The sequence below is a fragment of the Aquarana catesbeiana genome, linkage group LG04 (assembly GCF_042186555.1).
Source record: "Aquarana catesbeiana isolate 2022-GZ linkage group LG04, ASM4218655v1, whole genome shotgun sequence".
Lineage (NCBI taxonomy): Eukaryota > Metazoa > Chordata > Amphibia > Anura > Ranidae > Aquarana > Aquarana catesbeiana.
Window position 1 is genome coordinate 28,592,740 of NC_133327.1, and position 72,089 is coordinate 28,664,828.

At 44.9% G+C, this 72,089-nt stretch overlaps 1 protein-coding gene across 1 annotated transcript; it reads right to left on the minus strand.

Moving 5' to 3' along the window:
- Positions 1-11,926: 11,926 nt before the first annotated feature.
- LOC141139120 (fucolectin-like) lies at positions 11,927-57,072 on the minus strand. The gene is made up of 3 exons (XM_073624937.1): positions 56,994-57,072; positions 47,303-47,600; positions 11,927-12,126 (listed from the first exon to the last, which is right to left on the minus strand). The coding sequence occupies exons 1-3, from the start codon at positions 57,055-57,057 to the stop codon at positions 11,976-11,978; spliced, it is 513 nt and encodes a 170-aa protein (XP_073481038.1). The 5' UTR covers positions 57,058-57,072; the 3' UTR covers positions 11,927-11,975.
- Positions 57,073-72,089: the final 15,017 nt, after the last annotated feature.

Genomic DNA, 72,089 nt, shown 5'->3' on the forward strand with positions numbered 1-72,089 from the left:
GTTTATTTCCAGCTACTGTACTGTGTACCCTGCACAGTCTCACCTACAGTAAAGCTACCTGCAGCCAGGTGCTTGTGTAGGCTCATTGAAGTATTTCCAGTTACTGTACTGTGTACCCCGCACAGTCTCATCTACAGTATAGCTACATGCAGCCAGGTGCTTGTGTAGGCTCATTGAAGTATTTCCAGCTACTGTACTGTGTACTCTGCACAGTCTCGTCTACAGTATAGCAACCTGCAGCCAGGTGCTTGTGTAGGCTCTTGAAATATTTCCAGCTACTGTACTGTGTACCCTGCACAGTCTCACCTACAGTAAAGCTACCTGCAGTCAGGTGCTTGTGTAGGAACATTGAAGTATTTCCAGTTACTGTACTGTGTACCCCGCACAGTCTCACCTACAGTATAGCTACCTGCAGCCAGGTGCTTGTGTAGGCTCTTGACGTAATTCCAGTTACTGTACTGTGTACCCTGCACAGTTGCACCTACAGTATAGCTACCTGAAGACAAGTGCAGGTGTTATCATACTAATAATACTACAGGCAGGCAGTTGATTCTGCTAACTGCAGTATAATCGGTATATATATATATATATATATATATATATATATATATCCCAGTTTTGTGCAGCTCACTGAAGGCCAATAGTATGTCTGGAAGGCCAACAAGGAGAGGCAGACAGTCACCAGCCAATAAAAGATGGCAAGCAGGCTCTGTGTCTAGAGGCAACAGTGCTGGTCGTGGACACGGTGCATCCTCATCAGCACGTGACCATGGGACACGCTTGGCCTTTTTTTCAGCAGCTGGCCATGTTGAGCCGCAACATGTGGAAGACTTGGTCGAATGGATGACCAAGCCGTCCTAATCCTCCTCATCCTCTCTGCCCATGCTCAGGGTACTTGTCTGGCAAAGCAGCTGCCAACGCGGCCTCTTCCCTCGGCTCAATGGCATCAGTGACTCCTTTCCTAGCCCCACCATGTCCTCCTGAGGAGTCCCTTGAACAGGAGGATGCCCAGCGTTTTGAAGGCTCTGATGATGATACTGAGCTAGATGAAGGCAGTAACGTGAGCACGGACAGAGGGGGTGCCCAAGAAGGACAGCAATCTGGCAGTCATTTTCCCCCTGCTGCAGCATACTGCCAGGTTTGCTCCAGTGTTGAGGAGGGAGGGGATGATGAGGTCACTAACTCAACGTGGGTGCCTGATAGGAGAGAGGAGGAGGAGAAGGAGGCACATCACCAACGAGGCAGGATGCCCTCCAGACTAAGGGCAGCACACTGACTGCATCACACCGCAGAGCTCCACATGTGCAGGGCGCTGCTGTCTCCGTGCGTTATTCCAGAAGTTCTTTGGTGTGGGCCTTTTTTGAGACGAGTGTATCAGATCGCAACGCTGCTATTTGCAACATATGTCTCAAGCGTATCTCGCATGGCCAAAACATCTCCCGCTTGGGCACCACATGCTTTACCAGACATATGTTGAACTGCCATGCAGTTCATTGACAAGCGTACCTAAAAGACCCACACCTAAGAACAAAGAGGACCTCTCCTTGCTCCTCATCAGCTGGGATCTCCAACCCCACTATACCTTGAGTCCTCTCTGAGACCTGCACTGAGAGGAATGAAGATGTAGAATTAGGTTTGTTACAGCCAAGTACTTGCGGGCAACCTGCTATTGGTACACCGACGTCAGATTGTACCAGACAAATTTCCCTGCCCCAGCTGCTGCACCGCAGAAAGAAGTTCGCTCACAGCCATCCACATGCCCAGCAGTTGAATGCTAGCTTGGCAAAATTGCTAGCACTTCAACTGCTACCTTTTCAGTTGGTAGACTCTGCCTCCTTCCGTGAGTTGGTGGAATGTGCAGTTCCTCAGTGGCAGGTTCCCTAATGCCGCGTACACACGGTCGGACTTTCCGGCATACTTGGTCCGGCGGACTCTGGTCCGATCCGACTGTGTGTAGGCTACGGCGGACTTTTTTTTCTCAAAAGTCCGCCATACCTAGATTTAAAGCATGCTTTAAATCTTAGTCTGCCGGACTCAGTTCCTGACGGAAAGCCCGTTCGTCTGCATGCGTCTGTATGTTGGTCCGACGGACCAGATACGACACAAGAGCAGAGTACTGCATATCGCGCTTGCTGCAATAGGAATAACAAATTTTCCTATTGCGGCAAGTGCGGGGCATCCCAGGCTCTTAGGTCTGGGATGGATCTTAAGGGGAACCCCCTACACCGAAAAATCGGCGTGGGGTTCCCCCCAAAATCCATACCAGACCCCGATCCGAGCACGCAGCCCGGCCGGTCAGGAAAGGGGGTGGGGATGAGCGAGCGCCCCCCCCTCCTGAACCGTACCAGGCCACATGCCCTCAACATGGGGGGTGGGTGCTTTGGGGGAGGGGGGGCACCCTGCGGGACTCCCCCACACCAAAGCACCTTGTCCCCATGTTGATAAGGACAAGGGCCTCTTCCCGACAACCCTGGTCATTGGTTGTTGGGGTCTACGGGTGGGCGGGGCTTGTCGGAATCCGGGAACCCCCTATAATAAGAGGGCCCCTAGATCCTGGCCCCCCACCCTATGTGAATGAGTATGGGGTACATGGTACTCCTACCCATTCACCTAGGGAAAAAGTGTCAATAATAAAACACACTACACAGGTTTTTGAAGTAATTTATTAGACAGCTCCGGGGGGGTCTTCTTCCGGCTTCGGGGGTCCCTCCGGTTCCTCTTCCCCCGGTGTTCCAGTTCTTCAGCTGGCTCCTCCGCTATCTTCATGCTGCTCTCTTGCCAGTGGAGGACCGGACTACTGGCTTCTTGTCTTCTTGGCTTCTTCCCTCTTCTCTTCTCCAGATGTTGTCATGACACAACTGGAACACTGGGAGAAGAGGAACCGGAGGGACCCCCGAAGGCGGAAGAAGACCCCCCGGAGCTGTCTAATAAATTACTTAAAAAACCTGTGTAGTGTGTTTTATTATTGACACTTTTTCCCTAGGTGAATGGGTAGGGGTACCATGTACCCCGTACTCATTCACATAGGGTGGGGGGCCGGGATCTGGGGGCCCTCTTATTATAGGGGGCTCCCGGATTCCGATAAGCCCCCCACCCGCAGACCCCGACAACCAACAGCCAGGGTTGTCGGGAAGAGGCCCTTGTCCTCATCAACATGGGGACAAGGTGCTTTGAGGGCATGCGGCCTGGTATGGTTCAGGAGGGGGGCGCTCGCTCGTCCCCACCCCCTTTCCTAACCAGCCGGGCTGCGTGCTTGGATCGGGGTCTGGTAGGAATTTTGAGGGGGACCCCACGCCGATTTTTTGGCGTAGGGGGTTCCCCTTAAAATCAATGCCAGACCTAAGGGCCTGGTATGCCCCACGACGGGGCTTGCAAGGTGTCAATCTCGCCGATAAAAGCGGCGAGATTCACTTCCTTTTCTAGTCCCATCGTACCCGAGTCACGTTCAAAATGAACGGACTTGTCCGTGTGTGGGCAAGTCCGTTCATTCTGAAAGTCTGCCGTAACTCCGGCAAAAGTCCGTCGGAAAGACGGGCGGACCTAGCCTGCTGGAAAGTCTGGTCGTGTGTAGGCAAGTCCGTCTGTTCAGAAAGTCTGGCGGTAGTCCGCCGGACAGTCCAGCGGGAAGAACGTCGGACCAAGTATGCCAGAAAGTCTGCTCGTGTGTACGCGGCATAACGCCACATAACGCGATTCCGGCTCTCTACTGGCATGTGGAAGGCAATGTCTTGGCCTCGCTGGACAGGGCGGTCAGTGGTAAGGTGCATATTACCGCTGACTCATGGTTCAGCAGGCATGGACAGGGACATTACCTAAGTTTCACAGCGCATTGGGTGACTCTGCTGGCAGCTGGGAAGGATGCAGGACAAGGTGCAGTAGTGTTGGAGGTTGTCCCGCCACCACGCCTCCAAAATGCCACTACTGGTGATTCTGACACACCTCTCTCCTCCACCCCCTCCTCTTCTTTTTCCTCCATGGCCTCTTCCTGTGCTTTGTCCTCAGAACCGACGGTGCTGCGTAGGAGTTCAAGGGGCTACGCAAGTACGCAGGCCAAAAGATGCCATGCAGTACATTGTGTATATTCTCTGTTTCCAACCTTTTCTGTAAAATACTATAAATCAAATAAAAATCTTTGAATGGAAAAAAAAAAAAGATGCCATGCGGTGTTTGGGGGACAGGAGCCACACTGGGGCAGAGGTTCTGTCAGCTCTGCAGGGGCAAGTTCAGAGGTGGTTCACGCCACGCCAACTTAAGCCAGGAATGGTGGTTTGCGACAATGGCACCAACCTCCTCTCTGCCCTCTGACAGGGACAAATGACTCGTGTGCCCTGTTTGGCTCACATCCTTAACTTGGTGGTACAGCCATTCTTGGGCAGGTACCCAGGCTTACAGGATGTCCTGAGGCATGCCAGGAAAGTCTGTGTGCATTTCCACCGGTCATAGAATGCCAGTGCTCGGCTGGCAGACCTCCAAAAGGAATTTAACCTGCCCATAAACCGCCTAATCTGTGACATGCCCACCAGGTGGAACTCAACGTCGGCCATGCTGCAGCGGCTGCACATGCAGCAGAGTGCCATCAATGAGTACCTGTGCGACTATGGCACCAGGACAGGGTCAGGGGAGCTTATTTTTTTTTCCCCATACCAGTGGGCCATGATCAGGGATGCATGCTCTGTCCTGTCACCATTTGAGGAGGCCACGAGGATGGTGAGCAGTGACAGTGCATGCATCAGTGACACTGTCCCCCTTGTCCACATGTTGGAGCACACGCTGCGTGGAATAATGGACAGGGCACTTGAGGCAGAACAGAGGCAGGAAGAGGAGGACTTCCTTAGCTCTCAAGGCCCCCTTTATTCAGACATTGTGCTTGGGTGCCCGCTGATCACACAGGAAGAGGAGGAGGAGGAGGAGGAGGATTGTGTCAGCATGGAGGTGGAGCCTGGCACTCAGCATCAGCAGCAGTCTTTAAGGGATCATTTACAGTCCCAAGAAACCCATGGACTTGTACGTGGCTGGGAGGAGGTGGCTGCGGATCATGTCGTCCTTAGTGACCCAGAGGACTCCGGACCGAATGCCTCAGCAAACCTACGCTGCATGGCCTCCCTGATCCTGCAAAGTCTGCGGAAGGATACTCGTATTCGTGGTATCAAGGAGAGGGATCAATACTGGATGGCAACCCTCCTTGATCCATGTTACAAGGGTAAGGTTGCGGACTTTATCTTGCCGTCGCAGAGGGAGCAGAAGATGAAACATCTTCGGGAGGCCTTGCAGAAAGGTCTGTGTAACACGTTCCCAGAGACTGGGAGGTTACAAACTCCTGTTCCTGGAAAACGTGTTGCTGAGGCTTCGGTCAGTCAAAGACGGAGCGCTGGAGAAGGTGGCCGTCTGACCGAGGCGTCCAGACAATTTTTTAGTCCACAGCCCCAAGGTATGATTGGTTCCAGCAACCATTGCCAGCGTCTGTTTTACATGGTGCAGGAATACCTAGGGGCAAGATTTGACTTGGACACCTTTCCCACTAAAAATCCTCTAGGTTACTGGGTCTTAAGGATGGATCACTGGCCAGAGCTTGCACAGTTTGAAGTGTCAGATCCTTTCAAAGACTGCCTATGCTGATGCTGAGTGACTATCCTGTTATGCTGAGTAATTATCCTCTTCCTCCTCAATGATCATGCTGATAGCTTGTAAGAATATTTTTGGTTCTAGGCGCCGCCACCAGTGCCTAAGGCCCAATTTTTCAGCCCAGTTTAACAGGGCATGTAATTACAATTTTTGATGCAATTCTTTGCAGCAGGGCTAGTTCCTGCACTCCAACTAGAGTATCTATGAGGGGTTGCAGTGTTGTGGCACCGGCACCAGTGCCTAAGGCCCAATTTTTCAGCCTCTGTTTAACAGGGGCGTGTAATTACAATTTTTTTATGCAATTCTTTGCAGCAGGGCTAGTTTCTGCACTCCAACTAGAGTATCTGTGAGGGGTTGCAGGGTTGTAGCACCAGCATCAGTGCCTAAGGCCCAATTTTTCAGCCACTGTTTCACAGGGGCGTGTAATTACAATTTTTGATACAATTCTTTGCAGCAGGGCTCGTTCCTGCACTCCAACTAGAGTATCTGTGAGGGGTTGCAGTGTTGTGGCACCAGCACCAGTGCCTAAGGCCCAATTTTTCAGCCCCTGTTAAACAGGGATATGTAATTAGAATTCTTGATCTAATATTTCACAGCAGAGCCAGTTTCTGCGCCCACCAAGAGTATCTGTGAGGACTTACAGTGTTGTGGCACCACCACCACCAAAGGCCCAATTTGTCTGCCCCTGTTTAACAGGGGCATGTAATTACAATTCTTGATCTAATATTTCACAGCAGGGCTCTGTGAGGGCTTACAGTGTTGTGGCCACAACAACACCTAAGGCCCAAATTTCTGCTGAGTACAGTATATAGGGCAGGCCCCTACTTTCAAACATCCAACTTACAAATGACTCCTACTTTCAAACGGAAGGAGACAACAGGAAGTGAGATGAAATCTATCCCTAGGAAGGGAAATTCTCTCCTGTAAGAGTTAATATGGGAAAAGCTTTTATCCTTTCGACTGATGCTTTATCACCAATCCTTGTTTCACAATAAACCCAAATTTTCAAAAAACATTTGTCATTGGGACAAAAAGTGAGGTGAAATCTTCTGAAGAGGAGCACAGACAGCAAAACAAATGCCACAGGGGTGATAACCCTTCCCTAGGTTTTCCAAAAAGCTTAAAATAGATTTTTGGCTGGAGCTAAACACGTTAAAAATGTACCAGTTCAAAATTACAAACAGATTCTACTTAAAGCGGGGTTCCATTCAAATTTTTAACTTAATCTTACCCCCTTCAGTTAATTGCATAGATGTTCAAATGCCACACGAAAAATTTTTTTATCGCTGTAATTACCTTTATATTGTACTTTATTGTGGCACTTCCTGTCTCTCCTCCCATGGGAGTAGGCGTGTTTATTGCCTTTCCCCGGTGCCGCACTGTCTCCTGAGAGCTTAGTGTCAGGCTTCCCAAGATTCAGTGCGGGAACAATGATCATGCTTGTGAACAAGCTGTGAATGAACAGAATTCACCGCATCCAGGAAATCAATACTTGTGGGCTTCACATGCCCACAAGCAAGATGTAAACAGCCAGCATCACCTTTTATAAGTTATTCTTCAGTACGAAAACAGACAAAGGCGGAAATATTACACCCAAACCGTGAGTATTATTTTGGGGTTAGCAAAGTGTCTCAATGACCTAAAAAAAAAAAAGAAGATTGGTCGCCGGACTCCCACTTTAACAACAAACCTACAGTCCCTGTCTTGTTTGCACCACCTGTATACTGCTGTTCAGAGTATATAGGGCCTGGGGGCCCCACACCTTTCCTTTTTTAATTTGGGTACGGGGTTCCCCTTAATATCCATACAAGACCCAAAGGGCCTGGTAATGGACTGAGGGGTACCCATACCGTTTGTCTCACTGATTTTCATCCATATTGCCAGGACCCGACATTACATTAAAGCTGCAAGCAGTTTTAAATGACTTTTTTTCCTTTAAAAATGACATTTTGTGCAGGGACTGTTCTAAGCACGGGAAACATGCGCCACTTTACAGGCATACTATAGACACCCCCCAGGTACGATATTTAAAGGAATATATCACTTTTTTTTCACTTTAAGCATCATTAAAATCACTGCTCCCCAAAAAATGGGCGTTTTTAAAACTTTTTTTGCATTGATACATGTCCCCTGGGGCAGTACCCGGGTCCCCAAACCCTTTTTAGGACAATACCATGCAAATTAGCCTTTAAAATGAGCACTTTTGCTTTTGAACGTTCGAGTCCCATAGACGTCAATGGGGTTCTAACGTTCGTGCAAATTTTCGGTCCGTTCGCAGGTTCTGGTGCGAACCAAAACTGGGTGTGTTCGGCTCATCCCTATTGCCCAGTATGCAATTAAGCTGCTGGGCTACCCTGCATCCAGCATTTCTTAATGGGCATTCTGTGCTGCCGGAGGTTTTGTGACAGATAAAAGAGTGTGTCAGACACCATAATTTATCAAAAAAATCTCTAATCTTGTTCCGAGTACACTACATTGTGGCCTTATCATACAGACTGGCTCCCCAAGCTTTTCTTTATAAAATAAATAAAGCTTGCAGAGAAGATTTCTTTTTTTTTTGGGCTTTATAAATGTCATTTTTGCTGCAGCAGGTTCTTAACACAGTACAGATGAGCCACTTACTTTACAGGCACTCTAAGCAAATCACTGCTCATGTAAAAATTATGTCTTTTACAAACTTTTTTTGCATTAATACATGTCTTTCGGGGCAGTACCTAAACCCCCATATTCTTTGTATGTCCAATAACTTGCATCTAAGCCCTCAAGATGGGCACTTTTAATATTTCCATTTTGGCTCTTATAGACTTCAATGGGGTTTGCTATTTGAATCCGAACTTTCGCAATGTTTGAGAGTTGGGTGGTGTTCCGGGTAGTGTTCAGCCCATCTCTAGCAAAGATGAACCATTCACCTGTGATTCCATCTATCTAACAGTGTAACTGTTACATACAGTTACACTAATAAAAATACTAATAAATACATCTAAAAAAATAGAAGTTAAAAAATACATTGATGAGCATGTTTTAGACTATAGTAAAAACAAGGCAAGTTTTTTATCAATATAACATTATAGTGAATTAATACCTTAGATTTCCTTAACACCTTCCGACCAACCGTATGCAAATTTTCGGCCTCACGGACATTGGTCTTATTCCATGAGGCCGTATACATGTGTACCAGTGTTTATGCTGGGAGCACGTTACACAGCATATTCCCGTCACAGAAACCAGGCTCTCCCAGACAGCCTGGGGTCTAGTATTAATGGTCTAGAATCCAGACTCCAGGTTCCCATTCACCTGATCTTTGTGACAGCCTCTGATTGGCTAACACGGTGATCAGTCACTGTGCAGCCCACCCTGTGTTTTATTTCTCCTCTGAATAGATAGAAATATACATTGTATACATACAGGATGCATTATATAATACATTGCATCTTTCTTTCCTTGCTATAGGAGGAAAATGTAAAAAAAGAAAAGTGTATAACAAAAAAAAAGAAAGATTGCTAGATCAAATAGCTTGATTTAGGTTGGGGTTAGTGCTAGGGTCAAGGTAAGAGTCAAAGATCAGGAACAAAGTTCAGGTTAAGTATTAAGGTTAAGTTTCTTATGATATAATTTCCTGAAGCTTCCCGCCCTGATTGCTAGTTATTGATCTATCATATGTATTTTACCATGGAGGCACCAGGAAAACAGAAAAATGTATCCTACTTACCATAATTTTCTTTTCCTGGTGCCTATCCATGGCAGCATACCGAACCCACCCAGTTTGTTCCTAGGATGTACAGAGAATGGGCTGTTGTGTGGGTGTTAACTTTTTATAGCTATGCACTGGTCCTGTGGGTGGAAGTAGGTGGGGCTACTATCATATTTATACTGCCATGGATAGGCACCAGGAAAAGAAAATTAGGGTAAGATATAATTTTCTGTTTTGCACTCTTAAAGGTGGTGGAGCACTTGGAGAGGCACTATTCCACTGGTTGTATGTTTCACAGTACCAGTTTGGGACCTTTAATACAATTTCTGTTGGATTTTTAACTAATTATTGGTTTATGCACTATTGCACTTTATTCACCTTTGTATGGTGTATGAAATGTATTTATTTATTTATATTTATTTAATTGTATATGTTTTTATGAATTTGTATACTTTTCTATTTTGTCACAAGGCACAAATGAATTGATTTACTATTTATTTTACTCATATATTCATTTATGTGTTTATTTGTATTCACATTGCACAATAGATTGGTTTACTCTGTATAGTCTATCTTAATAATTTATTGTTGGCTGGAGTTATGATCACATTTAAAGAGACAGCACATCCATTTGCTTTATAAGGTTTGTATATCTGGTATTCGGGTATTGGGTTGCTGCAGTCTTTGCAGATGAGTGTTTGACACAGAGCACAGGTGGTTGGGCACAATCATGAGTTTAAATAAGGTGATGAGGAGGCAACATATCGGATCACTTTTCAGAGGCATGCCTGCTGCACTTGTGAATGAGCCCTCAGTTTCATTCAGCAGTGGCACCCTTAGTGACCCAAAAAGACAAAATTTAGTTGCCACTCAGGTAGAGAGGTAAAGTCCAACTAGACCGCTGGGAGTGCAGACAAGGACAGGGAGCTTGTCCTAGCTCCAAGCTGCAGCATTGTCAAAAGAAAAGATCTATAATTCGCACATCATGAAACAGACCCATGTGAATGAAGTGAGATGAATGGCAGCCTCAGCCTCAGACTCCTGCCAGGCCATGCCCCAACGTGTTTAGCTCCACCCCTATGTTTAACCATGATTAAGCTCCAAGGGGCAGAGCAAAACATGTTTGGGGCATGGCCTGGCTGGAGTCTGGGCTGAGGCTGACATTCATCTCACTTCATGCACATGGGTCTGCTTCATGATGTGCGACTTATGGATCTTTTCCTTTGACATTGCAGTGGAACCCTTAGAGCTCATTCACATGTAAATTTGGGGAGTGGTAAAACCCTGCAGTTGAGTTGTGGTTTTATCACCTCCAATCCCTACCCACCTTTAGCTGCTGAGGCAGCAGCCAAAGGTGTTCAAATGCAGCAACAGGAATTAAGCCCCCTGTTACTTTTTGATGGGTGCTACTGCCTGCCAATCATGACCCACTCAAGTAAATGAGGCCACTCTGCAAGTGCCCTGCAACTGCATGCTTCTGCGGGGTCCAAGGGGTTAATGCAAGTTGTGAGAAAGCAATACAAAGTGGTCTCATTCACTTGAATGGGTCATGCTTGGCAGGTGCTACACCCACAAACCATGACAGGGCATACAACTCCTGCTGCTGCGACTGCAACATGTGTACACCCCTGGCCGCTGTAGCTAAAGTAGGTGTGGTTGGGCGATAACACTTCCTAACTATGGGTTTTTATCACCCCCCAAACTGCAAATGTAAATGAAACCTTTCTGTTCAGTGCATTTGCAACTTTCCTGGGTTAGCTGCACTTTGCTATAGACTTTCCATTATATCCTACAGGTGTGGCGCACTTTCTGAAAGCACACCAAAACTCCTACATTCAGAAAGTGCACCAAACCTGCAGGATATAATAGAAAACTATGGCTAAGCACAGCAAACGTGCAGGGAAGCTGCAGGTACACTGCACTGCACCCGCGGTGTCAATAAACTGCAACACATGAGTGTGAAAGCAGCCCTATACTATTATGTCCAGTGTATTGTTTCACACTGACCTAAAGATTTCTTCTTTCCTGCTGCTGGCACCACTCTGGAGAACACTAGCCGGGATGAGATATGAAGTGCATTTGGTATCACTCTGCCTGGGGCAGGAGCCAGCACTACAGAGGAGGCATTGGCTTATGCAGCTCTTGCTCCCTACTACACCTTCAAATTTATAAGTGGCCCCTCTACATTTCACTCTGTTTGATGCTCTTGGATGGTGGGTCAGCAAGCCCAGACCGCGATCTACCAGTCATCTGTCTGTAATCTGTTGGTAGACCGCGATCTACAGGTTGCTGACCCCCGATATATGTTATAGTTCTCTTTTGTCATTGGTAATGAGAGCAACAAGGTTGGGATCTGGAATATTAGTTCCCCCTACCTCCCTGTTGGTAATAACCCACCACTATTTTAAATATTACTTATTCAGATCAGTTCCCTAAACATTTTCAATGCATTTCATCCTTTTTAATATACCCCCTGCACACATACCATGTTTCCTCTGTATACTGGAACACAGCAAATTCTGATAACACATTTGACAACACACACATAATGCTGAACATTGTTTATTAAGCAGTGTTTGATTATTCAGATTATTGGCACATAAGGCAATCCATTATAACATTAATTATTGTATTAAACTGTTGCTCTTTTTAAGTGGTCCTTTCAGTCACTGTCATTGGTCCAGACTTCAACTTCGCATAAATGAAGACATTCAGTCTTTCCACGTATAATTATATTGACGTATCTGCCAGCCATGCCATGACAGTAGAAGGTCTGTGTTGCTCCATCTGGGATAGAGGTAATCACTGCACACCTGTTAAGTTAAATTCTTAATATCAATGATAACAGTCACAGTAATATGCCTTTATTTATTTATTTTTTTTAAAAGCAGCATGATAATATGTAAAGCAGAATAACTCAATTAAAGATAAAATAGAAAAGCAGGTTTTCCTGCAAAGCTTCAAAGATATCCAATCTACAATCTGCAAAGATCTCCAAATCTGCCGTTTTCCCCCACAGTACCGTACTTCTTTTTGACCACTAAATGTCTTTTTTCAGGTTAAGTGACAGTCATTATCATAATCCCACCTCCACTGAGCCCAGACTGCCATAGACACGTCCCCTGTGGCAGCCTCATCATTCAGCCTACACTCAGAGTATTACAGCATTAAGGACCGCTCCCCGCTGCTGCTAAAGAAGGAAAAGTATAAGGGCCCTTAATATCATTGGATAGGTCAGAAGCTCACTGGAAAAAAATGCATATATAAACACATACATATCCAAAACAGCTTTGATTGTTTTGGATTCGTATAGATATTTTTAAGTGGGCGAGCACCAGGACATTTACCTCAGCAGTGGCTACCCTTAATTTTTTCTTGTTTCATTGTGCCTCAACAAGCTGACTGTTGTGATTTTTGAGAGCCCCAAGGCATTTGGTCCAGGTAGTATGTTTGTATGAATCCTATGTATATAGACGTCTACTTTAAACATGTACATCAAAATTCAAAACAAAAAAGGCATCAGCCACCATCCCCTCAACTTCATTCTCAATTCATTTGTCAGCCCAGGATTTTTTTTTCATCTGGAGTTATTATTGAAATTATCAAGGATCTGCTTCACTGGACAAGATGATTAATGAATGTTTTGGAAAATTTTATGAATGTATGTTGTCAGATGCCCCCCAGTGTCAGTTTTGCTGCAATACTCTCATGTGAGGGTATTCACACATACAGACGCTGGTGGAAGACCATTGGACGCGGAAACCTTCCCGGCAGATCTGTTGCTTTTTTAGGGATGTTAGATTATGCATTCATCAGGAGTAGGGATGAGCCGAACACCCCCCTGTTCGGTTCGCACCAGAACATGCGAACAGGAAAAAAGTTCGCTCGAACACGCGAACACCGTTAAAGTCTATGGGACACGAACATGAATAATCAAAAGTTCTAATTTTAAAAGCTTATATGCAAGTTATTGTCATAAAAAGTGTTTGGGGACCCGGGTCCTGCCCCAGGGGACATGGATAAATGCAAAAAAAAAAGTTTTAAAAATGGCCGTTTTTTCAGGAGCAGTGATTTTAATAATGCTTAAAGTCAAACAATAAAAGTGTAATATCCCTTTAAATTTCGTAGCTGGGGGGTGTCTATAGTATGCCTGTAAAGGGGTGCATGTTTCCCGTGTTTAGAACAGTCTGACAGTAAAATGACATTTCGAAGGAAAAAAACCCATTTAAAACTACCCGCAGCTATTGCATCGCCGACAATACACATAGAAGTTCATTGATAAAAACGGCATGGGAATTCCCCACAGGGAAACCCCGAACCAAAATTTAAAAAAAAAATGACGTGGGAGTCCCCCTAAATTCCATACCAGGCCCTTCAGGTCTGTTATGGATATTAAGGGGAACCCCGGCCAAAATTTAAAAAAAAAATGACGTGGGGTTCCCCCTAAATTCCATACCAGACCCTTCAGGTCTGGTATGGATTTTAAGGGGAACCCCGCGCCAAAAAAAAAAAAAAACGGCGTGGGGTCCCCCCAAAAGTCAATACCAGACCCTTATCCGAGCACGCAACCTGGCAGGCCGCAGGAAAAGAGGGGGGACGCGAGTGCGGCCCCCACCCCTCCTGAACCGTACCAGGCCACATGCCCTCAACATTGGGAGGGTGCTTTGGGGTAGCCCCCCAAAACACCTTGTCCCCATGTTGATGAGGACAAGGGCCTCATCCCCACAACCCTGGCCGGTGGTTGTGGGGGTCTGCGGGCGGGGGGCTTATCGGAATCTGGAAGCCCCCTTTAACAAGGGGACCCCTAGATCCCGCCCCCCCTGTGTGAAATGGTAAGGGGGTACTTACCCCTACCATTTCACTAAAAAACTGTCAAAAATGTTAAAAATGACAAGAGACAGTTTTTGACAATTCCTTTATTTAAATGCTTCTTCTTTCTTCTAACTTCTTTCATCTTCTTCTTCTTCTGGTTCTTCTGGCTCTTCTGGTTCTTCCTCCGGCGTTCTCGTCCAGCATCTCCTCCGCGGCGTCTTCTATCTTCTTCTCCTCGGGCCGCTCCGCACCCATGGCATGGGGGGAGGCTCCCGCTCTTCTCTTCATCTTCTTCTTCATCCTCTTCTCTTCTTCCTTCTTCTCTTCTTCATTTTCTTCTCCGGGCTGCTCTGCACCCATGCTGGCATGGAGGGAGGCTCTCGCTGTGTAACGGCGTCTCCTCATCTGACGGTTCTTAAATAACGGGGGGGCGGGGCCACCCGGTGACCCCGCTCCCCTCTGACGCACGGTGACTTGACGGGACTTCCCTGTGACGTCACGGGGAATGCCACAGGGAAGTCCCGTCATGTCCCATGCATCAGAGGGGGTGGGGTCACCGGGTGGCCCCGCCCCCCGTTATTTAAGAACCGTCAGATGAGAAGACGCCGTCACACAGCGGGAGCCTCCCTCCATGCCAGCATGGATGCGGAGCGGCCCGGAGAAGAAAATGAAGAAGAGAAGAAGAGAAGAAGGAAGAAGAGAAGAGGATGAAGAAGAAGATGAAGAGAAGAGCGGGAGCCTCCCCCCATGCCATGGGTGCGGAGCGGCCCGAGGAGAAGAAGATAGAAGACGCCACGGAGGAGATGCTGGACGAGAACGCCAGGGAAGAACCAGAAGAGCCAGAAGAACCAGAAGAAGATAAAGGAAGATAGAAGAAAGAAGAAGCATTTAAATAAAGGAATTGTCAAAAACTGTCTCTTGTCATTTTTAACATTTTTGACAGTTTTTTAGTGAAATGGTAGGGGTAAGTACCCCCTTACCATTTCACACAGGGGGGGCCGGGATCTGGGGGTCCCCTTGTTAAAGGGGGCTTCCAGATTCTGATAAGCCCCCCGCCCGCAGACCCCCACAACCACCGGCCAGGGTTGTGGGGATGAGGCCCTTGTCCTCATCAACATGGGGACAAGGTGTTTTGGGGGGCTACCCCAAAGCACCCTCCCAATGTTAAGGGCATGTGGCCTGGTACGGTTCAGGAGGGGGGGGCCGCACTCTCGTCCCCCCCTCTTTTCCTGCGGCCTGCCAGGTTGCGTGCTCGGATAAGGGTCTGGTATGGATCTTTGGGGGGACCCCACGCCGTTTTTTTTTTTTTAATTTTGGTTCGGGGTTTCCCTGTGGGGAATTCCCATGCCGTTTTTATCAATGAACTTCTATGTGTAGTGTCGGCAATGCAATAGCCGCGGGTAGTTTTAAATGGGTTTTTTTCCTTCAAAATGTCATTTTGCTGTCAGACTGTTCTAAACACGGGAAACATGCGCCCCTTTACAGGCATACTATAGACACCCCCCAGGTATGAAATTTAAAGGGATATTACACTTTTATTGTTTGACTTTAAGCATTATTAAAATCACTGCTCCTGAAGAAACAGCCGTTTTTAAAACTTTTTTTTGCATTGATCCATGTCCCCTGGGGCAGGACCCGGTTCCCAAACACTTTTTATGACAATAACTTGCATATAAGCCTTTAAAATTAGCACTTTTGATTTCTCCCATAGACTTTTAAAGGGTGTTCTGCGGCATTCGAATTTGCCGCGAACACCCCAAATTGTTCGCTGTTCGGCGAACTTGCAAACAGCCAATGTTCGAGTCAAACATGAGTTCGACTCGAACTCGAAGCTCATCCCTAATCAGGAGCTTGGCCACCTCATGGCGACTGCATTAATGACTCCGAGCATACATGTCTGCATACATGGGAACTATAGCATAACTATATGAAAATTATGTCCCACTGGGCCATGGTATAGTATAGTTTGCATCACTGGTAACAGTGGGAGTGTGCACACGGTAGTGTTCAAAGCCATGTGCTTGCCACATGGTTTTGCATACCACCGTCTGCACACGTCACTACTGTATTCCTATTTGAATATATACATGTCTTTATTTGGTCATGTCCTTATGTGTTCATTTCCTGTGAGGTCACAAGCTTTGTAAGAGGTGTTTGGCTGTTGGAAGCCCAACCCTCGAGTTTTGGGACTTCTTGTTATGCTAATAAAAAGCCAGGAGACTGCTCGGCAGGGGAGTTTGGTGGCAGAGCGATGCTGGAGCTGAGTACGTAAGGATGTGTTGTGTCTGTTTGTGGGTAATGGGGCACACACCAGAGGATGGGCTACGGCAGAGGAAAGACATATGATCAAAAGGTGAGATGCATTTATATCATTAGATGAAATTGTTATTATTATTAGAAACAGGAGATTTGGCCTTGTGCTCTATGTGCAACCAAATTTCGCTGTCATGAAGGATTTACATTGTGGGGCTCTTCATTTTTATTTATTTATTTTTTAAACATAGGACATTTCAAATTTTGTGTTTTGTTTATTTACCATTAACTTTTTTTGTGAATGAATGGGGTGGGGGTATTAAGGTCCTACCTTTTTTTAAGGGGAGTTCAAAATTCTGATAAGCTCACTTGCCTGCAGATCCCTACAATCACTGGTACAGGGTTGTTGGAAAAAAACCTTTGTAGTCATCAATAGGGATGAGCTTCGAGTTCGAGTCGAACCCATGTTCGACGCGAACATCGCATGTTCGACCGTTCGTCGAATTTCGAAAGTTATGGGCCGTTCATGCCAAATTCGAGTGGCACGTCATGGTCCATAATTCACTGTGGCATCGCAGTGCATTGCTGGCTGATGATTGGCCAAGTATGCACTATGACCCGCATGCTTGGCCAATCACAGCGCCGTCTGAACAGAGAGCCGTAATTGGCCAAAGCCAGGGTGGCTTTGGCCAATTATGGCTCAAGGGGTTTAGTACACGCCCCACACTATATAAGGCCGCCTGCATGGCGGCCTTGTGTAGTGTGTTGCGGTGGCGGCGGAGAGATAGACAGAGAGACATTGTCATTTCATTTAAGTTAGATTAGAGTAGTTTGAGTAGGCAGACGAGTCAGTTAGCTGCACTTACAGTGTATTGTGTATATATATGCATCCTAGGTGTTGTATATATATTACACTGTATTCAGTTTAGCTACATCCGTTCCTGTTATTCTCTTAATAATGACAAGCAGGCAGGTGTTTTTACAGTATTTACAGCTACCTGAAGAAAATTGGTGGTGTTCTTCTGATCTTGTTAGTACCGCAGGCAGCTGCAGTATTTACAAGTTAGTGTAGTGCGTCCTCTGCACAGTGTGCACCTAAAGCTACCTGAAGTAAATTGGTGGTGTTCTTCTGATCCTGTTAGTACCGCAGGCAGCTGCAGTATTTACAAGTTAGTGTAGTGTGTCCTCTGCACAGTGTGCACCTAAAGCTACATGAAGAAAATTGGTGGTCTTCTTCTGATCCTGTTAGTACCGCAGGCAGCTGCAGTATTTACAGTTAGTGTAGTGCGTCCTCTGCACAGTGTGCACCTAAAGCTTCCTGAAGAAAATTGGTGGTGTTCTTCTGATCCTATTAGTACCGCAGGCTTAGAACCCCGTGCTTAGAACAGTCCCTGCACAAAATGATATTTTTAAAGGAATAAAGGAATAAAAGTCACTTAAAATTGCTTACGGCTTTAATGTAATGTCCAGTCCCAGTAATATGGATGAAAATTAGTGAGACAAATGGCATAGGTACCCCCCGCAGGCCATTACCAGGTCCTTTGGGTCTTGTATGGATATTAAGGGGAACCCCGCACCCAAATTAAAAAAAAGAAAGGCGTGGGGCTCCAGGCCCTCTGAACAGCGGTATACAGGTGGTGCAAACAAGACAGGGACTGTAGGTTTGTTGTTAAGTAGAATCTGTTTGTAATTTTGAACTGGTACATTTTTAAAGTGTAGCTCCAGCCAAAAAATCTATTTTTAAGCTTCTTGGAAAACATAGGGAAGGGATATCACCCCTGTGACATTTGTTTTGCTGTCTGTGCACCTCTTCAGAAGATTTTACCTCACTTTCTGTCCCAATGACAAATATTTTTTGACAATTTGGGGTTTTTAGTGAAACAAGGATTGGTGATAAAGCATCAGTGGAAAGGAGACATGTTTTTCCCATATTAACTCTTACAGGAGAGAATTTCCCTTTCTAGGGGTAGATTTCATCTCACTTCCTGTTGTCTCCTTCCGTTTGCAAGTAGGAGTCATTTGTAAGTTGGATGTTTTAAAGTAGGGGCCTGCCCTATATACTCTGCAGAAATTGGGGCCTTAGGTGTTGGTGTTGCCACAACACTGTAAGCCCTCACAGTTACTCTTGGTGGGCGCAGTAACGGGCTCTGCTGTGAAATATTAGTTTAAGAATTGTTATTACATGCCCCTGTTGAACAGGGTCAGAAAAATTGGGCCTTTGGTGGTGGTGGCGCTGGTGCCACAACACTGTAAGTTCTCACAGTTACTCTTGGTGGGCGCAGAAACGGGCCCTGCTGTGAAATATTAGATCAAGAATTGTAATTACATGTTCCTGTTGAACAGGGGCAGAAAAATTGGGCCTTAGGCACTGGTGCCACAACACTGCAACCCCTCACAGATACTCTAGTTGGAATGCAGGAATGAGCCCTCCTGTAAAATATTGCATCAAAAATTGTAATTACACGCCCCTGTTAAACAGGGGCATAAAAATTGGGCCTTAGGCACTGGTGCTGGTGCCACAACACTGCAACCCCTCACAGATACTCTAGTTGGAGCGCAGGAACATGCCCTGCTGCAAAGTATTGCATCAAAAATTGTAATTACACGCCCCTGTTAAACAGGGGCTGAAAAATTGGGCCTTAGGCACTGGTGATGGTGCCACAACACTGCAACCCCTCACAAATACTCTAGTTGAGTGCAGCAACGAACCCTCCTTGCAAAATATTGCATGAAAAATTGTAATTACACGTCCCTGTTAAACAGGGGCTGAAAAATTGGGCGCCCAGAACCAAAAATATTCTTACAGGCTATCAGCATGATTATTGAGGAGGAAGAGGATAGTCACTCAGCATCAGCATAGGCAGTCTTGAAGGGATCTGACATTTCAAGAAAAATTATTCGGTTACATCAGCATCAGGTGCTTGGTAGTGGGTGGTGATTCAAGACTGATTCATTTTTATGAAGGTCAGTCGATCTACCGAGTCAGTGGACAGGCGCACCCTGTGATCGGTTACAAAACCTCCAGCAGCACTGAATGTGCGTTCCGAAAGAACGCTGGATGCAGGACAGGCCAGTAGCTCAATTGCATACTATGCAAGCTCTGGCCAGTGATCCATCCTCAAGACCCAGTAACCCAGAGGATTTTCGGTGAGAAAGGTGTCCAAGTCAGATCTTGCCCCTAGGTATTCCTGCACAAATGCTGGCAATGGTTGCTGGAACCGATCATACCTTGGGGCTGCGGACTAAAAAATTGTCTGAACGCATCGGTCAGATGGCCACCTTCTCCACCGCTCCTTCTTTGACTGACCGAAGCCTCAGCAACACGTTGTCCAGGAACAGGAGTTTGTAACCTCCCAGTCTCTGGGAACGAGTTGCACAGACCTTTCTGCAAGGCCTCCCAAAGATGTTCCATCCTCTGCTCCCTCTGCGACGGCAAGATAAGGTTCGCAACCTTACCCTTGTAACGTGATCAAGGAGGGTTGCCAGCTAGTATTGATCCCTCTCCTTGATACCACGAATACGAGGATCCTTCCGCAGGCTTTGCAGGATCAGGGAGGTCCTGCAGCGTAGGTTTGCTGAGGCATTCGGTCCGGAGTCCTCTGGGTCACTAAGGACGACATGACCAGACTCCACCTCCTCTTCCTCCTCCTCCTCCTCGTCCTCTTCCTGTGTGATCAGTGGGCATGCAGGAACACTGTTTGGATAAAGGGGGCCTTGAGAGCTAAGGAAGTCCTCCTCTTCCTGCCTCTGTTCTGCCTCAAGTGCCCTGGCCAATTTTTCCACGCAGCGTGTGCTCCAACAGGTGGACAAGGGGGACAGTGTCACTGATGCATGCACTGTCACTGCTCACTATCCTCGTGGCCTCCTCAAATAGTGACAGGACAGTGCATGCATCCCTGATCATGGCCCACTGGCGTGGGGAAAAAAAAACAAGCTCCCCTGACCCTGTCCTGGTGCCATAGTCGCACAGGTACTCATTGATGGCCCTCTGCTGCGTGTGCAGCTTCTGCAGCATGGCCAACGTTGAGTTCCACCTGGTGGGCATGTCACAGATTAGGCGGTTCTTGGGCAGGTTAAATTCCTTTCGGAGGTCAGCCAGCCGAGCACTGGCATTATATGACCTGTGTAAAGGCACACAGACTTTCCTGACCTGCCTCAGGACATCCTGTAAGCCCGGGTACCTGCCCAAGAACCGCTGCACCACCAAGTTAAGGGCGTGAGCTAAACAGGGCACAAGGGTCAGTTGTCCCTGTTGGAGGGCGGAGAGGAGGTTGGTGCCATTGTCGCAAAGCACCATGCCTGCCTTAAGCTGGCGGAGCGTCAACCACCTCTGAACCTGCCCCTGCAGAGCTGACAGAATCTCTGCCCCAGTGTGGCTCCTGTCCCCGAAGCACACCAGCTCAAGCACCGCATGGCATCCTTTGGCCTGCGTGCTTGCGTAGCCCCTTGAACGCCTACGGAGCACCGCTGGTTCCGAAGTCAAATCAGCACAACAAGAGGCCATAGAGGAAGAAGAAGTGGAGGGGGTGGAGGAGAGAGGTGTGGCAGAATCACCACTAGTATTATTTTGGAGGCGTGGTGGCAGAACAACCTCCAACACTACTGCACCTTGTCCTGCATCCTTCCCAGCTGCCAGAAGAGTCACCCAGTGCGTGGTGAAAGATAGGTAACATCCCTGTCCATGCCTGCTGGACCATGAGTCAGTGGTAATATTTTGTTACTACAGTATGTTCTAATTGTATATGTTTAATTTATCAAGAGGGATATTCACTTAATTTTCAATGTTGGATTGGTGATCATATGTATGTTCGCTAATCCTCTTTAGCGCAATTCCATTTTTTCCCATTTGATTTCTACTGTGTTTGTGTTACATAGAGGAATTGCAGCTTTATTTCATATTGTTTTATACACTTCACCGATGCGCAGTTTCTTTCTCCCCTTTTTTTCAATCACGTTTAAACACATTAATTGCAGCTTGGTGACTGGGTTAGACCAGCATGGATATTTTTGAATTCCGGGCAAAGAGAGTGGTGGACACTTCGGGTGTTTTTGATTCTACCCCACTAGTCTCAGACTCAGGAATTAGTGGTCTCTTTATGAGACTAAAAAACCTGACAACATCGGAGACACATATCCAATGGGACATCGCATTCCTTGAAACATATATCAAGGGGGCTATGGTCCCGAGGAGTCTGCGATGGGAAGTCCCCCCTCAGAAGGGTGATCCTTCAATGACACAGGTATTGGTCTTTTACGTTTCCTCATTCAGAGGAAGAGAGATAAACTCGCTCGTCTGGATGGGGAAATCAAGACCATTAGGGACCAACTAGCCCCTCATATTAACACTGATGAATACAAGGAACACTCCAAGGGTCTTCTAAAAACATTGGAGAATTAGGATAGGGATCAAAAAGCCAAAAAAGAAAAAGAAATACATCAGGGACAAACAAGATTATCAATCTGGATTTGTTTTCATTTAGCAAAAAAAGCTTGCCTCACTTGATGAGGAAGATAGGAGGATGGCCACACAATCGCAAGAAATTGCCCCACCTGCAGCTAAGTCTGTTCCACATCAAGAAAGGCAAGCAACTCAGCACACACCCAGGAGGGATTTCCGTCCCAAGGCTGTTAGGAACAAATCTAAAGGTCATAGGGATGGATCCAATTATGGCCCCAGAGGGACTTCCTCTAGGGGACCACCTGGGAATCCCAGACATGATCAATATAGGGATCCAAACCCTGACTACCATTCACAACCTTGGGATACCCCCCCAACAACTTGGGGGAACCCATCATGGAGACCTAATCCTCAGAATGATAATGCGGGACCTAACCAGCCCTATTGTGGTCCATTTGTGGTCCATTTTCTGATGGTTATGCAAATCAGGTTCCGTTACAAAACTGGTTTTATCATCTGTCGGATCTGGACACCCCCAGACACCAGAGAGCTTGACAGGATTATATCCATCCTGGCCCACCCCAATATTCTGGCCCCCCCGGTGCCAGAAATAACCAGAATTGGGGTGTTCCCAGGGATTCAGTCAAACGCCCTGTAGAACGAAAAGAGGAGTCATTGGGGGGAGGCGGGTCCAGGCACGAAAAAATAAAGGACCTAGGAACTGGCATTTTCAACTTATCCAAACAGACTCTGACTGATTCTGAGAAGAGACTGTTGGATAAAGGTTTGAAGTTTGCTCAGCCCAGGAGCCTGAGCAAGTTCCAAACCTATATGGACGTGCACAAGTTCACCCAAAAGTTGAACATCAAACGTTACATGTTATCAAACCCTATAAATAGGGCGGTAAATGTGACTAGAGGAGAGTATCAACATTCCAATCTCTCAAATGCTTCTCTCTTTAATCCCCTGGCCCTTTGGCTCCGGCCATTCGGGTCTTCAGGAATGTCGTATTACGTGACCTTGAGCAGATCAAGGTCAGGAAGGCGAGATTGCATAGAGATTTACAAGCTGGATTGGAATCCCTTTGCAATAATAAATCCCTGGTCATTAGACCAGCCGACAAGCGTGGGGGGATTGTAGTTTTAGACCGTTGTGATTATCAGAAGGAAATGCATCGGTTAGTTGATGACACTGAAACTTACACAGTTCTAAACAGAGACCCCCTGGTCAAATACAAAAAGGAGCTTGAGTTGATTGCAGATGTTGGTCTTCGGAGAGGTATATTGAGTGATAAGGAAAGACGATTTCTGGTCCCTAGTGCTCCTCGCACTCCGGTCATCTATTACCTCCCGAAGATCCATAAAGATCTGGTTTGCCCCCCGGGACATCCCATTGTGAGTGGGATAGACTCCATCACGTCCCGGGTGGGCAAATATATCGACCACTTCTTGCAACCCCTGGTCTCTAGGATACCATCATTTATTAAGGACAGCAGACAGGTGATCAATTTGCTCTCTAACATCACCCCCAGGGAGGGTCTCTGGATGGTGTCTTCACTGTACACTATTATTCCTCATCATCTTGGTTTACAGGCGGTGGAGCTGTTTCTTACCTGTGACTCTGGCTTCCCTCCCACACAAATTAACTTTATCATGGAACTACTACAATACGCTGCCAGTCACAATTATTTTTGGTCTGAGCACCAGTTCTACCATCAAGACCGGGGTGTGGCCATGGGGGCGAAATACGCTTGGAGCCTGGCCAACCTCTTCATGGCCAAGTGGGAGCAGGATGTCGTTGATGCACCCAGGAGACCGGAGGTGCTCCTGTGGGCCAGATACATTGATGACGTCCTCCTCCTATGGGATGGCTGTGAACTGGAGTTACACAATTTTATGACAACCTTAAATGATACAGGCAAAATATTTACTCCACCATGCCACTGCTAGCCCAATACTCCCCTAGAGGCACATGGAATAAATATGGGGCGCTTCAAATATAAATAAGTGTAACCAAAAAACTGTGTATAGCACAATAGTGGTGGAACCCTCCTACTGTGTTTTGTGCTGCACGTAACAAGTGTAACCAAAAAACTGTATATAGCACAATAGTGGTGGAACCCTCCTACTGTGTTTTGTGCTGCACGTAACAAGTGTAACCAAAAAACTGTGTATAGCACAATAGTGGTGGAACCCTCCTACTGTGTTTTGTGCTGCACGTAACAAGTGTAACCAAAAAACTGTATATAGCACAATAGTGGTGGAACCCTCCTACTGTGTTTAGTGCTGCACGTAACGAGTGTAACCAAAAAACTGTGTATAGCACAATAGTGGTGGAACCCTCCTACTCTGTTTTGTGCTGCACGTAACAAGTGTAACCAAAAAACTGTATATAGCACAATAGTGGTGGAACCCTCCTACTGTGTTTAGTGCTGCACGTAACAAGTGTAACCAAAAAAATTGTGTATAGCACAATAGTGGTGGAACCCTCCTACTGTGTTTAGTGCTGCACGTAATAAGTGTAACCAAAAAACTGTGTATAGCACAATAGTGGTGGAACCCTCCTACTGTGCTTTGAGCTGCACGTAACAAATAACACACATTAAATGAATAATTGTGACATTCACGTGAAACACTCTGTGAAATCACTGCATTCCATGCTGTGACATCTCAAAACATTAAATGACAGTCCATATGAATCAGATCCATCCAAGAGGAACTGCTTGTGATCACATCCAGTGTAAATCAGCTGCATACATTTAAGTGTCTTCGTGTGTCTTCCACCTCACCCCTGTGCTCAGTGAATCACACCCTCCAGAAATGCACTCACCGAGTTACAATGCCAGCACTTTCAAGCAAGGCAAAAAACGCAAGTTTTACCACACTCAGGTGTAAAAAATGGCAAGATACGTGTCCAGGAGGATAGTTTTTATATGGATCCACATGTAAGAAAATAAAATGCTCCAATAGTGTAAACCAGCAAAACTATTTATTAAAACCACTGCAACCTTCAACTGATGCACTCACATTGTACAAAAGATAAAACAGCAGAAATCATTTGTGGGTCACATCAATCTTCAAGCAATCTTTAAACAGGTGTAACTCAAATAATAAACAACTGGTGGTCACGGCGGACCCGAGGTGTGCTTTCTCTGGGCTGCAGTATCACTGCAATCTCACCCTCCCTTCAGCTCTCCTCCGCTCCTCCGTCCACTAAAACTTCCTGATTCCTGTGTAGTTCAACTGCGCTGTGTGTCACGTCTCACAGCCACGTCCCCGACATGTTTCGTCATAGGTAGACTTAATCATGGGATTGGCTGTGCAGGCTGTCATTCACCCCTTATATTTGCTTCTAATTGACGCCCATTGGGCCGCGCATTGCGCATGCACACACCTCGCGTCCCCGTTCCGCTGATTATGCATGGGATATCTCATTTAAAACACTCATAAAACAAAATCATTGAAAATCTTTTGGACATTACACATAAATCACACTTAATTGATAAATATGCATATCATTCCCAATGGTTGTTTCAAACCTTAGATCAATTATGGTGAGTTGGATAGAGGGATCCTGCACGGGCTCCCCCGCTGGACAAGAGTGGTAACTGCATACCCTATCCCATCCAACCTTATCAAATGCTGGATGGTGATCAAAAGGCAAACGGCCCCCTAGTGTCCAGTGTCCATATTGCAGATTTTTCAGCATGCGTGAAAGTATTCATGGTGGGAACCTCTCTCAATCAAATGTATCCATCTTTACAGATCTCTTTTTTTAAAAATAAGATCACATGGACTCTATATTATAAAACTATTGAATATAAACTCTGAGTGTTCATGCTCAGAGATTATCTTATTCCAATATATCAACCCTTTCAGGAATGGGTCTAAAATAAAATATACCCTCATAACGATATATTACAAACATAGTAAACTAAACAGGCTAAACTGTCTCTATAACTGGCTGCCCCTGCATATTATATGATAAAGTCAAAAATATGTCAAGGGATATAACAAGAGCCATATTATATATCTCTATTTGATCTATTATTAAATTTCTATGTAGGTCGAGTGAACAGGGTCGGGGGCTGATGATGATATAACCTCACCACCCCCCCTCACTCATACCCACATGGGGGCATCACATCAAGCTATTATCATGACGATGATGTTTCCTATAATCAAACCCTAAGAGATCCCTAAAAAAATTTTTTTTTTTTTTTTTGATAAAAACTACTAAAAATCTTTAAAAATTCCTAAAAAAGGTGGGACTAAAAGAGACTACAGAAAATCGGAACCCTACAAAACTGAGATAACTTTACATTAAAAATCATTAATAAAGCAGTTAAGATCCAGTTCTAAGTTCAATCCTTTCGGGGCCAGACTCTTCAAAAGATATATCCATCTGGTTTCCCTACGGGATAGGTCCCTAACTCTATTGGACCCTCTCCAAGAGGGGTGGACCACATCTATCCCACAGAACTGCAAAAGTGTGGGGTCCTTTTGGTGTTTTTCTTTAAAATGTAGGGAGACACTGTGGAACCTATATCCATTTTTTATGTTGGTCATATGCTCTGAGATCCTAATCCTCAAGAGTCTCTTGGTTCTCCCTACATATAGCAAGCCACACGGACACCACATTAAATAGACCACATGCGTAGAGTTGCATGTACTGAATTCTCTAATTTCAAAGGATTCCCCTTCCCTATTGGTTATGCTGGTGACACCTCTGTGGTTCACTCTTGTTGTTCGGCAGCAGATGCACCTCCTACAGCAATAGAAGCCCTTGAAATCAAAACCAAACACATTCCGTCTTGGTGGGTCCAATATCTTCCTTACCACGTGGTCTCCGAAATTAGGAGCCCTCCTATATATGAAGCTCGGTTGGTTCGGAAGTATCCCACCCAAGTGCCTATCCTTACATAGGATGTGCCAGTGTTTTTTAAAAATATTCTCGACCTCTTTATATTGGCAGTGAAACCCTGAAATGAATCCATATTGGTGTCGAGTATCCTCTGACACCATTGAGGGCTTATTTAGACACAGGTCCCTGGAGGTTGAAGCCACCTCTTCAGCCACCTCTTCAGTGACCCTGCTGAGTGTTTCCACTCTATACCACCCGGATGGTGGCCACTTCTTATAGATAAAAAACTGTTACGATCAGTTGGCTTAAAAAATACTTTTGTTATTAGTGCATCTCCCTCCCTGATAATCGTCACATCCAAAAAATTTACCGAGGTACTACTAATTTGATGTTCCAATTTAATGTTATTAGAATTATTATTAAGTTCCTGTATAAATTCCATCGCTGACTCCTCTGTACCCTCCCAAATAAATAGGAGGTCATCAATAAATCTTCGGTAAAATAATAACTGAGGCCTTCTCTGGTTGAATACCTTCCTGTCTTCCCACTCAGCCATAAACAGGTTGGCGAGGCTGGGAGCAAATTTAGCTCCCATAGCCACGCCAACCTGCTGGGAGTAGAAATCACCATCACACCAAAAATAATTATGGGACATGCAAAAATCTAATACATGCCCCAAAAATCTCTTCTGCACAGACGGAATGTCTTCTCTTTTGCTTAATGCCCAATTAAGGGCCAGCGCTGCGTCATCGTGTTGAATGATGGTGTATAGGGAGGCTACATCAGCCGTTACCATATACACTGATGATGACGTGTCTAATTTAACATCATTTAATAGAGTCAGTAGATCCCCTGTGTCCTTCAAATATGCCCTAGTGGCCTTGACACTGGGTTGAAGAAACTTATCTAGAAATTCCCCCAGCCTGGCTGTTACAGAGCCTATCCCATTCACAATAGGCCTAGGGGGTGGGCATTGGATATTCTTGTGTACCTTCGGTAAGGTATAGATAACCGGGATTCTACAAGCACTGGGGATGAGATATCTTTTCTCTCTAGGATTTATTGCATCCAATCTATATCCCCAATCCACTAGAGCTCCCAATTGTGCTTTATATGCTTCCGTAGGGTCTGATGATAATTTCTTATATGTTGATCTATCTCCCACTAGCTGCAACAACTGATCCAGATAAAATTTTGTATCCAGTAGCACAACCCCCCCCCCCTTTGGGGCATGTATTAGATTTTTGCATGTCCCATAATTATTTTTGGTGTGATGGTGATTTCTACTCCCAGCAGGTTGGCGTGGCTATGGGAGCTAAATTTGCTCCCAGCCTCGCCAACCTGTTTATGGCTGAGTGGGAAGACAGGAAGGTATTCAACCAGAGAAGGCCTCAGTTATTATTTTACCGAAGATTTATTGATGACCTCCTATTTATTTGGGAGGGTACAGAGGAGTCAGCGATGGAATTTATACAGGAACTTAATAATAATTCTAATAACATTAAATTGGAACATCAAATTAGTAGTACCTCTGTAAATTTTTTGGATGTGACGATTATCAGGGAGGGAGATGCACTAATAACAAAAGTATTTTTTAAGCCAACTGATCGTAACAGTTTTTTATCTATAAGAAGTGGCCACCATCCGGCTTGGATAAAAAACATCCCCAAAGGACAGTTGCTACGTGTTCGACGTAATTGCACTAAATTAGACGACTACTATGAGCAGGCTGAAGTCCTTAATAATAAATTTTTACAAAAAGGGTATAGAGTGGAAACACTCAGCAGGGTCACTGAAGAGGTGGCTTCAACCTCCAGGGACCTGTGTCTAAATAAGCCCTCAATGGTGTCAGAGGGTACTCGACACCAATATGGATTCATTTCAGGGTTTCACTGCCAATATAAAGAGGTCGAGAATATTTTTAAAAAACACTGGCACATCCTATGTAAGGATAGGCACTTGGGTGGGATACTTCCGAACCAACCGAGGTTCATATATAGGAGGGCTCCTAATTTCGGAGACCACGTGGTAAGGAAGATATTGGACCCACCAAGACGGAATGTGTTTGGTTTTGATTTCAAGGGCTTCTATTGCTGTAGGAGGTGCATCTGCTGCCGAACAACAAGAGTGAACCACAGAGGTGTCACCAGCATAACCAATAGGGAAGGGGAATCCTTTGAAATTAGAGAATTCAGTACATGCAACTCTACGCATGTGGTCTATTTAATGTGGTGTCCGTGTGGCTTGCTATATGTAGGGAGAACCAAGAGACTCTTGAGGATTAGGATCTCAGAGCATATGACCAACATAAAAAATGGATATAGGTTCCACAGTGTCTCCCTACATTTTAAAGAAAAACACCAAAAGGACCCCACACTTTTGCAGTTCTGTGGGATAGATGTGGTCCACCCCTCTTGGAGAGGGTCCAATAGAGTTAGGGACCTATCCCGTAGGGAAACCAGATGGATATATCTTTTGAGGAGTCTGGCCCCGAAAGGATTGAACTTAGAACTGGATCTTAACTGCTTTATTAATGATTTTTAATGTAAAGTTATCTCAGTTTTGTAGGGTTCCGATTTTCTGTAGTCTCTTTTAGTCCCACCTTTTTTAGGAATTTTTAAAGATTTTTAGTAGTTTTTATCAAAAAAAAAAAAAAAAAAAAAATTTTTTTAGGGATCTCTTAGGGTTTGATTATAGGAAACATCATCGTCATGATAATAGCTTGATGTGATGCCCCCATGTGGGTATGAGTGAGGGGGGGTGGTGAGGTTATATCATCATCAGCCCCCGACCCTGTTCACTCGACCTACATAGAAATTTAATAATAGATCAAATAGAGATATATAATATGGCTCTTGTTATATCCCTTGACATATTTTTGACTTTATCATATAATATGCAGGGGCAGCCAGTTATAGAGACAGTTTAGCCTGTTTAGTTTACTATGTTTGTAATATATCGTTATGAGGGTATATTTTATTTTAGACCCATTCCTGAAAGGGTTGATATATTGGAATAAGATAATCTCTGAGCATGAACACTCAGAGTTTATATTCAATAGTTTTATAATATAGAGTCCATGTGATCTTATTTTTAAAAAAAGAGATCTGTAAAGATGGATACATTTGATTGAGAGAGGTTCCCACCATGAATACTTTCACGCATGCTGAAAAATCTGCAATATGGACACTGGACACTAGGGGGCCGTTTGCCTTTTGATCACCATCCAGCATTTGATAAGGTTGGATGGGATAGGGTATGCAGTTACCACTCTTGTCCAGCGGGGGAGCCCGTGCAGGATCCCTCTATCCAACTCACCATAATTGATCTAAGGTTTGAAACAACCATTGGGAATGATATGCATATTTATCAATTAAGTGTGATTTATGAGTAATGTCCAAAAGATTTTCAATGATTTTGTTTTATGAGTGTTTTAAATGAGATATCCCATGCATAATCAGCGGAACGGGGACGCGAGGTGTGTGCATGCGCAATGCGCGGCCCAATGGGCGTCAATTAGAAGCAAATATAAGGGGTGAATGACAGCCTGCACAGCCAATCCCATGATTAAGTCTACCTATGACGAAACATGTGGGGGGCGTGGCTGTGAGACGTGACACACAGCGCAGTTGAACTACACAGGAATCAGGAAGTTTTAGTGGACGGAGGAGCGGAGGAGAGCTGAAGGGAGGGTGAGATTGCAGTGATACTGCAGCCCAGAGAAAGCACACCTCGGGTCCGCCGTGACCACCAGTTGTTTATTATTTGAGTTACACCTGTTTGAAGATTGCTTGAAGATTGATGTGACCCACAAATGATTTCTGCTGTTTTATCTTTTGTACAATGTGAGTGCATCAGTTGAAGGTTGCAGTGGTTTTAATAAATAGTTTTGCTGGTTTACAGTATTGGAGCATTTTATTTTCTTACATGTGGATCCATATAACAACTATCCTCCTGGACACGTATCTTGCCATTTTTTACACCTGAGTGTGGTAAAACTTGCGTTTTTTGCCTTGCATGAAAGTGCTGGCATTGTAACTCGGTGAGTGCATTTCTGGAGGGTGTGATTCACTGAGCACAGGGGTGAGGTGGAAGACACACGAAGACACTTAAATGTATGCAGCTGATTTACACTGGATGTGATCACAAGCAGTTCCTCTTGGATGGATCTGATTCATATGGACTGTCATTTAATGTTTTGAGATGTCACAGCATGGAATGCAGTGATTTCACAGAGTGTTTCACGTGAATGTCACAATTATTCATTTAATGTGTGTTATTTGTTACGTGCAGCTCAAAGCACAGTAGGAGGGTTCCACCACTATTGTGCTATACACAGTTTTTTGGTTACACTTATTACGTGCAGCACTAAACACAGTAGGAGGGTTCCACCACTATTGTGCTATACACAATTTTTTTGGTTACACTTGTTACGTGCAGCACTAAACACAGTAGGAGGGTTCCACCACTATTGTGCTATATACAGTTTTTTGGTTACACTTGTTACGTGCAGCACAAAACAGAGTAGGAGGGTTCCACCACTATTGTGCTATACACAGTTTTTTGGTTACACTCGTTACGTGCAGCACTAAACACAGTAGGAGGGTTCCACCACTATTGTGCTATATACAGTTTTTTGGTTACACTTGTTACGTGCAGCACAAAACACAGTAGGAGGGTTCCACCACTATTGTGCTATACACAGTTTTTTGGTTACACTTGTTACGTGCAGCACAAAACACAGTAGGAGGATTCCACCACTATTGTGCTATATACAGTTTTTTGGTTACAATTGTTACGTGCAGCACAAAACACAGTAGGAGGGTTCCACCACTATTGTGCTATACACAGTTTTTTGGTTACACTTATTTATATTTGAAGCGCCCCATATTTATTCCATGTGCCTCTAGGGGAGTATTGGGCTAGCAGTGGCATGGTGGAGTAAATATTTTGACTGTATACTTTATAATTTAAAGGGGCACCTGTTCCTATTTTCGCTTGTTTTTATCGATTCTCACGTTTTCATTACATTTTATACACACCATTTAACACTGGTCAACACTATTTGTGAGAGTAAGGAATTGGATGTTTTGGTGTTCACCACCTAATATTGGTTCACACCACTATTTGAGTTTATTTGAAGGCATTGGCGCGGTGGGGGTGTCTGTTTGGTGGAAGGGCGCTCTAGTGAGGATACCCAGTGTTTATTAACCTTAAATGATAACAACAGGGGCATCAAATTCAATTTTGAAGCCAGTCGCAATACCATCCACTTCCTGGATCTAAAGATCCAAATAGTGGATGATAAATTTGTGACATCAACCCATTTTAAGGCGACCAACAGGAATTCATATATCTCTGTAGACAGTTGCCATCATGAACCTTGGCTCAGGGCTATTCCCCAGGGCCAATTTTTACGTCTGAGATGTAATTGTTCAGACATTAACACCTTTGATGAACAAGCATCCGCCCTTATGGATAGGTTCATTGAGAAAAAGTACGATCAAGCCTCTCTGTCTCTGGCCGTGAAAATGGCACGAGATAGAGATAGATCTTCACTTTTGTCTGAAGCACCCCGACATAAAGCTGACGTTTCTGATGTTGTGCCATTTATCACCACTTATTTGGTACAACATCGTAACATCAAGCAATTGATACAGAGACATTGGCACCTGTTGGGCAGTGACCAAGTCTTGCGCACTGCTTTGCCAGCCAGACCTAGAGTGGTCTTCAAGGGAGTGGACTCCCTTGGCAGCAGAGTAGCTCCCTCCGTCCAAGACCCTTCACGGGAGAATCAATGTTTTCTCCAGAATTTCACTGGCTATTATAAATGTGGGAAATGCCAAGTTTGCTCTTTGAATGTCAATAGAGCAAGGCGAATTACCACATTTACATCCACCAGCACTTCAAGATCATATGAGATCGAACCCTTCATTACATTCACCTCTGAAGGGGTGGTCTATCTTCTACAATGCCCTTGCGGGCTTCAGTATGTGGAGAGGACCAAAAGGGCTTTGCGTGTTCGCCTGAACGAACACATAGGGAATATAAGGAGAGGCTATGATAAGCATCCTGTTTCCAGACATTACAATCAGGTACACAAAAGGGACCCCTCTAACACACTATATGTGGGTATTGATAAATGCAGACCACATTGGCGAGGTAGCCTGTTGGTCAGAGAGATCTCCAAAAAAGAGATGTCCTGGATCCACAGGCTCAAAAGCTATGTACCATTTGGCATGAACGTCGATATAGACGTGAATGCCTTTATCAACAATGCCTGACGAGGGATGGGAAACACTCTCTGCTATTTACCATCCACATAGGTTATGGGTAGCCCACCATCTTTTAAGACCGAGGTGTGCTTTGTTTGGAGGGCGTTATTGTATTTTGATTGTGAGCTTGTTGTTAAAGATATTCTCTGTGAGAGCCTTCGCTTTGAGTTCCTATTCATCTGGACCACCTAGATAGCTCTAACATTATGGGTGGGTGGTGATATATACACCGTTTCCAACTCCCATTAACATCTTGTGGTCTATCCGACCCCTTACTCCCATTTATCATTTATCAAATCTTGGGGTTTTTCTTTAGTATTGACTCCTAACCTTAATAGCATAATTTCAACTTAAGATGGCATGATCATCCTTCATAAGGTTTTTTCCAATTGAATTGATTTTTAATTCTGGGAGTACAATCTTATTAAAATTATTGTGTTTAAATTCACTGGTTTTATTTGATTTAACATATTTTTGCAATTGACTTAGCGTGATCCAGGTTTGACATGGATTAACGGTTTGTCTGCTGTTTTTGATGTGGCTACTGGGTGGCCATTGCTCATTTGAGCGTGTCCCCCTGTGTCTATATCAAGCCATGTCCGGTCTGTGATACGGATCATGTTGGATGCCGTGACCACACTGTTTATGGCTCCACTGAGGTCTGTCTTCTTGTCTGAACCTTAATATATTTACTGTAGGTTTCTGCCATCTGTGCGCCCATTTGAATCTAGATTTTTATTACCAATCTATTCAGAAATTTTTTTTTTATTTTTGTTAGCCACTGGATTTACTAGCTGTGGTTATCGCAATTTATTTAATGACACTGATTTGTGCTTATTCACTTTAGTGCCTGCTTGGCACTCTTTTTTACCATATTACTGGGATACCCAAACCTTTTATGAGTTCTATGGTTCCTAGATGCTTGACCCCATAGCCCACTTCCAGCTAGCAGAGCCATGTCACTTCATGTGGAGGATCGCATCCCAGTTGACTGTGTGTGCATCTGCGCACTGGGCACCACTCAATGTCTGGGATTTAGATCTACTGCGCAAGTCCGGCGATGTAGCGGAATTCAAAGCGAGGCTTGGTCAGGCTGTTTTGCTATAAAGGGAGGTGAAGAGACGCGCCGCCCGTGCCCCTGGATGACGTAACTTTATTACGAAACGCCGCATAGGGCGGAGCGACGTGTTCGCGTCACCTCCCATCGCTGCTGTGGATACCAGTAGGACGGGCTGTCTGTGAGCTTCCGGCCGGCGCTCCAGACTACACTAAGCGCTTACTATTGTCTTCTAGCATGTGAGTTTATTTCTTTTAATTATTTTAATAAAGCCAACGATTTTACACTATTTGGAGCCTTTCTATCTTTCATGCCATATCCATATTGCTGTGGGCTGATGTTCGAGTACCTGTCAGTGTGAATACTTCCATCACGGTACCAGGGTCCCCAATGTTTCATCCTAGCACAAGGCTTCTGGTCCATTGGTCGTGATCCGAGTCACTATCTGTAAACAGCTCTCTCTGATCCTCTGTAATGGGGGATCATGAGTTTCTGGTAAGCGGCCAGTCTTTATTTATGGTGGTGAAACAAACACTTTGCCTTCATACAGCAGGATTTTGTGTCTATTTGGATTTCTTGATTTTTTATTTATCACTCGGGTGATCCACTTTTTTTCTTGTATATGGACTTTTTTATATATACATCATTGCATATTTGATGGACTATTATTTTGTTACTATGTTCTAATTGTATATGTTTAATTTATCAAGAGGGATATTCACTTATTTTTCATTGTTGGATTGGTGATCATATGTATGGTTGCTAATCCTCTTTAGCGTTATTCCATTTTTTCCCATTGGTAATATGCACCTTACTGCTGACCGCCCTGTCCAGCGAGGCCAAGACATTGTCTTCCACATGCCGGTAGAGAGCTGGAATCGCCTTCCGTGAGAAAAAGTGGCGTTTGGGAACCTGCCACTGAGGAACCGCACATTCCACAAACTCACGGAAGGGGGCAGAGTCTACCAACTGAAAAGGCAGCAGTTGAAGTGCTAGCAATTTAGCCAAGCTAGCATTCAACTGCCGGGCATGTGGATGGCTGGGAGCGAACTTCTTTTGGTGGTGCAGCAGCTGGGGCAGGGAAATTTGCCTGGAACAATCTGACGTTGGTGTACCGATAGCAGATTGCCCCCAAGTACTTGGCTGTGCACACCTAATTCTACACCTTCATTCCTCTCAGTGCAGGTCTCAGAGAGGACTGAAGGTATAGTGGGGTTGGAGATCCCAGCTGATGAGGAGCAAGGAGAGGTCCTCTTTGTTCTTTGGTGTGGGTCTTCTAGGTACGCTTGCCAATGAACTGCATGGCAGGTCAACATATGTCTGGTCAAGCATGTGGTGCCCAAGCGGGAGATGTTTTGGCCACGAGAGATACGCTTGAGACATATATTGCAAATAGCAGCGGTGCGATCTGATGCGCTCGTCCCACACCAAAGAACTTTTGGAATAACGCGCAGAGACAGCAGCGCCCTGCACATGCGGAGCTCTGCGGTGTGATGCAGTCGGTGTGCTGCCCTTAAGCTGGCCCCTGGAGGGCACCCTGCCTCGTTGGTGATGTGCCTCCTCCTCCTCTCTCCTATCAGGCACCCACGTGGAGTCAGTGACCTCATCATCCCCTCCCTCCTCATTGCTGGAGCAAAGCTGGCAGTATGCTGCAGCTGGGGGAACATGACTGCCAGATTGCTGTCCTTCTTGGGCACCCCCTCTCTCTGGGCTCACGTTACTGCCTTCTTATAACTGAGTACCATCATCGGAGCCTTCAAAACACTGGGCATCCTCCTGGAGCATGTACCCAACACTGTGGTCAAACAGTTTGGGGGACTCCTCAGGAGCACATGGTGGGGCTAGGGAAGAAGTGACTGATGCCATTGAGCCAAGGGAAGAGGCCGCATTGGCAGCTGCTTTGCCAGAAAAAGTACCCTGAGCCTGGGTGAGAGAGGATGAGGAGGATGAGGACGGCTTGGTCATCCCCTCTACCAAGTCTTCCGCATGTTGCGGCTCAACACGGCCAGCTGCCGAAAAAAAAGACAAGCGTGTCCCACGGCCACGTGCTGATGAGGATGCACCGTCTCCATGACCAGAACTGTTCCCTCTAGACACAGAGCCTGCTTGCCCTCTTTTATTGGCTTGTGACTGTCTGCCTCTGCTTGTTGGCCTTACAGACATACTAATGGCCTGCAGTGAGATGTAGCTGCACAAAGCTGGGATGTATATATATACTGATACTGCAGCTAGCAGAATCAACTGCCTGCCTGTAGTATTATTAGTATGAGAATACCAGCAATTGTCTTCAGGTAGCTTTAGGTGCACACTGTGCAGAGGACGCAGTACACTAACTGTAAATACTGTAGCTGCCTGCCTGTGGTATTAATAGGAGTAGAACAACAGCAATTTTCTTCAGGTGGCTTTAGGTGCACACTGTACAGAGGACGCAGTACACTAACTGTAAATACTGTAGCTGCTTGTCTGTGGTATTAATAGGATCAGAAGAACACCACCAATTTTCTTCAGGTAGCTTTAGGTGCACACTGTGCAGAGGACTCAGTACACTAACTGTAAATACTGTAGCTGCCTGCCTGTGGTATTAATAGAAGCAGAACAACAGCAATTGTCTCCAGGTAGCTTTAGGTGCACACTGTGCAGAGGACGCACTACACTAACTGTAAATACTGTAGCTGCCTGCCTGTGGTATTAATAGGATCAGAAGAACACCACTAATTTTATTCAGGTAGCTTTAGGTGCACACTGTGCAGAGGACACAGTGCACTAACTGTAAATACTGTAGCTGCCTTACAATACACTGTAAGTGCAGCTAACTGACTCGCCTGCCTACTCTATCTAACTTAACTTTAATGACACTGTCTCTCTGTCTATCTATCTCTCTCTCAATGCCAGAACACACTACACAGGGCCGCCGTGCAGGCGGCCTTATATAGTTTGGGGCGTGTACTAAACCCCCTGAGCCATAATTGGCCAAAGCCACCCTGGCTTTGGCCAATTACGGCTCTCTGTACAGACGGCGCTGTGATTGGCCAAGCATACGGGTCATAGTGCATGCTTGTCCAATCATCAGCCAGCAATGCACTGCGATGCCGTGACGCGCCACTCGAATTCGGCGAACGACCGAACAGGCAATGTTCGAGTCGAACATGCGTTCGATTCGAACACGAAGCTCATTCCTACTGCAGAGTATATAGGGCAGGCCCCTACTTTCAAACATCCAACTTACAAATGACTCCTACTTGCAAACGGAAGGAGACAACAGGAAGTGAGATGAAATCTACCCCTAGGAAGGGAAATTATCTCCTGTAAGAGTTAATATGGGAAAAATGTTGCTCCTTTCCACTGATGCTTTATCATCAATCCTTGTTTCACTAAAAACCCCAAATTTTCAAAAAACATTTGTCATTGGGACAGAAAGTGAGGTGAAATCTTCTGAAGAAGTGCACAGACAGCAAAACAAATGTCACAGGGGTGATAACCCTTCCCTATGTTTTCCAAAAAGCTTAAAATTGATTTTTTGGCTGGAGCTAAACACTTTAAAAATGTACCAGTTCAAAATTACAAACAGATTCTACTTACCAACAAACCTACAATCCCTGTCTTGTTTGCACCGCCTGTATATTGCTGTTCAGAGGGCCTAGGGCCCCACGTCTTTCCTTTACTGGTACCCGACATTACATTAAAGCCGTAAGCAGTTTTAAATGACTTTTATTCCTTTAAAAATGTCATTTTGTGCAGGGACTGTTCTAAGCACAGGAAACACGCACCACTTTACAGGCATACTATAGACACCCACCAGGTACGATATTTAAAGGAATATTTCACTTTTTTTTCACTTTAAGCATCATTAAAATCACTGCGAAAAAACGGCAGTTTTTAAAACTTTTTTTTGCATTGATACATGTCCCCTGGGGCAGGACCCGGGCCCCCAAACCCTTTTTAGGACAGTACCATGCAAATTAGCCTTTAAAATTAGCACTTTTGATTTAGAACGTTCAAGTCCCTTAGACTTCAATGGGGTTCTAATGTTCGTGCGAAGTTTCGGTCCGTTCGCAGGTTCTGGTGAGAACCCGAACCGGGGGGGGGTGTTCGGCTCATCCCTACTCAGGACATTATTTTTTAATTAAATGCTTCCATTATATACAATGCTGTGAAAAAATATTTGTCCCCTTTCAGATTTTTTTTTTTTTTTTGCATATTTGTCACACTTAAATGGCTCAGATCATTAAACAAATTTTATCATTACACAAAGATAACCCAAGTAAATACAAAATGCAGTTTTTAAATGATGTTATTTTTATTAAGGCAAAAAAGCTGTCCAAACCTGCCTGGCTTTATGTGAAAAAGTAATTGCCCCCTAAACCTAATAATTGGTTTTGCCACCCTTGGCAGCAACAACTGCAATCAAGCATTTGCGATAACTGGTAATGAGTCTTTCACATTGCTGTGGAGCAATTTTGGCCCACTCTTCTTTTGTAGAATTGTTTTAATTCAGCCACACTGGAGGGTTTTCCAACATGAACGGCCTGTGTAAGGTCATGAAATGGCATCTCAATTGGATTTAAGCCCCGGCTTTGACTAGGCCACTCAAAAACCTAAATTTTGCTTTGATTGAACCATTTGGAGGTGGACTTGCTGTTGTGTTTCGAATCATTGTCCTGCTGCATAACCCAAGTGCACTTGAGCTTGAGGTCATGAACTGATGGCCAGACATTCTCCTTTAAGATCCTTTAGGATCCTTTAGGATTTTCTGGTAGAGCTCAGAATTCATGGCTCCATCAATTATAGTAAGTCGTCCAGGTCCTAAAGCTGCAAAGCAGCCCCAGACCATCACGCTACCACCACCATGTCTGACTGTTGGTATGATGTTCCTGTTTTGAAATGCTGTATTAGTTTTATGCCAGATGTAATGGGACACACACCTTCAAAAAAGTTACATTTTTGTCTCATCAGTCCACAGAATATTTGCCTAAAAGTCTTGGGGATAATCAAGATGTTTTTTGGTAAATGTGAGATGAGCCTTTGTGTTCTTTTTGGTCAGTAGTGGCTTTGGCCTTGGAACTCTCCCATGGATGCCAGTTTTTCCCTGTCTCTTTCTTATTGTTGCAAATCTTTAGATGTTGTTCTGGGTTCTTTTATGACCTCTTGGAAGAGTCGTCGTCATGCTCTTGGAGTAATTTTTGTAGGCTGGCCACTCCTGGGAAGGTTCACCACTGTTCCAAGCTCTATTTGTGGATAATGGCTCTCCCCATAGTTCACTGGAGTTCCAAAGCCTTAGAAATGGCTTTGAAACTTTTCCTAGACTGATACATGTACATTACTTTGTTTCTAATTTGTTCTTGAATATTTTTAGATTGTGGCGTAATGTGCGGCATTTTATGATCTGTTAGCGTGCTTCAATTTGTCAGACAGCTTCTTTTTATGTGATTTCTTGATTCAACAGGTCTGACAGAAATCAGGCCTGGGTGTGGCAAGTGAAATTTAACTCAGCTTTCCAAAAAATTGTGGTTAATCACAGTTCATTCATGATTCAGCATGGGAGGGGGCAATTACTTTTTCACATAGAGCCAGGCAGGTTTGAACAGCTTTTTCCCTTAACAAATGAAATAATAATTTAGAAACTGTATCTTGGATTTACTCAGTTTATCTTTGTGTAATATTAAAATTTGTTTGATGATCTGAATGTATTTAAGTGTGAGAAATATGCAAAAAAAATTTAAAAATCAGAAAGGGGCAAATACTTTTTCACATCACTGTGTGTTTTTATGCACACAAAGGTGATATATTTGTCTTATGTGGCCATACATGAATCAAAATCCATCTGGTTCAACAGGGACCGGCTGAATTTCGATCCATTTAGGGCAGTCTGGCTATACAGAATCTAGGAAAAGTTCTGCAAGATCAGCACCGCCTACTATAGCTGGCAGTACTGATCAGTGTATTCTGGTGGCATGGAAGTCTCTCCGCTGTCAGAACACAGTATGTGTGGATGAGGGAATCAAGTGATGTATAGACTACCTTACTGAGCCTACCGTAAAGAAGAACTTCATTAAAAGCAACAACTGTTTAGACAATTAACAACTTGGTTAGGTTTATGTATATCTTTGCATAATGTACAGCGTACAGGGGTCAGTAGTAAGTAATAAACAAAACAACATATGGAGTGCCACATTCATATCAGAATACCACCTTACATCAGTGTCCCCAGAGTGCCACCACCTTACATCAGATTCTGCAGAATCCCCAGCCAGATCATTGTTCCTATGTACACAAATGGGTTTATTTACTAAACCTGGAGAGTACAAAATCTGGTGCAGCTCTGCGTAGAAACCAATCAGATTCCAGATGTTATTGTCATAGCTTCATTGAACAAGCTAAAGTTAGAAGCTGATTGGCTACCATGCACAGCTGCACCAGATTTCGAGTGCTCCAGTTTTAGTAAAGCAACCCCAAAGTTTTGGGCTTTTTCAAATAATCTGTGCTTTTGTAAATATAGCACCCTCTAGTGTGTGCTAGTTGGTAGTATAGGTTTGTAAGTGTAGATTGTTAGTGTAGGTACATTAATTTTAGCTCAGGGATAAGCCTAAGCTGTGATTCTGGGTCAGGGTTCAGTGACTCAGGGCTGGATGACTCATCCTAGCAGCCTCTCTGTTGCCTCCCCCAGTTTTGAGACATTGGAGAATGTTCTAGACATAGAGGATGGAAGCTAGGAGGAGCTGCTTGGAATATTTATGAGAAGCCAATCCTCAGTAAAGGGCTGGCAGGGGGCAGGCCACCTCGTAAATAGGCATGAGTCATGCCAGCAGTAGGCAGTCAGGTGGAAGATGGATATGGAGTGCTGAGGAGGCTGTCGGTGGCCCTTGAGGATGTCCCCTAGCCTTGGAGGGGGTGACATCAGGTTGGGGCTCAGGTGCTGGAAAGATTCTACCAATAACACATGGAGGAATTCCTTTCTGGAGGCACGGGAGCTAGGAGAGAGGACAGCAGGAGCAGGTCAGCACTTCCGGGAGATCTCCTGCGAGTCAGCCAGGTGGGCTGGTGAGTGTCAGTCTGGAGGACTGTTGGGAGAAGTTAGCCTGGAGGGCTAGTGAAAAGGGCAGAGGTGTTGCTGGGATCAGTAGCCAAAGGAGTGATACAAGCTGGACACTTTTCTTTTTGCTACACATACAAGGGGCCTCGGGTTCCTGCCTGTAATGGGCCAATGTTTAAAATATGACAGAGAGCCTGATCTTCACAGTGATCCAGCTGAGTTCTGCAAGCAAGTGAGTGCTGGAGGAAGAGGTGGAGCTGTATATAGAGACTGTAGATAGAGACTTTATATAGGAAAAGTTGTCCCTGATGTTCGTTGTTGAAGTCAATGGGCATCCCATAATCCCATCATCTCCCATCCCTATCCAAGTTATTACCCTCAATAAATAACAAAAACAAAGTCATGGACTGTTCTCTGACTCTGAAGTGCCTGTGAAAATTCAGTGTGCCTGGCTGTTCAGGATGGGGGATCCTAGTTCATCTGCGGTCCACTACATTAAAATGAAAAGAAAAAAAAAATGAAAAGAAAAAAGGCGCTTCTAAGTGCAGAAGTAAAACTTTATATTTCCCAAAAGGGTTAAAAACACTTGCAAAAGGATGGATGGGTAGAAGCACATCATATTAGTAATATGGCAGGTGGTTCAGCGTTCTGGTAGTCCCAAGGAGTCTCAGTGATATCCGCTGGTGTGATTATATGGCAGCATATTCTGAACTGGCCGACAGATGGAAGCCACAACTCTCCTGGATACTGGGAAGACAGTTAGGCTGTCTGAGACAGCAAGGAAGCCGAATCCGTGAAGTGACGTCAGCAGAAAGGGACCAGCAACCAGCGTGGACAGCAAACCGGAAGTGATGCCATCAACATGCGACGTGTTTAGGAACAGCTAATTGGTTCCTTTTTAAAGCAATGACTCAACATTAACAGCACAGTCAGTCAGCAGGTTTCAGGCAAAATCATTGGCTAAAATCTGCTGCCAAATTCGCGCTGTGTCCAATCACAGCACGGGTTGACAGGGGGTGCACCCATACGCACCCCAAACTTGGAAGAAGTCCAATTCACATACATGTATGTGACTGTGCCTGCACCTGCTGCTCGCTCACAGTATATATACTGTGAGCAGTTGGCAGGTGGTTAAAAGTAGCTTGGGCAGGAAGGGAATGAAAGTGTCTGGTATTGAGGTGGGTAAGCATGACTAATTTAATCAGTTTAGTTTAATTATTATTTTTCTAAATGGAAAATAAAACCATATTATGCAAGACTTCATCACCAAAAAAGAAAGCCTTGCTTGCCTTAAAAAAAACCTATGTATTACTTTGATACTTTAACATTCAGGATTTTCAGGAATTCAGCAATGTTGTAGCAAGTGAAAGTGCTCTAGTGCCGCGTACAGGTGATCGGACATTCCGACAACAAAACCGTGGATTTTTTTCCGACGGATGTTGGCTCAAACTTGTTTTGCATACACACGGTCACACAAATGTTGTCGGAAATTCCGAACGTCAAGAACATGCTGACGTACAAGACGTATGACGAGCCGAGAAAAATTAAGTTCAATAGCCAGTGCGGCTCTTCTGCTTGATTCCGAGCATGTGTGGAATTTTGTGCGTTGGAATTGTGTACACACGCTCAGAATTTCCGACAACAAGTTTTGTTGTCGGAAAATTTGAGAACCAGCTCTTAAACATTTGTTGTTGGAAATTCCGACAGCAATTGTCCGATGGAGCATACACACGGTAGGATTTTCTGACAACAAGCTCCCATCAAACATTTGTTGTCAGAAATTCCGACCGTGTGTACGCGGCATATGAGTTAAGTCCAAGGAGGTGCTTGCCACCTCCTGGGCTTATCTCTATTTTTCATATCTGACAGGTTTATTGTGATCCAACAGAGTAGCTTCCAGAGTTTGATGCTGGACTCAGCTGCTCTCAGCCCCTTCATATGTAGAGTTTGTGTAGATACTATGCCCGCCCCTGGTGGCGTTGCTATCAGGGTGAGGATCGCACCTGGGTGACACCATCACATGCTCAGCTCTGAGTCCTCACACAGACTGACATTCTTTGCCCTCCTTCCCTGTCTTTCTCCTTGCCCTCTCTTCCTTCTGTCTGTGGTCTGGTTGTTGTGGCAGATCATCTGCTTCCCATTGCATAATCCAGCCCCCACCTCCCTCCCCCCGTCATACGTGTAAGTGATCAAAAATGAATCTGGAGCACTATCACACAAGAGCAGGGAGGAAAGCTGTGCAGAGCACACGCACTCCACTGACACACATGGTGCACACACTGTGCCGAGAAGGGATGGTTGACTCACTACGTCTGCTGCTTTCCAGCTCTAGCGTGTGATTGAATGGGAGTGTGAGCACTGGTGTGATGTACAAGGTATATCTGAGTGCAGGGGATGGGGGATGTATAAGGTGTATGTGAGTGTGGGCACTGTGGGGGCTGTGGTGTATAAGGTGCATAGGAGTTAAGGCACTCGGGGGCTTTACAAGTTATACTGTATGTGGATGTGAGCACAGGGGGGATGTACAAGGTGTGAGTATGGGCACTAGGGGGGTGTACAGGATGTGAATGTGGGCACTAGGGGGGCTGGGGTTATAAGGTGCATGGGAGTACAGGCACTGGGGGGGGGGGGCTTTACAAGCTATATTTGGGTGTGAGCACTGAGGGGATGTACCAGGTGTGAGTGTGGGCACTGGGGGTGTACAGGGTGTGAATGTGGACACTAGGGGGGCTGGGGTGTATAAGGCGCATGGGAGTACAGGCACTGGGGAGGGAGCTTTACAGGTTATATGTGGGTGTGAGCACTGGGGGGGTGAACAAGGTGTGATTGTGGACACTGGGGGTGTACAGGGTGTGAATGTGCGCACTAGGGGGGCTGGGGTGTATAAGGCGCATGGGAGTACAGTCACTGGAGGGGCTTTACAAGTTATATGTGAGTGCTGGGGGGTGTACATGGTATGAGTGTGGGCACTTGGGGGTGTACAAAGTGTACGTTACTGGGCACTGGGTGGGAAAGTAGGGATGTACAAGGCATATAAAAGTGGAGCACTGGGGGGAGGTACAAGGTGTCTGTGAATGGGCACTAGGGGATACACAAAGTGAGTGTAGGCACTGGGGGAGGGAGGGGGGTGTACAATGTGCTTGTGAGTGTGGGTACTTCCAGGGATTTAGAAAGTGCATGTGAGTATGGGGGCATTGGGGTGTTCGCGGCAAATTCTAAAGCCGCGGAACACCCTTTAAATGTCTATGGGAAAAATCAAAATTGCTAATTTTAAAGGTTTATATGCAAGTTATTGTCATAAAAAGTGTTTGGGGACCTGGGTCCTGCCCCAGGGGACATGTATCAATGCAAAAAAAAGTTTTAAAAACGGACATTTTTTCAGGAGCAGTGATTTTAATAATGCTTAAAGTGAAAGAATAAAAGTATAATATTCCTTTAAATTTCGTACCTGGGGGGTGTCTATAGCAGGGATATGCAATTAGCGGACCTCCAGCTGTTGCAGAACTATAAGTCCCATGAGGCATAGCAAGACTCTGACAGCCACAAGCATGACACCCAGAGGCAGAGGAATGATGGAGGTCCGCTAATTGCATATCCCTGGTCTATAGTATGCCTGTAAAGTGGCGCATATTTCCTGTGTTTAGAACAGTCTGACAGCAAAATGACATTTCTAAATGAAAAAAAGTAATTTAAAACTACTCGCGGCTATAATGAATTGTCGGTCCGGCAATACGCATAAAAGTTCATTGATAAAAACGGCATGAGATTCCCCCACAGAGGAACCCCTAACCAAAATTTAAAAAAAAAATGTGTAGAGGTCCCCCCAAATTCCATACCAGGCCCTTCAGGTCTGGTATGGATATTAAGGGGAACTCTGCGCCAAAATTGGAAAAAAAATGGCGTGAGGGTCCCCTCAAAATCCATACCAGAGATATTAAGGGGAACCCCACGCCAAATTAAAAAAAAAATGGTGTGGGGTCCCCCCAAAAATCCATACCAGACCCTTATCCGAGCACACAACCTGGCAGGGCGCAGGAAAAGAGGGGGGGATGAGAGAGAGCGCCCCCCCCTGAACCGTACCAGGCCACATGCCCCCAACATTGGGAGGGTGCTTTGGGGTAGTCCCCCAAAGCACCTTGTCCCCATGTTGATGGGGAGAAGGGCCTCATCCCCGCAACCCTTGTCCCGTGTTTGTGGGGGTCTGCGGGCGGGGGGCTTATTGGAATCTGGAAGCCCCCTTTAACAAGGGGACCCCCAGATCCCGGCCTCCCCTGTGTGAATTGGTAATGTACCCCTACCATTTCACAAAAAAAATGTCAAAAACGTTAAAAAAAGACAATAGATGTTTTTTGACAATTCCTTTATTAATGTCATCTTCTTTCCCCGCTTCTTCTATATTCTTCTGGCCTTCCTTCGGTGTTCTTATTCTTCCTCCATCTTGTTCTTCCCCGGCTTCTTCCTCTATCTTCCTCTTCTTGTCTGGTACCTTCCTCTCCGCTTTGTCCTCTGATCCGCCTCAATGGGAGTCTCCCGTTGTGTGACGCTTCTGTTCAGGTGACAGCTCTTATATAATGGAGGCCGGGGCCACTCGGTGACCCCGACCCCTCTGACGCATGGGGACTTCCCTTTGGCTTTCCCCATGTTGTCAGAGGGGGCGGGGTCACCCGTTTACGTAAATGGGTGACTTCACCTGGTGGCCTGCCCCCTTGCGACATCACTGCCCCATCATGCACCGCTCTGTCACATCATAAGCAGGTTGGGCCATCAGGTGACTTCACCAGGTGGCCCTGCCCCTACCTATATAAGAACTGTCGAAGCGGAGAGGAGGCATTCAGCGGGCGGCCGTCCTAGAAGACGGGACATTTTTTTTGGGCCCGGCGGTGCGGCGGGCGGAATGATTGACAATGAATTTACATCAGGGGACACTGTTTTTTATTTTTTTAATAAAGGATTGGTCAAAAACTGTGTCTGTGTTTTCATTTTTTGTACACTTTTTTGGTGAATGGGTAGTACTATGTACCCCTACCCATTCACATATGGGGGGCAGGATCTGGGGGGCCCCCTTGCCAAAGGGGGCTTCCAGATTCTGATAAGCCCCCACCCGCATACTCTGACAACCACAGCCCAGGTTTGTCAGAAAGAGCCCTTGTCCCCATCAACAAGGTAGAACTCCCCTGCCCCAGAGCACCCCACCATGTTGAGGGCATGTGGCCTGGTATGATTAAGGAGGGGGGGCACATGCCCATCTCCCTCCTTTCCTGACCTGCCAGGTTGCGTGCCTGAATAAGGGTCTGGTATGGATTTTTGGGGGCCCACACCATTTTTTTAAATGTTGACAAGGTACCCCTTAAAATCCATACTAGACCCAAAGGGTCTGGTATGGACTGGGGGGGACCCCACGCTGTCTTTTTTTTTTTAAACTAGCACTTTTTTTTTGTTTAGCTGTCAACGGGGAAACTCATTGACAGCTGATGACTCATCGGTTGTTAAGGACGTCGCGGCCGGCTTCCTGGTCTCACTCCTTAACAACCAGCTTATACTGCACCCTGATTAAACAAAGCTTTGCCCACTCAGGTCTCAGAATGCACTGTGCATCATGCAGTGCATTGCAGGGTGTTCAGCGGGGCGACACCCTTAAAATTCTGGTGATCAGCGAAAGGCTAAACAAGCAAATGTTCTGCCTGAACTCATGCTTGGGCCAAACCGTTCGCCCATCCCTAGTGGCAGGCAGCTATTAGGACTTAACTCATGGTGTGCTTGCACTTTTTTACAAAGTTGCCGAATTTGTGGATTTCAACTTTAAAGTGGAACTTTAGTCATAAAATTAAGTCCTGCTAGATCACTTCATCCTGGCCACTTTTGTAGGTATAGCCATGTAAAACATTAAAAATAAGTGCCTTTACTGTTTAAAATCCAGTAATACACTCTCTCTCCCTGCTCTACACATGCTCAGTCGCTCTCTTTTTTTAGGCACTGTGCCGAATTTATAGTCTGACAACCTAAAGATTTACTGCTGTTCAGCTTTAGCAAAATGGCAGCCTCCAGCAAGAAGAGACAGTACCATGGCTGGAAGCACACACTCATTTTGGTAGCATAATTATTAATGTGGAGTGTATGTTCCTTGCTAAAAAACATTATTTTTATTAAGTTGTTATGGGTAAAGTTCCACTTTAAGTAATGAGAACGTTATCAAAGCCCCATATCAGAAATGCAAAAACTGCTCTGGTCCATAAGGTGTACAGTATATAGAAATGAGAGCTGAAGATGTTAAAGGGGAATAATATGCAAACATCATCCTTACCTGGGATTATGGTTTCCATTGTCACTCAGAGAGTTTCCAATGAGAATTTCAGCACCATTTATTCTATAACCATAATTTTCTCTGTTAGTGACTTTGATGTAGGCAATTTTGTACGGTTTCAGGAGGTCCACCCTCCACCAAGGAGACAGTTGTACGTCTGTATGTGAGCAGGAACCATGGGCAAATGACGGATCCTGCTTCCCATCTATTGCATTTATTGCGTCTGACAGGAAGCCAAAGCGGACATCGTTTATAATTGTGGACTGAGCTGCTCGACCATGAAGGGCAACATTCCGATCTGTTAGACAATATGAAAGTAGAGCACCATATTACTTAATGTATAAACAGTAATAGAGAGATGATACAGGAGATATAGTGCAGAAGCACAAGGGGTATTCTTAATAGCTTTTATCACTATGGAGATGTTGTTGTATTTTCTTTTAGTAGTAGACATTTTCTAGCTCATCATACTTACAGTACCTGTGCTGCCATTCATAGTCAGTGTGCTATTACTTGCCAATGATTTCATGCTTGGACACAAAGTCAAGTTGTGGCCCATTCAAAACGCATGATCCAATTTGGGTCAACACCCATTGTTTAACACTGTTCTGGTTAATATGTGGCTGTTCATCAGATTAGGGTCCTTCCTTTTGGCTATGAGTGAGGGAAGAATTCAGCAGATGAAATTTATCTCCAAGACCCACTTTAAGGAAACTTCTGGCAATTCCTACTTATATTACAAAAGTTGCCATCTATTCAGTTGGAAACGTAATATACCTTACAGTCTGTTCCGTAGACTGGGTAGGAATTGCACGAATATTACTGACTATATGACACAAGGGAAAATGTATAGAAAAAGGCTATAAAGAAGAGCATATTGGTGATGTCTCCAATAGATATCTTGACAAATACCGTAGTGATAGGATAACCCACATTCCCATAAAAAGTTGAGATTTCCCTACAAAATATATTACAAACTATAATAACTAATACTGGCAAATTAAAAATACTCTCCAAAAATATTGGCCCATCTTATTGCAAGATCCGGCCCTAACTAACATCTTACCCAAAAGACCTAATACTTTGTTTAGAAGGGCTAGGAATATTAAAAATCGCATAGCACCCAGCAACTTAAAGGAGTCACCACCCAAGACAGGGAACATTCCTTGTAGGAACGATGATCCACACACCGGTTATTGCTCTTAAAGAATCTTAATTTTATCGAAAAGCCACAGTGTACAAACGCAGATAAAATCAGTTGCCGCGTTTCAGCCTATAAGACCTTAGTCATAACCCATTCCTTACCTGTTTGACATCCGTGGGACTTGCAAAAAATACAACTGTAAGACTTGTGCATTTATAAAGCATGACCAAAAAGAGTTTAAGGACAATAACAGGAAAATCTACAACATAAACCAGTTTAACACATGTGGCTCCTAATATGTTGTTTATGGATTGAGGTGCCCATGTGGCCTATATTATGTGGGCCATACTATCTGTACTATGCGAACAAGGTTCAATGAACACAGGAGGTTCATTGAAAATGGCATCACACAACACAGTGTACCACACAACTTTAGTGTTCACCATAATGAAAACACTAGTGATCTGGAATTGTTCAGGATAGAAGCTCTATGCATTTGCCAGAATGGGAGAGATATTCCAAACTATGCCATAGAGAGACCTTCTTGATCTTCACTTTAAATGCCATGAGTCCAGGAGGGCTCAATGGCGAATTGGAGATTAGTACTATTATCTGATTACTGGTTTTGTTTCCCCCTCTTCCTCCAGAGATTATTCAGTGAATCTACCTCCAGTTGGTTGTTTACTGTGCGCACCACAGGTATGTACATAGGTGGGTGCAGGCATGCACATCAATGATTTGTGCATGTGAGTGCACACATATGTCCATATAATGGTCACTTTACAGTATACCAACTGGAGTTTTTCTTATGTTTGCTTTTTTATGTTTGTTACATACACATACATTTAGCAACAGGCTTTCAGTTATACAGGCACACACACATATAAGAGAATGCTCACCATCCCATGGGGGCATGCATATTACACATATGGAGTGTTCAGAGATTGTTGTACATCCAGAACATAACCCAAACAAAAAATAACTAAATTGCACATAGGTTGGCATGGGCAATGTTACACCAGGGACCCTTAATACTAGTGTGCGGATTATTCTAAGCAGTTCAGTCCAAAATATATGGACAGATTTTGTTTTATCGTAAGGAAAACTTTTTGAAGTTTTAGTATGTTTTTAGAAAAACTATATTTTCAAAAATTATATTCTTGAAAAAAATATGTTTAAAGAATATATATAGAACACTCATAGAATATACGTATTGATTTTATATATCCTTTACATATAGAGTTTTATATAATAACCCTAAAACCTCTCGAAATACCGATCATAAGGTTTTTTCCATCTATTTTATTTATTTTTTAAATCACATAAACTATTTTATTTTTAAGTACCCTTTTTGGAGAGAAATAAGGGGTTAATAGAACAGAATGTGTACTATGAATAACAATCAAGTTGCCTTTTAAACATTAGCCATGTGTTTCTTGTGGAAAGTCCATCAGCTAGCAATGAACGGGTTAACAATCCTGGTAAAGATATTTTATAAGGGCTCCCAAGACAGCACAGTGCAGACCTGAAGGAGGGGATACCCTATGAAACGAGTTGTCTTGACAACTTGCAACATTCCTTGTAAGCTGATTCTGCCGAGTATCACGTGATTTTAAACATTTGAGGCTCTTTTTTGTTGCATTTCGGAAAGACTTCAGTCTGCGACCAATGCAATTCTGACTTTTGGACACCCTGTCCTCCATTGGCATGAATATCCGCCAACTTGTGATGATTGGTATACCTAATAGCTGATACGCTGAAAGATTAGTTAGCTTAGCTACCTCCCCAAAAGGGGACTTGTCTCCTCTGTGGAGTCATTGTTCCTGGTGCAGGAAGAAAGTCTTTTCTTACTACAAAACCAGTTAATACAGTTGTCAACCTTCCCTTGGGCCCTTCGGACCACATGGGGTACTACAGGCTACTTTATCCCTCTTGCGATCGTGGGATGCAACCAATGGAAAAGAGCTATTTGTTCAAGTGAGATAATTCTACTGTTGCTCTCTCCAATGGTAACTTTATTGTATTTTTTCAGAGATTCAGAACTACTTCCCGGTAGGTCATTGTTGTAATGAGACTAGTTGGTCTCTAGATGATGGCTCCTCCCAACTCGATCAGAGTCTGTACTAAGACTCTTTTCCCAGAACCTGGAAGTCTTTGCGCCAGTCTGCCCGATGAACTCGTAGTGAATTCTAACGGCCAAGCGAAGGTCAAGCGAAGGTACTTGCCGAAACATGGGCATCTCAAAGTGTGTATACAGTATACGCACACACTCAAACACACACTTGTGAACGACCACAACATACAGGGTATACAAGGTAATACCGACATAAAATCACACACATAGGTTGGACTTGATTGACTTGTGTCTATCCTCAACCTCACCCATTATGCAACCATGCGATTATGCAACTTGCTATGTCTAAAGACCATCTACAGTCTTCGCCTAGGTTTCCACTATTGTGACCTAAAATTAGTGCGATTTTACTGTGATATCTATGCGACTTGAATCGATGCCTGTGTATTCTTGATGTCCATGGCCCCAAGTACATCACAGTGGGATCAAAAGTAGTGTAGGGACTACTTTGAAGTCGCTGCAACTTGGAGTTGCACCGCTATAAATGATACTCCTTGAAAATCATGGGGTATGATTTGTGGCGGTCAAGCCTTACTGACGGCTAGAGAGATTAATTACAACAATGGCCTGTGCAATTTTGGATCCTCATCCTTTTGCTTGTTATTCAAGTCTTACTTTTGACTAGGGATGAGCTTCGAGTTCGAGTCTAACTCATGTTCAACTCAACATTGGCTGTATGCCAGTTCGCCGAACAGCGAATAATTTGGAGTGTTCGCGGCAAATTCGAAAGCTGCAGAACACCCTTTAAAAGTCTATGGAAGAAATCAAAAGTGCTAATTTTAAAGGCTTATATGCATTGTATTGTCATAAAAAGTGTTTGGGGACCTGGGTCCTGCCCCAGGGGACAAGGATCAATGCAAAAAAAGTTTTAAAAACGGCCATTTTTTCAGGAGCAGTGATGTTAATAATGCTTAAAGTGAAACAATAAAAGTGTAATATTCCTTTAAATTTCGTACCTGGGGGGTGTCTATAGTATGCCTGTAAAGGGGCACATGTTTCCCGTGTTTAGAACAGTCTGACAGCAAAATGACATTTCAAAGGAAAAAAAGTCATTTAAAACTACTCGCGGCTATTAATGAATTTCCGGTCCGACAATACACATAAAAGTTCATTGATAAAAACGGCATGGGAATTTCCCACAGGAGAACCCCGTGCCCTTCAGGTCTGGTATGGATTTTAAGGGGAACCCCGCGCCAAAATTAAAAAAAAAATGGCGTGGGGTCCCCTCAAAAATCAATACCAGACCCTTATCCGAGCACGCAACCTGGCAGGCCGCAGGAAAAGAGGGGGGGTGAGAGAGCGCTCCCCCTCCTGAACCATACCAGGCCACATGCCCTCAACATTGGGAGGGTGCTTTGGGGTAACCCCCCAAAACACCTTGTCCCCATGTTGATGGGGACAAGGGCCTCATCCCCACAACCCTTGCCCAGTGGTTGTGGGGATGTGCGGGCGGGGGGCTTATCGGAATCTCTAAGCCCCCTTTAACAAGGGGACCCCCAGATCCCGGCCCTACCCCCTGTGTGAAATGGTAAGAGGGTACAAAAGTACCCCTACCATTTTACAAAGAATTGTCAAAATGTTAAAAATTACGAGACAGTTTTTGACAATTCCTTTATTTAAATGCTTCTTTGTTCTTCTATCTTCTTGCTTCTATCTCCCTTCTTCTATCTTCTATCTTCCTTCGGTTTCTTCCTCCATCTTCTTCTTCTGGTTCTTCTGGTTCTTCTGTTCTTCTGGTTCTTCCTCTGGTGTTCTCGTCCAGCATCTTCCTCCACGGCGTCTTCTTCCCTTCTTCTCCTCGGGCTGCTCTGCATCCCTGATGGCATGGAGGGAGGCTCCCGCTGTGCGACGGTTCTTAAATAACGGGGGCTAAGCCCCCGGTGACCCTGCCCCCCTCTGACGCACGGGGACTTGACGGGGACTTCCCTGTGGCATTCCCCGTGACGTCAGAAGGGGCGGGGTTACGTAATGGGTGACCCCCGCCCCCTCTGACATCATGGGGAAGTCCCCATCAAGTCCCCATGTGTCAGAGGGGGCGGGGTCACTGGGTGGCTCCGCCCACCCCCGTTATTTAAGAACCGTCACACAGCGGGAGCCTCCCTCCATGCCATCATGGATGCGGAGCGGCCCGAGGAGAAGAAGGGAAGAAGATGCTGCGGAGGAAGATGCCGGAAGAGAACACCGGAGGAAGAACCAGAAGAAGAAGAAGATGGAGGAAGAAACCAAAAGAAGATAAAAGAAAGAAGAAGCATTTAAATAAAGGAATTGTCAAAAACTGTCTCTTGTCATTTTTAACATTTTTGACAGTTTTTTTGTGAAATGGTAGGGGTACCCCCTTACCATTTCACACAGGGGGAGGGCCGGGATCTGGGGGTCCCCTTGTTAAAGGGGGCTTCCAGATTCCGATAAGCCCCCCACCCGTAGACCCCCACAACCACCGGGCGAGGGTTGTGGGGATGAGGCCCTTGTCCTCATCAACATGGGGACAAGGTGTTTTGGGGGCTACCCCAAAGCACCCTCCCAATGTTGAGGGCATGTGGCTTGGTACGGTTCAGGAGGGGGGGCGCTCTCACGTCCCCCCCTCTTTTCCTGCGGCCTGCCAGGTTGCATGCTCGAATAAGGGACTGGTATGGATTTTTGGGGGGACCCAATGCCATTTTTTTTATTTTGGCGTGGGGTTCTCCTTAATATCCATACCAGACCTGAAGGGCCTGGTATGGAATTTAGGGGGACCCCCCACGTTAATTTTTCTTTAAATTTTGGTTTGGGGTTTCCCTGTGGGAAATTCCCATGCCGTTTTTAATCAATGAACTTTTATGTGTATTGTCGGACTGGTAATTCATTAATAGCCGCGAGTAGTTTTAAATGACTTTTTTTCCTTTGAAATGTCATTTTGCTGTCAGACTGTTCTAAACACGGGAAACATGTGCCCCTTTACAGGCATACTATAGACACCCCCCAGGTACAAAATTTAAAGGAATATTACACTTTTATTGTTTCACTTTAAGCATTATTAAAATCACTGTTCCCGAAAAAACGTCCGTTTTTAAAAAAATTTTTTGCATTGATCCCTGTCCCCTGGGGCAGGACCCAGGTCCCAAAACACTTTTTATGACAATAACTTGCATATAAGCCTTTAAAATTAGCACTTTTGATTATTCATGTTCGTGTCCCATAGACTTTATTGGTGTTCGCGTGTTCGAACACAGTTTTTGCCTGTATGTAAGTTCTGGTGCGAACCGCTATAGTTCTCCCAGGTTTAGCCTGTCATTCACTCTTCTTTACTTTGCCTTTTGGCTATCCTCTGGTCATTTGCGATTAACATAAGGGATTAATCCTTCTTTTAGATATCACCCAATCCAACTTGAACAGTCACCACTCTGACTTAAAGCAGCATGTGTTTACTTGTGGGATGAGCCATAAGGGTTCACTGACCACAATGATTACTGGAGAAACAGCATACAGTCTTGTATCCGCAGTGGCTGAACTGCATCATTGACTACTCCATTTTCAATCTAGGATCTACCATCATAGAGAGTTTATCACTGATCAGAGCTCTGCTTTCATCCTGTCTGGGGTCCTGACAGTCTGGCTACCGAAGTGATCTCAGTCGCAGGTCACAAAACACTATTTAACAGTAGTATGAACCTTCTTCATCTCTGGCTCTATTTTCTGTCCCAGGGTCTCTGCAAAGGATATTGTGTCTTCTTTTGGAAGAATGGCACCTTTGGTTAATCTAATGAAGCCTGTTTGGCCATCTGCTTTTGAGGCAGAGGTACCCTTTAGATGACTTTGTTCGAATAGCTTAGTACCTGAGCTCCACACAGTCAGTTTGGACGGGGTTAAAGTATCCCCTTTTGCTTCTGATATGCCAACTTGCCATAGCAATTTCCCAGAAGCAAGCTAAGGTTGACCCCTCTGGCCAGTCTGATAAAGACTCCCTGGTCAAATGCTTCTGAGGTAGAGGTTGCTTTAAATAAACACAGTTGTTTGATTAGGCTTGGTATGGAAACATTAATGACTGTAGGCCTTCTCAGTCTCTGTCCATTTGTCACTGCTTCTGGCCTGCAACTTTGTTTTGCATTTTGGCCGACACACCAGTTACCACCAGACCACTATGATTACTGTAGAGATCTCTTGATCTGCCTCTTCTGGCAGTGAACTCCATAGTAGTACCTTCAGGGCTGAAGAGGATCTGTCCCTTGTTACAGAAGCAGGTTGACTGGTGTTGGTGTTGAGTGCTGGATAGATTACACTCATTATGCCCATAATGTGCACTCTATTAGGATACCTGCCCTCACCTTAGTTAAAGTTGCTGGTCTCTAGGAAAGCTGATTGCTACTGGTTCACGGATGAGCTGAAAGCCTGGAGCCATGCCTGGGAGTATTTGCCATAATTGCCATTACAAAGCCACATATCTCTCTGTGGGGGTATCACAATTAACACAAGCAATTTACATATTGCTACAAGTAAGTACTACGGAAATGCGACTAAGCAGATCCTGACTTTTATTTTAGCACCAAGGTCAGCATGTACAGTAAACGCATAGAAATAAACACATAACAGTCATTCATACTGTAGATTTAATGTAATTACAGGTAAGCAGTGCAAGTTAATAGTCATCTGACAATTAGCACTAGCAGGTTAAACCTACCTTAGACACATGTACCGCCAAGGATCATACCACAAGCAAGCATCAATACACAGTGAGCCCAGTCTGCAGGGCCAGGCCGTGCACTAATAGGAAAGGGCTCAGTATCAACTGTTATCAGTCCAAGCATTAGCAATACTGCAGACACAGATTTCAACCTGTGAAACATTAGTAACAGAGTGTAACTGTAACTGACCTACTTAAACTCATTAATGATTTACTAACTGCTAAAACCAATGGCAACTACTCCATACTCATAGTACTAGACCTCCCTGCAGCCTTTGATACTGTTGACAATCCCCTCCTCCTCAAAAAACTCCACTCTCTTTGCCTTCAAGACACTGCTCTCTCCTGGTTCTCCCCCTACCTATCACAGCGCTCCTTCAGTGTTATGTATAACTCTGTCTCCTCCTCTCCACTTCCTCTTTCTGTAGGAGCCCCGCAATGTTCTGTCCTCAGATCCCTCCTCCTCTCCACCTACACCTCCTCTCTTGGTCACTTGATAAACCCCCATGGCTTTCAGTATCATCTCTATGCTGATGACACCCAAATCTATCTCTCTACTCCTCACCTCACTCCATCAGTCTCCTCTCGCATTACTAACTTACTAACTGACATATCAGCATGGATGTCACACCACTTCCTCAAACTCAATTTTTCTAAAACTGATCTCATAACATTCCCTCCTGCCCTTGCCCCCGCTCCTGACTTCTCTATCTAAATCAAAAATACATCCATCAGTCCCTACCCTCATGCCAGGGTGCTAGGTGTAATCCTGGACTCTGAGCTGTCCTTTGAGCCCCAAATCCAATCAATGTCCAAATCTTGTAGATTTCACCTCCTTAACATCATCAAAATACGTCCCTTTTTAAATGCTTGAAACTACTAAGCAACTTATTCACTCCCTTGTTATCTCTTGCCTGGACTATTGTAACTCCCTCCTCATTGGCCTACCTCTTCACAGGCTATCCCCTCTTCAGTCTATCATGAATGCTGCAGCCAGACTCACCCATCTTACTAACCTTTCAGTGTCCACCACACCTCTATGCCAATCCCTCCACTGGCTTACCATTGCCCAATGAATAAAATTCAAAACATTAACAATAACATACAAAGCCATTTACAACTCTGCCCTGAGCTACATCAACAACCTTGTTTCCAAATTTCATGCAAACTATCCTCCGCTAATAATTAAATATTTTATTTCTCCCATCAGTTCATCACTCACAGTTATTACCTTTTATTCCACCACCCCTTCCCTATTAGCTTGTAAGCTCCCAGGAGCAGGGCCCGCCTAACCCTCTTGTATTAAAGTGTATTGTTGCTGTATTGTCTCCCTTTTATTGTAAAGAGCTGTACAAACTGTTGGCTCTATATAAATCCTGTATAATAAAAATTAATAATAATCTATCTAAGCATTTACCTTTCTTTCTGTCTACCTATAATTTACCTCATATCTATGATTAATTGGTATCTATATATACAATAGATATAGATCTATAGATAGGTCAACCTCAGATCTACTGTATGTATGTATGTATATATGTATGTATCTACCTACCTATCTATCTATCTATCTATCTATCTATCTATCTATCTATCTATCTATCTATCTATCTATCTATCTATCTATCTATCTATCTATCTTTTTGCCATCATTTATACATGACTTATACAGGATAATTATAATTACAATTTTAATGTTAGCCTAATATAAAGCATATAAAGTTCTAAACAAACAGTCAGGAACAACAGTTCTTACACTGAGCGGAAACCCCACAGAGGATCCACAACAAGACAACGGTGTGCAGGAATATCATTCTCATGATTCAGAAATTCACCTAAAGGAAAACGTAGAGAAAATAAACAAAAATTTTATCTTGCCACAATAAAATGTTAGGTGTTGCATAAAACTGATGTTAACTGTATTTGCTCTTTGATTTTAGAAATCTCAGGTTTGTGTAGACCTAATCATTAAAACTCAATCAATAAAAAGCATAGGTATAATTAAGATAGACTTGCTCTTTGATTTTTGAAAGAATAACCTTTAATTGGCCATTGTAGTGTATATAAAGCCAAAAAATTGTGTTTTTAGTTTTCAATAGAGCAGGGAAGCATTAAAACCTGTGTCAATTATTTACTCCTGGTCCCAGAGTAGCAACAAGAAGTAAGAATAAAGTGAGGAGAATTTCCCTTTTAGATAGTCATCACCAGAATAAGTGTCCCCTTTGGAAAATTTAACTTCAAATATTTTCTGTTGAAAACTTTAACATTTTCCCATCGCCTTTTGTCTCAGTGATAATTAAACGGGTTGTAAACCCTTGTTTTTTTTCACTAAAAATAACAAAAATGCCTATACTTACCTGCTTTATGCAATCGTTTTACACAGGGCAGCCCCAATGCTCTTCTTCTGGAGTGCCCCACCCACATTCCAGGCCCCTCCTCTTCACTGGGTGTACAGAAAGCCGCTTTCCCTGGGGGCACCTGTACGGGCTTGCTGCCGAGTCCCACTGCTATGTTAATTGACACAGACAGCGGGACTCGGCTCTGCCCCCACTCCCGTGTCACTGGATTTGATTGACAATGACTCCTGCTGCTATTAATCTGTCCAATGAGGAGTGAGACAGTGGCTGTAGCCTCTGCATTCGTGCCCATCACTGGATTGGATCGGGCTCAGGTAAGAAAAAAAAGGGGGGGTCGAGGGAGCTGCAGAACAGAAGGGATTTCACCTTTATGCACAGACTGCCATAAGCTGAAACATCTTGAGGCTTTACAACCAATTTAAGGAAGAGCTAAGTTTCAGCCAAAACACAGTTTGGCTTGAACCCTCTGGAAGTTGTCACATGATAGCAAGCCATTGAAACTATCAGCTGCGTTCAGTAAATTTCCTTTTCCACAGGTGCAAGTAACAAATTGACATCATTGACCTAATATGGCCACCCAGCCATATTTGGCCAACTGATATGGCCACATCCCTGTCCCTTTGTAGAAGTAGAATGAGTGAGCTGGTGTCACCAGCATCCTCACCCCATTGCTATGTGTGGCTGCTGGGTGGGGAATTCCCCAGGCACATCAATTGGGCCAGTGGCCTACTATCGTGTGACAGCTGGGTTCAGGTGCACCTTAGATCATCTTTAATTGTCACTGAGACAAAAAGTGATGGGAAATGTAAAAAGTTAGACTTCAGCTCACTCTTATGCAGCGTACACACGGTCAGACATTTTGACCGGACTGGTCCGACGAACGCCGACGGACCAAATCCGGCAGACAATCAGATCGTGTGTGGGCTTCACCGGACCTTCAGCAGACTTTTCCAGTCGCAAATCTGACGGACTTTAGATTTGAAACATGCTTCAAATCTTTACGTCGTAACTCCACCGGACCCAGAAATCCGCTCGTCTGTATGCTAGTCCGACGGACAAAAACCGACGCTTATGCAGCTATTGGCTACTGGCTATCAACTTCCTTATTTTAGTCAGGTGTACGTCATCACGTACGAATCCATCGGACTTTGGTGTGATCGTGTGTAGGCAAGTCCGTTCGTTAAAAAGTCCATCGGAAGTCCGTCAAAAGTCCAGTCGAAAGTCCGCTGGAAAGTCTGTCGGACCAGTCCGGTCGAAAAGTCTGCCCATGTGTACGCGGCATTAGTGCTAATGGTAACCAGAATGAAAAGAAAGGGTGAAGCTACACAACAGGAACACTCACAGCTGCTGTAGATTGAAAAGAAAAGGTAACTTTTAATAACATTCTTTTACAAATATGGCTCCTGTAGCAATTGTATATTGTATATTTTCTTTTTTACATTTTTTCCCACAAAAGTGGCATTAGGCTTTAGGTTTTATGTATTGATCTATTTTCTTTTGAGTTAAATGTTGTTCTCTCACTGGGGTCAAGGGAGGATGATTGGGGATGTGTGGGGTAAGGCCTAAAAAAAGGTGAATCCAGTAAGGTTATTGGTGCAGGTGCTGTGTTGTGTTTTCTCAGTGATGAAGAAGAAGGCCAACCAGAACCAAAATTGTGAAAAAATACCACCACATTGTGACTCTTAGCCACTGGGGATAGTATTCATAGTTTGTGTTTAAGTTATTTTTATTCATTTAACAAAGGATTACAAAACACAGTACATCATCATAAAATACATCCTAAATTACAAAAGACATTGAGATCTCAGACAGGACATAACATATATACAATACCTACATACAGTATATATAAAAGGTAAATCTCCTTGAACCTTATAATTACCAAGTATAATGAGATTTTTTGGCCAGAAGGAGGCAAGAGATAGCATGAGAGGCGGAGACACCCTGTTTCTGAATGCAAAAACTTTTGCAGATCTCCCCCCCAGACAGATCTAGGGGGTTACCCAACTTCTCCACCTGGTCTATGCACCCCTCACCCTCCCCCAATCCCCTCATCCTCCCCCTTCATCACCCCCCACCACCCCATTGAGTCCTCTGATGTGGCAAAATCAAGTCATAAAAATGTGATATGATAATTTAAGGGACAGGATCTAGGGAGAATTATGTCTTCCGAGTTCTACCCTAACCATCCCTCACTATATACTCTAACCCAACCCCTTTATCCCTCCCCCTTTGTGATTACCCATTCTGGTCCATAATGGGCATTCTTTACCCTTGAGCAGATTCACTATTCCAAATTGCTGTGAGAAAAAAAAAAGTACCAAAAAAACCCCCAAAAAAACCCATGGATAAAACAGAAAAAAACATTTGTGATATTTTAGGGGGTAAAAACTAGTACTAGTATGTCCATGTGCTTATGAGTTAGAGTGTGTTTGACCCCCTTGTGTTGTATCTTTTGTTCTGGGGGATTTTTTTTTCTGGGATCTATTTAAAGTCAGTGAGAATGTACGGTCTAAAAATAACCCCTAAGTGTCCATGTTAGTAAAGTCTATGGAGTCCAGTTCATTTGGAGTGACTTGAAATTTATTTTTATCGCCAATCAGTATGCCCTATTATCGCAATAAGCCTGTGGATCGCTTTTGAAATGTATCTTCTTTGTTTGCAATGATCTCTCTCTTCAATATTCTTCTTTTTCAATATTTTAAATATTCAATAGTTTTTACGTTTTCAAATTGCTAGCTTCTTGGTCACCTAGTGTATTGATTTTGGCCTCTATAGCTAAACTTTGTGAATGAATTTTAAAGCGATTGTAAACTCTGCATTTTGATTTTTACCTACAGGTAAGCTTATCAGACATCTCAACCTTTAAAAACTCATTTCAGGGAGATGGTAAACTAATTTCAGGGAGGTGGGTGTGGTTTAAACCATGCTACATATTGAGCGTGGCTTAAATGGGGTGTGGTTTTATAGAGTCTGAGATGACTTACAGAGGGCAGAATGTAGTAATGTTAAATAGGGACTATACAGTGCGGAGTATATGGCGGTGGGTAGTATGTGCAGGAGAGGAGAGCGGAGTGTATGTAGGTGGGTATAATGTGCATGTGAGGCGTGTACAGCGGTGAGTAGTATGTGCAGGGTGGTGTCATTAGGGCAGTGGACGGTGTCAGTAGTTCTTTATTTTTATTATTTTTTTTACAATTTTATTTTTTTAATTATTTCTTACAATTTTTATTTTTTATTTTTTGTTTTTCACAATGATTAGGGGTGGGGGTAGTGGACACAGAGTCAGTAGAGCAGTGTGTCAGTAGTTTTTTGGTGTTATTATTTTCACTATTATTTTTTACAATTTTGTTGTTTATTATTTTCTTGCAAGTTTTTTTTTATATTTTTTTTTCACAGTGCTTCTGGGGAAGGTAATGTGGTGGTAATGGTGTCAGTAGTTTTTATATTTACATATTGTTTTTTTTACAATAATTTTTTTTAAATGCTTTTTCGGGGGAGGGGTTTGGGGCAGTGGACAGTGTTTGAAAGGCAAGAGGGTGGTGTCAGTAGTTTTTTATTTTATATATTTTTTTATAATTACATTTTTTATAATTTTTGCTTACAATTTAATTTTTTTATATTTTTTGCATTTTTTTGTAATCAACCCTGTTTGGGGGGGGGGGTTCTGGTAAGATATCAGGCATCTAAATAGAACCATGACATCTCCCCTTTGAGACAGAGAAAGAGGCTGAGGACACAGATTCCCCAGTCCTTTTCTCAGCATTGAAGATGAATGGACAGAAGACAGAGGCTCCTGTCCATTCATAAACTGAGCAGAATAACACACAGGTTACTATGCTCGGTTTTCACATGACACAGGAGCGATCTCGGTCACTGTGTCCAATACAGAAAAGGAAGGGGCCGGTAAATGACCAATCCCTTCCTCTGCTCGCCATCCTGACTGATCCCCACAGCTGGCGGGAGAGGAGGGAAGCCGGCTGTGGGGGACGAGGGAGTTTGGAGGAGGAGGACAGGGAGCCGGAGAAGAAGGGGGGAGAAGGAGAAGGAGGGGGCTAGAGAAGGAACACACAGGGAACAGTCGGGGATGATCGGTGCAGCAGGAGGGACAGCTGTGATCACCGATCTCCCTGTATAGCTTTTTAGCCGTCAACCACGGGAGGGAGAGGAGAAGCGGATGTCAGCTATACAGGGAGATCGGTGTTCACAGCTGTCCCCCCTGCTGCACCGATCATCCCCGCCTGTGAACCAGGGGTCCATCCAGGATCAGCCCCACAGCTGGGATATCGTGGCAGCACTTGCGGGTGTCCGGGAACTGCCCCCGAAATGCAGGAGGCTCCCACACCTTGCGGGAGACTTGAGAAATCTGGCTTTAAATGAAGCATACCTAAATAAATATCTCCTAAATGTGCATCGTTTAGGAGATATTCTCGTGAGGAGCACCCGGTGATGACGGAGCTGTGCTGTGCCCGAGACTCCCGCATGCAAGCGCCGGAGTGACATCATCGCTGGCTTGGTCATTCAAGCCGCAGCAGCCTATTAGTTTCAAGGGGAAAAACACAAAATTGTTGCGCTAAGGTATTTTAACCATACAAGGTTGTGTCATCTGTGGGATGGGAGAGGGGTAGAAATTGTCTGAAATCTGAACATGTAGTCCAAAAATCCAGAAAAGTGGAAAATCAGAAAGTCAATAGTAAATTAGAACTGGTATAGGGAGGACTTCTGAAAGGGATATGTTTGGTAGGGGGTCCGTAGCCTGGGTAGTTTACCACAGGGGGTGTAGCTGGCACTGAGAAGGCAGCATGCTGAAGGGTAGAAGAACCTCTGGCAAAAAACATAAGAAGGACAAGCAGCGCCAGATCTAAGTACAGAAATGAGTTAACATTTTTTTAATGAAAAGTAATGCACTTACTGGAAACAGGGTAAAAGCAGGCACATCTTTGATAAAGTCAGATTCGGCGACAGGGTCCAAACATAAGCCTTCAGATGGCGTTGCAGGATCCTTCTCGGCAGCGCCAGTGGACTCCGGTGTCTCAGGCTTGAAGCTTCAGAGTGCACAAGGAGGACGTCAATTGGAGGGTTCCAGGTCGCGGTGTGATCATGCTGTGACGTGCACGTGTTCGGAGCATGCTTGCTCTTTCATCAGGCATGAGCACACATGCTCCAAACGTGTGCACGTCACAGCATCATCACACCGCGACCCTCCAATTGACGTCCTCCTCGTGTGCTCTGCAGCTTCAAGCCCTGGACACTGGAGACCACCGGCGCTGCCGAGAAGGATCCTGCAACGCCATCTGGAGGCTCACATTTGGACCCTGTCGCCGAATTTGACTTTATCAAAGATGTGTCTGCATTTACCTTGTTTCCAGTAAGTGCATTACTTTTCATTAAAAAAATGGTAACTCATTGCTGTACTTAGATCTAGCGCTGCTTGTCCTTCTTATGTTAGTTTCAAGGTAAGTCTTTCATAATGTGCTATCAATGCAGCCTGATCAATGCCCATCTGCAGCCTCACAAGTGCCATCACAAGTGCCATCAATGCAGCCTCATCAGTCCACATCAATGCAGAAGCCTCACCATTGCCATCAATGCAGCAGCCTCACCATTGCCATCAATGCAACAGCCTCACCATTGCCATCAATGCAACAGCCTCACCATTGCCATCAATGCAGCAGCCTCACCATTGCCATCAATGCAGCAGCCTTACCATTGCCTTCAATGCAGCAGCCTCACCATTGCCATTAGTGCAGCCTGATCAAACAGAACAGTGGTCCAATGGCGGCCCAGGAGACGGGGCTTCCTATTACAGAGGCCGCCAAGTAAACAGGAGATTCTTATTGAATGTAATCTGACGGCGCTCATCCTACCCCGCTCCCTGTCCCCTCTGAGGCAGCTAAAATTGAAGTATTGGTGTATAACACGCACACGCTATTTGCACCCAATTTTCATGGTGGAAAAGTGAGTGTTATACGCCAATAAATACAGTAATCGTTTTTAATGCAGCTGAAAAATGCTAAAATAAATTTAGGAGTGGAAATCCACTTTAACTCATCCCTCCCATATTCAGTAAACTTATCACATGCAAGCTACACGTTTGTAGATTAGATTTCCATTTGCATTTAATGACCTTAGCAATTACTTAATTAGTAGGACAATTAGTATCCTGATGTTCTTGGGACACAAATTCGATTTTTGATAATGCTCAAGATATACAGTTGTGCTCATAAATTTACATACCCTGGCATACCCTGGCAGAATTTATGATAACACAAAAACTTTTCTTTCACTCATGGTTAGTGTTTGACTGAAGCCATTTATTATCAACCAACTGTGTTTACTCTTTTTAAATCATAATGACAACAGAAACTACCCAAATGACCCTGATCAAAAGTTTACATACCCTGGTGATTTTGGCCTGATAACATGCACACAAGTTGACACAAAGGGGTTTGAATGGCTATTAAAGGTAACCATCCTCACCTGTGATCTGTTTGCTTGTATTTAGTGTGTGTATATAAAAGGTCAATGAGTTTCTGGACTCCTGACAGACCCTTTCATCCAGTGCTGCACTGACGTTTCTGGATTCTGAATCATGGGGAAAGCAAAAGAATTGTCAAAGGATCTGCGGCAAAAGGTAGTTGAACTGTATAAAACAGGAAAGGGATATAAAAAGATATCCAATGAATTGAGAATGCCAATCATCAGTGTTCAAACTCTAATAAAGAAGTGGAAATGAGGAGTTCTGTTGAAACCAAACCACGTTCAGGTAGGCCGACAAAAATTTCAGCCACAACTTCCAGTAAAATTCTTTGGGATGCAAAGAAAAACCCACAAATAACTTCAGGTGAAATACAGGACTCTGAAAACACATGGTGTGGCTGTTTCAAGATTAGGGATGAGCCGAACATCCTCTCCCAGTTCGGTTTGCAGCAGAACATGCGAACAGACCAAAAATTAGTGCGAACACGCGAACCCCGTTAAAGTCTATGGAACTCGAACGTGAAAAATCAAAAGTGCTAATTTTAAAGGCTAATATGCAAGTTATTGTCATAAAAAGTGTTTGTGGACCCGGGTCCTGCCCCAGGGGACATGAATCAATGCAAAAAAAGTTTTTAAAATGGACGTTTTTTCGGGAGCAGTGATTTTAATGATGCTTAAAGTGAAACAATAAAAGTTAAATATTCCTTTAAATATCGTGCCAGGGGGATGTCTATAGTATGCCTGTTTTAGTGGCGCATTTTTCCCGTGTTTAGAACAGTCCCTTCACAAAATGACCTTTCTAAAGGGATAAAGGTAATTTAAAACTGCTTGCGGCTGTAATGTAATGTTGCCCCCCCTCCCAGCCCATTACAAGTCCCTTTGGGTCTGGTATGGATATTAAAGGGAACCCCACACCCAAATTTAAAAAAAAATGCGTGGGGCCCCCAGGTCCTATATACTCTGAACAGCAGCAGTATACAGGCGGTCCCTGGGTTAAAAACAAGATAGGGACTGTAGGTTTGTTGGTAACTTGAATCTGTTTGTAATTTGGAACAGGTACATTTTGTAAGTGTAGCTCCACCCAAAAAAATCTATTTCTAAGCTTTTTGGATAACATAGGGAAGGGTTATCATCATCCCTGTAACGTTTGTTTTGCTGTCTGTGCCCTTGTTCAGAAGATTTCACCTCACTTTCTGTCCCAATGACAATTGGATTTTGAAAATTTTGGGTTATTAGGGAAACAAGGATTGGTGATAAAGCATCATCTTTTCCCCATATTAACTCTTACAGGGGAGAATTTCCCTTCCTGTTGTCTCCCTCCGTTTGTAAGTAGGAGTCAGTTGTAAGTCGGATGTTTGAAAATAGGGGACCGCCTGTATATACTATATGGCCTGCCCTATACTCTCTGTGGAAAATTTGGGCCTTAGGTGTTGGTGGTACCAGAACACTGTAAGCCCTCACAGTTACTCTTGGTGGGCGCTGGAACGGGCCCTGCTGTGAAATATTATATCAAGAATTGTAATTACATGCCCCTGTTAAACAGGGGCAGAAAAATTGGGCCTTAGACGGTGGTGGTGACACAACACTGTAAAGCCTCACAGATACTTTTGTTGAGCGCAGGAACAGGCCCTACTGTGAAATATTAGATCAAAAATTGTAATTACGCGCCCCTGTTAAGCAGGGGCAGAAAAATTGAGCATTAGGCAGTGGTGGTTGTGCCACAACACTGCAACCCCTCACAGATACTCTTGTTGAGCGCAGGAACGAGCCCTGCTGTTAATGATTTGATCAAAAATTGTAATTACACACCCCTGTTAAACAGGGGCAGAAAAATTGGGCCTTAGGCAGTGGTGGTGGTGCCACAACACTGCAACCCCTCACAGATACTCTTGTTGGGCACAGGAACAAGCCCTGCTGTTAAATATTTGATCAAAATTTGTAATTACGCGCCCCTGTTAAACAGGGGCAGAAAAATTGGGCATTAGGTAGTGGTGGTGGTGCCCTGAACCGAAAATATTCTTAGAAGCTATCAACATGAAAATTGAGGAGGAATAGGATAGTCACTCAGCATAATAGAATAGTCACTCAGCATATGCAGTCTTCAAGGGATCCCACATCCATAGAAAAATCAATCGGTTACATCAGCATCAGGTGCTTGGTAGCTGGTGATCCAAGACTGATTCGTTGTTATGAATGGGAGCCGATCAACAGAGTCTGTGGACAGGCTCACTCTGTGATTGGTTACAAAACCTCCAGCAGCACTGAATGTGCGTTCAGAAAGAACGCTGGATGCAGGACAGGCCAGTAGCTCAATTGCATATTGAGCAACCTCTGGCCAGTGGTCCTTCCTCAAGACCAAGTAACCCAGTGGATGTTCTGGTGGAAAGGTCTCCAAGTCTGATCTTGCACCTAGATATTCCTGCACCATGGCATTCAGACACTTGCTGGAACCGATCAGACCAGGGCGCTGAGGACTGAAGAATTGTCTGAAGGCATCGGTCAGCAGGCCACCTTCTCCACCGCTCTTTCTGTGACTGAACAGAGCCTCAGCAACACATTGTCCAGCACCAGGAAATTGTAACCTCCCAGGCTCTGGAAACGCATTGCACAAACCTTTTTGCAAGGCCTCCCAAAGATGTTTCATCCTCTGCTCCCTCTGCGAAGGCTGGATAAGTTCTGCAACCTTACCCTTGTAATGTGGATCAAGAAGGGTTGCCAGCCAGTAATGATACCTCTCCTTTATACAACGAATCCTAGGGACCTTTTGCAGGCTTTGCAGGATCAAGGAGGCCATGCAGCATAGATTTGCAGAGGCATTCTATCCTGAGTCCTCTGGGTCACTAAGGATCAGATGATCCTCAACCACCTCCTCCCAGCCACGTACAATTCCATGGGTTTCTGGGGACTGCAAATGATCCCTTGAAGACTGCTGCTGATGCTGAGTATTAATCTCCACCTCCATGCTGACACAAGTCTCCTCCTCCTCCTCTTCTTCTTCCTGTGTGATCGGCGGGCCTGCAGGAATTTTAGTATCTGGATAAAGGGGGCCTTGAGAGGTAAGGAAGTCCTCCTCTTTCTCCCGCTGTTCTGCCTCAAGTGCCCTCTCCATTATTCCACAAAGCGTATGCTCCAACAGGAAGACAAGAGAGACAGTATCACTGATGCATGCACTGTCACTGCTCACCATCCTTGTGGCCTCCACAAATCGTGACAGGACAGTGCATGCATCCTTAATCAGTAGCCACTGGTGTGGCGAAAAAAAGCCAAGCTTCCCTGCCCTGTCCTGGTGCCATATTCACACAGGTACTCATTGATGGCCCTCTGCTGTGTGTGCAGCCGCTGCAGCATTGCCAACATTGAGTTCCACCTGGTGGGCATGTCACAAATGAGGCGGTTCTTAGGCAGGTTGCATGTCATCCAGCCGAGCACTGGCATTAAATGACCACAGACTTTCCTGGCCTGCCTCAGGGGATCCTGTAAGCCCGGGTACCTGCTTAACAACCACCTGCACCACCAAATTCAAGACGTGAGCCAAACAGGGAACATGGGTCAAGTGTCCCTGTCGGAGGGCAGAGAGGAGGTTGGTGCCATTGTCGCATACAACCATTCCTGGCTGAAGCTGGCGTGGCGTCAACCACCTCTGAGCCTGCCCTTGCAGAGCTGCCAGAATCTCTGCCCCAGTGTGGATCCTATCCCCTAAGTAGACCAACTCAAGCACCGCATGGCATCTTTTTGCCTGAGTGCTTGCGTAGCCCCTTGAACGCCTACAGAGCACCGCTGGTTCAGAGGAGAAATCTGCAGAGGAAGAGGCCATAGAGGAAGATTGAAGAGGAGGGGGTGGAGAAGAGACCTGTGGCAGAATCACCACTAGCATTTTGGAGGCGTGGTGGCGGAACAAGCTCCAACAATACTGAACCCTGTCCTGCATCCTTCACAGCTGCCAGCAGAGTTACCCAGTGCGCCGTGAAAGAAAGGTAACGTCCCTGTCCATGCCTGCTGGACCATGAGTCAGCAGTAATATGCACCTTACTGCTGACCGCCCTGTCCAATGAGGCCAAGACATTGCCTTCCATATGCTGGTAGAGAGCCGGAATGGCCTTACGTGAAAAGAAATGGTGTTTGGGAACCTGCCACTGAAGTACTGCACATTCCACAAATTCACAAAAGGGGGGCAGAGTCTACCAGCTGAAAAGGCAGCAGTTGCAGTGCTAGCAATTTGACCAAGCTAGCATTCAGATACTGAGTATGTGGATGGCTGGGACCGAATTTCATTTGACTGTTTAGCAACTGGGGTAGGGAAATTTGCCCGCTAAAATTGGATGTTGGTGTACTGCTAGCAGATTGGCTGCAAGTACTTGGGACACCTATTTCTATACCTTCATTCCTCTCAGTGCAGGTTTCTGAGAGGACTGGAGGTATAGTGAGGTTCGAGATCCCAGCTGATAAGGAGCAAGGAGAGGTCCTCCTTGTTTTTTGATGTGGGTCTTTTAAGTGCTGTTGCCAATGGACTGCATGGGAGGTCGTCATATGTCTGGTCAAGCATGTGGTGCCAAGCGGCTGCTGTTTTGGCCATGCTTGATACGCTTCAGACATATGTTGCAAACAGCAACGGTGCGATCTGCTGCACACGTGTCAAAAAAGGCCCACACCAAAGAAGCACAGGGAGTCAGCAGTGCCCTGCACCTGTGACAATTCAATCCTACCCCGCAGCCTTCGAGTCCCGAGCATCACTGACGCTCTGGCCCTGCCCCTCCCTTCTGGTTGTGAAACAATAGGTATCGTTCTGTACGGCGCACCGCTGCCAGCCTGCCTCCCCTGTGCATCCATCACTCTCAGTGCCATCATGGGGGCCCCAATTTTGGGGCAGCGTGGGCTCAAGGACCCGCTGCTTTGGGGAAAGTGCAAAGGCCCCCCATGTAGCTGGGGCCCCTGGACAGTGCCCAGGTGTGCCCACTCATTAAGACAACCCTGTCTGTTCCCCCATACTACACCAGGAGAACTCTCACCACTCCCCAAAATTACACTGGGAGGCTTCCCACCAAACATTACACACTACATATACACTATATTGTACATTACACACGCCTGCACTATATACACTATATTGTACATTACACACGCCTGCACTATATACACTATATTGTACATTACACACGCCTGCACTATATACACTATATTGTACATTGCACACTACATATACAACATATTGTACATTACACACGCCTGCACTATATACACTATATTGTACATTACACATGCCTGCACTATATACACTATCTTGTACATTACACACGCCTGCACTATATGCAATTGGCTACACCCACTGTTCACCGCTGCGCGTTCCACATTACTACTCCCCTAGGGCACACAGAGGTGTCCGAAGTATTTTACAATCTCATAGTGTATGCTACAAAAAAATGCCAAGCCACGCTGAAGTGTTCGGGTTTGGCTCGAAGAAAAGGTGGTAACCCTACTTCCAATGCTCTAAAGGCTTGAAATCCCATGAGAATGCACTCCAGCCCATTGCAGGGGTTTATTTTCACAGGATTTTGAGCATCCAGCTATCCCAGGAGATATCAGAGAGGCAAAAACTTTATTTTTTAAATCACCTTCACGGACAATTTGATTTTAGGGGTGGGTGCTTTCAATAGAAGTTCCAATTAAAAAGGAAGGTCTGTGAAAAAAACAATTACAACAAACAACAATTAGGAAATATGCCCCGTGAAAAAAAAAAATAAATAAACACACATGCTGCCTGCTATCACTGTTGTGCACATAGACAGGGAAAGGCTGTAAAGAGGCTGCAGGATATCGGCAGTAGGGATGAGCTTCGTGTTCGAGTCGAACCCATGTTCGACTCGAACATCGGCTGTTCGCCCGTTCGCCGAATTGCGAACGATATGGGCCGTTCGCGCTAAATTCGTGTGGCGCGTCACGGCCCATAATTCACTGCGGCATCGCAGTGCATTGCTGGCTGATGATTGGCCAAGCATGCACTATGACCCGCATGCTTGGCCAATCACAGCGCCGTCAGTAGAGAGAGCTGTAATTGGCCAAAGCCAGGGTGGCTTTGGCCAATTATGGCTCAGGGGATTTAGTACACACCCCACACTATATAAGGCCGCCTGCACGGCGGCCCTGTGTAGTGTGTGTTCCGGTGTGCTGAGAGATAGAGAGAGAGAGAGACAGTGTCATTTGATTTGAGTTAGATAGATTAGGCAGAACAGTCAGTCAGTTAGCTGCACTTACAGTGTATTGTGTATATATATGCATCCCAGGTGTTGCATATATATATATACACTGTATTCAGTTTAGCTAGATCCGTTCCTGTTATCTTCTATCTAGACTATTTACATTTAATGCAGTGCGTCCTGCTCACAGTGTTCAGCTAGATCCGTTCCTGCTATTTACATTTAGTGCAGTGCGTCCTGCTCACAGTGTTCAGCTAGATCCGTTCCTGTTATCTTCTAGACTATTTACATTTAGTGCAGTGCGTCCTGCTCACAGTGTTCAGCTAGATCCGTTCCTGCAATTTACATTTAGTGCAGTGCGTCCTGCTCACAGTGTTCAGCTAGATCCGTTCCTGCTATTTACATTTAGTGCAGTGCGTCCTGCTCACAGTGTTCAGCTAGATCCGTTCCTGCTATTTACATTTAGTGCAGTGCGTCCTGCTCACAGTGTTCAGCTAGATCCGTTCCTGTTATTTACATTTAGTGCAGTGCGTCCTGCTCACAGTGTTCAGCTAGATCCGTTCCTGTTATCTTCTAGACTATTTACATTTAGTGCAGTGCGTCCTGCTCACAGTGTTCAGCTAGATCCGTTCCTGTTATCTTCTAGACTATTTACATTTAGTGCAGTGCGTCCTGCTCACAGTGTTCAGCTAGATCCGTTCCTGTTATCTTCTAGACTATTTACATTTAGTGCAGTGCGTCCTGCTCACAGTGTTCAGCTAGATCCGTTCCTGTTATCTTCCTACTGACAGGCAGGCTTGTCTGGTTACAGTATATAAAGCTACCTGAAGAAAATTACAGGTGTTCTATTTGATCCTATTAGTACCACGGTCAGGCAGCTAGACTATTTACATTTAGTACAGTGCGTCCTGCTCACAGTGTACAGCTAGATCCGTTCCTGTTATCTTCCTACTGACAGGCAGGCTTGTCTGGTTACAGTATATAAAGCTACCTGAAGAAAATTACAGGTGTTCTATTTGATCCTATTAGTACCACGGTCAGGCAGCTAGACTATTTACATTTAGTACAGTGCGTCCTGCTCACAGTGTTCAGCTAGATCCGTTCCTGTTATCTTCCTACTGACAGGCAGGCTTGTCTGGTTACAGTATATAAAGCTACCTGAAGAAAATTACAGGTGTTCTATCCCAGCTTAGTGCAGCTACAGGCCATTAGTATGTCTGGAAGGCCAAGAAGGAGAGGCAGACAGTCACAAGCCAATAAGAGAGGGCAAGCAGGCTCTGTGTCTAGTGCTGGTCGTGGAGACGGTGCATCCTCATCAGCACGTGGCCATGGGACACGCTTGGCCTTTTTTTCGGCAGCTGGCCGTGTTGAGCCGCAACATGCGGAAGACTTGGTCGAGTGGATGACCAAGCCGTCCTCATCCTCCTCATCCTCTCTCACCCATGCCCAGGGTGCTTTGTCTGGCAAAGCAGCGGCCTCTTCCCTCAGCTCAATGTCATCAGTGACTCCTTCCCTAGCTCCACCATGTCCTCATGAGGATTCCCTCGAACTGTTTGACCACAGTGTTGGGTACATGCTCCAGGAGGATGCCCAGCGTTTGGAAGGCTCTGATGACGATACTGAGCTCGATGAAGGCAGTAACATGAGCACGGACAGAGGGGGTGCCCAAGAAGGACAGCAATCTGGCAGTCATGCTCCCCCTGCTGCAGCATACTGCCAGGTTTGCTCCAGTGATGAGGAGGGAGGGGATGATGAGGTCACTGACTCAATGTGGGTGCCTGATAGGAGAGAGGAGGAGGAGGAGGAGGAGGAGGAGGAGGAGGC

Coding starts and splice junctions, on each gene's coding strand:
- LOC141139120 (XM_073624937.1), bottom strand. CDS start 57,057: ATGAGAATGATATTCCTGCACACCGTTGTCTTGTTGTGGATCCTCTGT. Junction 47,601..56,993: donor CTGTGGGGTTTCCGCTCAGT/GTAAGAACTGTT, acceptor ATTGTCTAACAG/ATCGGAATGTTGCCCTTCAT. Junction 12,127..47,302: donor AATGGAAACCATAATCCCAG/GTAAGGATGATG, acceptor TTAACTTAACAG/GTGTGCAGTGATTACCTCTA.